Raw genomic sequence first — 72,089 nt, forward strand, 5'->3', positions numbered from 1 at the left:
TGAAGGCCCATAGGATTGTGAGACGTTGAGGGTCCCACATTGTCTAGACAATCGGCTCAAAGATGGCGGTAAGGTTGTCAGCCTTACATGCCACCCGCGCTTTACTCCCCAGGAAAATTATTTATTTAATTCCTGGTACTCATTTCTGTTAGAGGCTGAGTCAACCCCCAGGGCCATAGTGTGGCTGGAAGGATTAGGTCAATTGAAAAAATCCAGTAACCTCATTGGGACTTGAACCCACAACCTTCCGGCTTGTAGCATAGTGTCTCAACCAACTACCCTACCGCTTGCCCCTGAGTGGAGGGAAATATTGTACAATATTCTGAAAGAGTTTTGGATACCGATGAAACTAGTTAAGCTGATTACAATGTGTTTAAACGAAACATACAGAAAAGTTGGTATAGGTAAAGAGTTGTCTGATAAATTTCCTATCCAGAATTGTCTGAGATAAGGAGATGCTTTATCACCACTCCTTTTCAACTTTGCTTTAGAATATGCCATTAGGAAGGTCCAGGAAAACCAGGTGGGACTGAAATTAATGGGACCACATTAGCTGTTGGTCTCTGCCGATGATGTGAATCTACTGGGTGATGATATAGATGCCAACTTTTGTGGATAGAGGGTGTCACGTGGTCAGCGCAACGAATCCCCACGGCCATTAATTTCGGTTTTCTAGACCGGAGCCACTACTTCCTTCAAATAGCTCCTCAGTTGTGATCACAAGGCTGAGTGCACCCCATTCCAGACCCACTACTTCTCCGGAAACTTCGTAGCACTGGGAATCGAACCTGAGACCTCTGGATCTGTAGGCAGGAACTCTAACCACTAGACCACAAAAATAATTAAAGAAAATATGACAGTCTATACAAGGCAATAAATTAATAATAATAATAATACCCAAAAAAATAAAGTTGACATTAACAGGCGAGGAAAATAAAAAAAGTAAATTTCCAATGGTTATGCCACAGTGTGGCGAGAAACCAGTACATGTACATACACACACAACATTAAGAATATTAACAAATATTATTAACAATTTTAGGTTCAACGTGATTGACAGAAACTGTTCGATTAATAGTTACTATAGGATTCTGACGATGGTGTATAACACACTGATATATTGGGTTTCTGGACTTTATCCATTGTCCTGGTTTTTAAGATAACAAATAAAAACATGACGTTTCGGAAACGAGTGATTGAGGGTAGCTCTTTCTAACGGACCCAACAGAATAGGTGTTTCCCTTTTCCTTCACCTGAGGACGGAAATAGATCCAGTTTCCGAAACGTCGCGTTTTTATTTGTTATCTTAAAAACCAGGACGATGGATAAAGTCCAGAAACCCAATATATCAGTGTTCCAATTAATGTCGAGAACTTTAACCACTGCATTGGCAGCATAGGCACACCAAGCAGAAGGGCAGTGTTTATTACAGGGGCAAACACCAAACAATGAGAAGTCCCTAAGATTGCTGGGAGGAACACGAAGGCTAACATTTTCCAAAAGCAAAGCGCAGGATTTAAAACCACGACAGACCACGATATTTGGGAACAACGATAAAAAATCAAAACCTGATTCAGGAGGCCGCGCCATAGCTCAAGCGGTTAGTCGCTGGTTTTCCACTGCAGCAGCCCGGGTTCGATCCTGGGTCTGGTCAAGTGGGATTTGTGGTGGACAAAGTGGCACTGGAGCAGGTTTTCTCCGAGTATTTCAGTTTTCCCTGCCAATCTTCATTCCACCAATTGCTCCACAATCACCCTCACCTTTCATCTGGGGCTGGTACAATAGGCCAGAAGTGGCCGCAGTACAAGGGACTTAGTCCCACCCCACTAGCAATAAAAGAAATTACCCTTGCTAAGTAGAGGGAAGAGATAATACAAGTCCAGAAGTCAAGGAATCTCAACTGAAAGATAGGAAAAAAAAAAGAAAAAAGAAGAGAGTGAAAGTGAGAACTTGAGTGATTGTGATTGTGACCAGACAGTGGGTGTACACAAAAATATTATAGAGGGAAATGACATCAGTAATCAACGAAAGGTAATAGAAACAATCCTTGATCGGGAAAGAGATCATAGTAATAGAAGAAAAGTGAGACCACCTACCAGAAATGAGGATTATTTATGGAAGTAAAATCAAATAAGTCTTTTTTCAATAAGTTTAATTATACAAAATACTCTCTTAATTCTTGTACATCAAAATATCAGAGGTCTTGGTGTAAAATTGATGAATTGAAGTTAGCAGTTAGCAGTAATATGAATCCTCACTTAATATGCTTATCTGAGCATCTTATCTCCGACCACAAATTATACAGCAATTTCCAAAACTATGTATTGGGAACAAAGTATGCCCGTACGACTCATCAGGGAGGAGATGTTTTATAACCGTTTCACCGCACATTGCTGAGCCAATTTCTTCTCTCCATCCACTTTGTCTGTCCACTTACATTAACTGTCATCACCGGCCGCTGCCTGCTGGGCTGCTACTGGTGGCGGTGGCTACAGCTGACTTTACCGTGCTCCACTTATCATATTTACACACCTCTGATCTTTAGGATAATGGGTTTAGTTTGGGCGCTAGTAAACTGATAGTATCAGTTTACAGATGTGTGAAAGGGTTGAAGGACTGATAAGGAGCTGCTGTTGTGGGTAGCTAGTTCTGCCGGTAGAGCTAAGATACTGTTCTCAAGGTCGTGTGTCAGAGTCTTGCCCAGAAAGAGGAGTGGGAACTCCTGTTATAACACCCACACACATTTTCCCAAGACACTTTATTCCTACTAGGTTGATGATGACTGCCTTGGAAATACTTGGTTACTCTTGCTTATTAAGTTGAATATCACACTGACTGTCGTTCGAATCAACTTTCTTCCCCAGAATTATATAAATTTGGGCTGCTATCTGTGTGGAAATATTTTTTCCCATCATCCAGTTAGGTGCAATCAATGATGTATAAAACATTCCCTGTTTGGGTTATTTTCTAAAACAGTATGTGTATATTCAACAATCTTTATATACTTCATTGGTTGCTATTGAAAGTTCTAATTTCATTGTTGACACAAGAGGAATCCATCAAATCATGTCTATGTGGCACACTTAGTACAATGATATTAGTGTTGTTATTGTCCTTTATAAAATTTAGGATATGTTTTAAGGCTATATTGGAAGTATTCTTACTCACATCATTTAAACCACCACAGAACACAACTACTAAATTTTTAAATCTACTGTCACTCATCACAGATTTCACTAGCATCTCAGCACCTGCACGTGGTTTAATCAGACCAATTACTTCAAATTTGTTAGTCAGATGATTCTTCACCATCAATGGTTACCTCCTATAATTACAATTTTGTATTTGTTCATAATTGTAGTCCTATCATTGTAATTTTCACCGTTACATTATAACTGTACTTTCCAAATGGGACGGTGAACACGATAATATCAATAATACTCAGTAAGACAAAATGGATACTATCATATCAACATGCATTGTTGCAGTTCTTATTGCGACATGTTTCGACCTTTCTTTTCAGGTCGTCCTCAGACAATACACAACCACTAGTGTTAAGTCCTTGAACTGTGTCAAAGCATCAAATATGAATCCATATTTTAATATGGTTTCCTTGCGGAGTACAGGCCACATAGTTTGTTTATTTTAATAGAAATTAATTATTAAAATTAAAATTTTTACTAACATATTTAGAAGTTGCAATTAGAAATTAAAAATTATAAAAATATTAAAAGTGTTAAAATATATTAAACAATATTAAAAGAGATTATTTGGCGGCTAATTATTGGTCTGCTATGTTTTATTGTGATCAAGATGGTCGAACTGCTAGTGATGGGCTTGCTGTGCTGGGATCCTCCTCGATATTTTAAATAGTGGTTGATTTACACTCTTCTTCTTGTTATGTAAGATGTATCTCTAGTATTCTTCTTATTGCTATGTGAGGGCTATCCACATTGTTTTTAGTGGGAATCCAATTCCAGTAGATTTAGTGCAGGGCTGGGTATTTCATCGCTACTGTACTGTGTGTCTTTTGTGTCAACGATTCCATTCTACTGTTACTAAATTTTTCCATTGCTTAGCATCGTGGGTCCAAAGGTATCCTTTGTCGATAAACAACTGTTGCCTGTTGTCAGAATGAAGTAAAAATGGGTTTCTTCGTTGCCTCTTTCACTTCTTGTTTTTTTTTTTCTTTCTCGATCTTGAAGGTTATGTTGTAAGGTTGTTAGGTTACGACCTGCCCCAAGTTTACTTTACTTTGTCCACCACAAATCCCACTTGACCAGACCCGGGATCTAACCCGGGCCGCCGCGGTGGGAAGTCAGCGACTAACCGCTTGAGCTGCGGCGCGGCCTGGCATCTTCATTAAGTTGTAGATTTACTGTTACTTATGTATTCCCAACACGTCCTCACATTTTGGCCTTTCCAAAGTATTTCTATAATTGTGCTGAACTTAGCTCAAATAAAGAGCACAATAGACCACTGTAGGTCGCGGTGCAAGGGCCGAGAAGGCCTACCCCTCATACATTCATTCATAGCTCAAATAAAGCTTCTTTCAGCTGTAGTTCTAAGCATTTATCACACACAGAGCTTTTCTCGTTGACCTCTTTTCATTCAGAATGTTCCTATTATCAGCATTACTTGTTTCTTCTGCCGTACTGGACAATTAGCGGTCACAAATACAAATTTCAACACGATTCTTGTTTCAGCCCAAATTTGAATATTAATCTTAAAACTTATATAACTCAGAAGTTAAAAAACTGAAACTTAAAATTAAATTAAAATTTTGACGGTCTATGACGATGCATCGCGGAGCAAATGTACATAATAAACATATATTAATACAGTAATATTGATTTATTTATTGCGAATTTGTTGTGTTGACGGTTGTGAAATAGTACTCTTGCGTAACGCGTAGACGCGTTGCTAGGTAATGTCCCGTGCATAGGCAACGGAGGAACACGTCACGTATATGCTGTCGTTATGCAACAGTAGTAGTTTTCTGAGACGTTTTCTTCGTTTCTGCTGTGAGGCCTCCAAGGATATATAAATCGCGCGACGGAGTCGAGTTTAGTCCAGTACAGTCAGAACAGTTGAGTGGAGCTGTGTGAAGTGAAGAGTTTAGTTAACTTGGCAGACAGTCGCGGGAGTGAATACAGAAGTAAGAAAAATGTTTCGCAGAGCAGAAACACGAGAATTTAGCAATTTCTCTTGGTTTATACCACACTTGAGAACCTGGGGAAGAACTATAAGAAGAGTATATGAGGTAGTTAGTACAGCCTTCCCGGAGACTTCAAATATGGAAAATGAACAGCTGAGAGAAGAGCTAAGAACTTTTTCCTTGATGGCAGAGGAACTGGAAAAGGAGCTAAAAACCTTACGTAAGTTAATGGAAGATAATGTAGCTGAGAGAGGATACATGATGGAGAGAATCGATGATCTGGAAGAAATTGAGACTCCATTTCGTACTATTTCCACTGAACCTTTACGTAATGACAGCAGTAATGAGGGTGATGATAATGACGTGGATGATCCTGCTGAGGAAGGAGATATCACTGAACATGCATCATGGTACTGCACCGCGGGCCGTGAATTGATTGAAAGCAGCTGGAATCCTTACAGAGGGAATCATGAAAGAGCAGAAGAAAGATCAGGAGTTGGAACATCATCTACAACAGTGTCTCCTGCTGCTCGCTTGTCAGATGGCAGCACTGATGGACAGTCAGAAGTGTGTCCCATTTGCTTATGTGGATTTGCCGCCCAGGAGGTTGGGATACCAGAAGCTTGTGAACACAGGTTTTGTGCGGATTGTCTTCAAGAATGGATGAAGAATATTAACACTTGCCCAATAGATCGGCAGGTGTGTGATACAATTATTGTGCGACAATGTCTGGGGGGAGAAGTTATCAGAAGAATCCATGTGGAGGCACCAAGGCAACAGCAAGAACTAGTAGTTATAGATTATGTTACGCGTTGTGAGTTATGTGGTGACAACCGTTTTTATGACCTAATTCATTGTGATACATGTGGGCGAGGTTACCACCTGGAATGTATGTATCCAAGTTTGGACCTTGTGACTTTGGAGACTTTGGCGTCTCTGGATGAATGGTTCTGCAGTGATTGTTTATGGCTTTCACATCTAAGCTGATCTTTAAGAAGAACCGTCTTCGGGCTCTTGTAATCGGGTTTCACATCATCTTGCAGTGCATTTCACAGTATATGTTTGAGCATTTATGACCAATTATGTTGATAATATTCATTCATGGAATGAAAAGAATGATGATATAAAAACCTCTTCACTGTCGATTTAAAACTTATCACATCAGTAGCCAACATTTTTGTTGTTTGAGGAAGATGATTAAAAACTTTAATACCTGCTATGTACGCACATTTATTGTATTTTGTTACGTTAACTGTAGGTAAATATAAATTATCGAGGGCTCTAGTTTTGTATTTGTGAATCTCCTTGCTAAAATTAAATAAATGTGTATTATTAATTGTGTATAAAAGTAATGAACATAAGTACGGAGTGTATGATGTAATTATTTCCAAATTCTTAAAAATGTCCCTACAACACTCTTGGTCTAGAATTCATTATAATTCTAATAACTTTCTTTTGCAATATAAAAACTTTGTTAACACAAGAAGAGCCGCCCCCAAAAATTATACCATAACTTATGATAGAATGTATATGAGCTTAATTAACATTTAATTAATTCACTTAGTGGGGGGTGGAGTCCAACTGGGGCCACTCGGCACGGCGGCCACTGATTATCCTATTGTAGTCTGCCCCGGGTGATTATGATGATGGAGAATTTAGTGGAATGAAGATTGGTAAGGGAAACCGAAGTACTCGGAGAAAACCCTCCCCAGCGCCACTTTGTCCGCCACAAATCCCACTTGACCAGACCCGGTATCAAACCCGGGCCGCCGCGGTGGGAAGCCAACGACTAACCGCTTGAGCTATGACGCAGACCCAAACAAAGAGTAACTATTATCAATTCTAAGCTGAAGTGTATTCTCAAGCACGTTACTGTGTGCCCACGGGTCTAGATGTCGTTAGTGCACTATATTGTATTCCATTCCTCGCCGTACGTTCCGCTCGGGTTAAGTTGCCAGTCTACTGGTGTCCCGTGTCTCGTGGTGCTACCTGGCGAGCGAAAGGAGCAGGAAGGAGTGTTAGTAGAATTGTATGTAAGAGACGGGTTATAAAAACGATAAAAACTGTCCACGCACTGCGACCTGCGACTTTAAATGAGTGTTGTGGGCGTTGTGGTTTATGTTGGTAGAAAAATGGTGGGCGGGAAGGATATGACTGTATATATATGTTTCAAGTGTATGTCTATTTTACGTATTGAGCTTTTGTAAACCAGGATGAAAAAGGCACAGAAGGATAGCAATGAACTACCAACTTGCGAGTGGTATACAGATATGAATTTAAGTTTGGTGCCGTATTGGTTTCTGGCATTTCTGCGTGTAGTTATTACATTACTTCCACAGAATGGTTACATTCACCCAGACGAATATTTTCAGTCAGTGGAAATTGTTGCAGGTATGTTGTTAATGGAAGAGTAGAGTTTGTTTGCGTTTCATAGATGCTTCTTTGGTCGAAACCAAAGGATGCAGAATATGTCATAATACAAGTACAGAACTTTTTTCACGTTTAGAGGTACATAAAGTTTATGAATTATTTGTAAAGTACAGTCATAACAGAATAGGAGAGAGTTAAGAGGTACTTTGTTAATAGCAGGCTTGAATAGATTTATATCTTGATTTTTAAGCTTTTAATTGTGGGTGGAAGATTATTGAATAACTTGATACCTGTATACTCCTCGATTTTAGCAAGCCCAGCATTAGACATGTGAAGGTTGTATTTATATCTTTTGTTTAAATTGTGTACATCCATATTTCTTTCACATCTTTCCGAGTTTTTCACACAAATGATAATAAGCAGATTATATATTCACTTGCAAGTGGAAGTATATTAAATTTCCAAAACGATTTTCAACAAGAGATTATGCTACAATTAATATTTTGCTGGACATTATCCATCATCTTGTCTATTCTAAAAAACAGTCTAATTTCTATTAAAAACACAACGTTTCGGGAACTGGATTCTGTCCCCGTCTTCAGGTAAAACCTACTCAGTTNCTTAAGTATCTGTTGTCATGCGTGTTGCAACTGTACTCATGGATAAGCATGCAGACTGTAGTCTAGTGTGTTTCTTCCAATTTAAAGTTACTGTCAATTTGTAAGTTAAGGAATTTATTTGCATTTATTTTCTCAATTTATTATAAAAACTATGTTTAAACTAAGATATATCTTATTCTTAGTAGAAAATATTATGTAGTCGTTTTATCAAAATATGGTGCCATTTTCGTAGCTTAAACCATTGAAGTAACAAAGACATCGTGCATGATATTTTGAAAATATGTTATTTCTGGATATGCAATAATGATATTTTTATTCAAACTAAAGAGAATGATTTTGATTGAGAGTTCATAGTTCCAAGCAGATTATTGAAATTGTGGGGTTTTTGTCTTACCGTTACTTCAATGACAACCCACTTCTTCGGAACAGTTTGTAGGTCCTGAAAAGAACCGTTGGTTGCTGGGATGCTTGGCCGATGGAGTAGCACGCGCGCACCGGTAGGAAGGGATGTTGGTTGCAGTGTGTGGACTGGCCACACACTGCAATGCGGCAGATGGTGGAGGTTGCTTGATCGCTGTGCGGCAGCTGCTGGTGGAATTCTGGTTGTCGAGCGCGGTCGCTGGAGTGGAGAGGCAGTGGCTACGCCAGTTGCCCAGTGTGTCGGGCATGACTACCGGCAAATCGAGGTGGCCGAGTTGCCCAGTGAGTTGGGTGTGAGACCGCCGGACAGCCGAGGCAGTCGTGCCTGGCGCAGCGAAGTGCCGATGCCTCCGAAGACCGAGCGCTGGCGACGAAGCATGCTGATTGCTTGTAGATTGCTTGAAGACTGCTGATCGTAGACTGACTGATGACTGACTGACTTGGCAAGCTTGTGCTCCACCTTTTATACAATGCTTGGTGGGCGGAGCGAAACTTGAATTTGAGGAGCAACAATTTGCAGAGCGCTGATTGGCTAGTGAAAATGAGGAGCAGAAATTTGCAGGGAATGCTGCTATAAATATGAATGAGACGTCTGGCAATGCGATATTCACTAAGGGGCGAGTGTTGTCTAAAAGAACGGTGGAAACAGCGTGCTATGTGGGATGTCCCCACAATATATATGAGGAAAAGTAATGGGCCGAGTACTGAACCTAGTGTGACTGATTTACTGTGCCCCATTTTTCATTGCCTTGGGGGAATTTAATTTCTATTTTTTGCCTTCTGTTATTTACACAAGGCTTAAACCACTGTTCCCGCTGTATCTTAGATTCCATAAGATTTTGCTTCATTATTAATAATTTGTGAGCCTGGATAATGCAGTCAGTATAGTGACTGCCTGTTGAATCAATGACCGAGGGGTCAGAGATTAAGGCCTGGTGATGTCAAGAATTTTCACTGCTCCATATCATCCAGACCAGCTCTGGGGTGCACCCAACCTCCTATCCAGTGAGTACTGGGGGCTCTTTCCCTGGGGGTAAAGTGGCCATTGCTTGAAGCTGACCACTCACTTCCAGCTAGTGCTGAGGTCAAGAAAATGCAGATCTATACATCCACTCCCCCATACACCTTCATGGTATAGTGCTTAATTAGTTAAGCACAGGGACAACTTTGCCTTTGAGTAATAATGTGTTGTTTATACAATCAAATACTTTGGTGAGATCATTGGATATTCCACCTACATGCATTTTAATATTGAAGACACATATAAAAAGGTAAAGCTGTTCTTCTGCTTAATTATCTAAGCAGCATGCCATTAGGATGTCGTGGGAGGGGGGAGTGGAAGTATAGCTCCACTACCCATGACCTTTGTCCTAGATGGAGGCGAGTGGTCAGCTTGATGCCCCAGCTGCAATACCCCCAGGAAAAGAGCCCCTGGTGTCCATTGGATAGGAGGTTGAATGGGCCCCAGAGACAGTCTGCACATTATGGAGAAGAAAGAAATCTCTTGCCCCTGCCAGTAATTGAACCCCAGCTGTCCAGCTCATAGGTGCCATTCTATTAAAATAGGTAGCAATATGGTTAGGATCAGTGGCGGCTCGTAGCTAAAATTAGTTGGGATGCTGCTCCAGAAAATTTGTAGCCTTTGTTTTAAAATTGTATAAAAAGAAAATTTATTCAGAAACTTGATAAAATCCTAAAAGAACAAAATCAAACATTTTTTTACTTACTTTAACCTAAATTGTTACAGTTCAAGCTTAATCTATTCATTTAAAAATGAAATCCATTCTTCTTGTTTTAATTTGCGTGAAAAGATCAGTAATTTTCTCCTTGATCTCTGGATGACAACTGAGGAAAGTTTTCTCCATTGAAAGCACTGCAAGTGCATTTAGTCTTTCCGAATTCATAGTGCTTCTTAGAAAAGTTTTTATTCTTTTCAGTGTTGAAAAGCAGCGCTCTGCCTCTGATGTAGTCATGGGAACTGTCGAGGATTTTTATCAGTTTCGTAATTTCACTAAAAACATCATCTAGATTATTTTCCAAGATAAATTTCAGCAGCTCAATTAATGTGCAATATTCATGAATATCAGACCTACAATAGAATACTTTTAGTTCAGTTTCAAGCTTTTCTTTGTCAATCATGGGATATGCTTCAGTGGTCAGTACTATCTCTTCTGTGGGGGATTCATTCTTAAAACTAGTGAAGCATTTCTTGTTGAACAATTTAGCAGCTACTAAGTGTTTAGTGGAAGAATATCTGTCCATTATATCAACACATATACAGTCACACACTTCCTTAGCTTCTGCCATGAGTGTCTTTAAAGGATTCTCACAGTACTTTGAGTTTCTCAATTCTAAAATAGCAGTTTTGAAATTTGTTATATATTCATTAACTTTAAGCACACTAATTTCTCGAGATTGCATTTGGTTGTAAATTATTTCAACATGAGGCATAATCTGATGAAAAAACTCTAACCAAAACTTGAAATTATCATCATTCAGGTATTTTAAAATTCCTGTTGCTTCTGCAATGGTTTGATCTGCATTTGATGTTGACTGAATTTCAGTAAGGCAGTTTATTAAAGGTTGCAAATTTTCATGAACTCTGTTTATGGTCCGTATGTTGAAGTTCCACCTTGTAGAAGATGGACGTGGAATGCTGACTTCCATATGCTTCTTGAGAATGGACACACGTTGCGGTGATGTTGAGAAGAATGTTGGAATAGCCAGAATGTTAGAGAAAAATATTCTTGCGTTTCGTGTAATACTTGCTGCATTTCTCATTATTAAATTAAGTTGATGTGCATAACAGTGAATGAAATGTGCATTACTATAAACTGCTTTTATTTTTGCTTGAACTCCTGCTTTTTTGCCTTTCATGACATTTGCATCATCAAATGTCTGAGCTATCAGTTTTTGTCCTTTTCCTTGAAGGATTATGTCCAATTGTTCTAAAATACGTTTTGATATGCCATCTGTAGTTTGATTTTCTGGAATAAAGAATCCCCAGAAATGCTCAAATATATCTCCATTCAATACCTACCGTAGAACAAGGACCATTTGAGTGTATTCCAAAATATCTGTTGTGTCATCAGCCATGACAGCTACAAAGGAAGCCTTCCTAATTTCTGTCCTTATCTCCTCATAGTATATTTGTGTCAGGCAGTCAAGTATCTCATTCTGAATGGTCTTAGAAACACCTTTGAAGACTGCGCTGGTTTCTAAGTGCTTCAAATCTGAATCTAATTTAGATGCAAAATTTACTAATCCTCTAAATACCCCTGGATTTATTGAATCATCTTTTTCATCATGTCCACGTAAGGGAGTTTGAAAGTTTCCACAAAAGAAAATGCAGTCTATTATTTTGGACAAAATTTCATGGTTCTTTTTAACTTTTATATTATGCTCATTGATGGAAAGTCTGTATGCCTCACTAAGTTTCTCCTTAATACTTACGGTTCCTAAAAGTGACAGTGAAACTACATTATCAACGTGCTTCTTTGACTTCTCATGCTTTTCAGTTTTTCTTTCATTTTGTTTATATTTCTAAAACCATCTTTTGTCCACGTTACATCACCCCCAAACAGCAAACAAGGGAAGCAAAACAGAGCATTTTTTACTTCACAGCCACAAAGCCAACTTTTCCGTTTGTACCATTCAGAATTAAAGCTACGAATATATTTCTTGTTCTTGTTTACGCCTGGCTGAGATATTAGAATATCAGGTGTTAAACGACCTCTTTTCTTAACTGCAACTTTCTCATGGAGAGACAGTTGTGAAAACTTAAGCTGTTGAAGTTCACTTACAGTCACAGAACTTATTTCTTGGGGATGCAAGGCCATGGTTAAAGTTTTATGTTAAATAAAAGAACCGAAAAAAAAATGAATCAAATAGAATAGCTGGAAGCAGGTTAATAATCTAATTCTACAATTAACTCACATTCAAGAATATGGTACACGGTTTTTAAGCACAACACACGTGGAGTAAAAAAAAAACTACCTTCCACCAGAATGCCAGGGTCGGCACTGCGGGAATGACAGTGCTCTCTCTCCCTTGCAGCCTCACGTGCAGCTTCCTATGTGCGCATGTGCACAACAGACAACAGTCAAGAAACACTTTGCCGCTGGAACTGTGAAGCGCACAGTTCCATACAAAGATTTGGCTACTGACATTAAGCTTAAGGATTATATATTGTATTGTACAAGTATAAAGAAAGAATTAAAGAAAAAAGGCCCCCATTATATAAATGTTATCAGTAATATCAAGTGGAAATTGGGGGTGCTGCAGTTCCACAGTGCCTATATAAGGCCGCCCCTGGTTCGGATCCTTTACACTATTATCATTTATCTTTATTGGAGGTCTTTCTTGTTTACCAATTTCCCTTTTTACAATTTTTGAAGCAGTTTTTACTCTATTGGACTCTCTTATCAGATTGAGTGTAGCTGGTCACTCAGCCACCTACAATGGCTACTGCCTAGAAGCAGAATCTACTGGCATTTTCTGTTGCTTGGTTTTATGATCCTCTCATTTATTGAACTGAACAACATATCTGCAAACATCTGAATGCACCTAGTCTAGATTGTACATAAATACAAATCATGCACATAACAGATCTAACTTGGCTAGTATATGTGTCCTTGCCAGAAAGCTCTGAAATGTGCTTTGTACAAATCAACCATAACCAAAACTAAGGAGAGAGAGAGTGCGTGTGTGTGTGTGTGTGTATTAGTTAACACAGTGTCTAGAAAATCACACCTGACTTGTAGGAGGATGAATTTCCTTAACCACTGTGAACTTGAAACTATCAAAGCACTGGAATAAAGGCAGATGAAAAAAATTACGCCAGTTGCAAAATGTGTTCCTGTGTTGAAATATAATGTGTGGTCGCCTTAGTTCAAGACAAAGTTACAGGATTTTTTTTTTTTTTTAGCACTGAGGCCACAAGCACTAGTAATGTCTTGATCATCATCATTACTGGCACGACAGCCCTTTGTGAGCCCTGGCCTTCCTCAGGATTCCTCGCCATTCTTCTCCATTCTCCATTAAATAGTTTATATAGCTCATGGTTATACCTCTTCCTCCATATTCCATTTTCTTCCACTGGTCCAAAGATATATCTCAGGATCCTCCTTTCAAATATACTTAACAGTCTTTCATCTGATCTTGACAGTGGCCAGGTCTCAGATGCATAAGATAGCACTGATCATATAAGTACTTTATACATCATAGTTTTGGTTTTCCTGGGTATTAGTTGGGATTTCAGGTGTTTCCTAAGACCATGGAGACATTTATTTGCCGCAAGTACACGCTTTTTNGCCAAAATTTGAACTAACTTATAGAATATGGCTCCCCTTGTGTTGATGCTTGCATCTCTTAACTGCCTTCTCTAATGCTATATTGAACAAAAGGCAGGCTAGGGAATTCCCTTGTCGAATTCCATTTCTAGTTATTATAGGGCTGGACAACATATTCTGAATCTTAATTTGGCATTGGGTCTTCCTCATAGTGGCTCTGACTAAGGCGATTAACTTCCGTGGAATGTGAATCTCTTCCATTGCCAGAAAAAGAATATCTCTATCTATGGAGTCATAGGCTGATTGGAAGTCAATGAAAAGATGATGTGTTTCAATTTGGAATTCGTTACACTTTTCAAGGACCTGGCGAATAGTGAAAATCTGATCATTAGTTGATCTTCCTTGACGAAACCCACATTAGTAATCCCCAATTATGCCTTCCACAAAGGGAGAGAGTCTGTTAAACAGAATGTTGGAAAATATTTTATATGCTATGCACAACAGACTAATTCCTCTATAATTAAAGCATATCATGACATCACCTTTCTTATGGATAGGGCGTACAATACTTAGGTTCCATTCCTCTGGGATTATTTCAGTTATCCATATCTTAACTATTAGCTGATGTAAGTGCTCAGCATATTCTGGGCCTGCAAATTTCACTAATTCTGCCATGATGAGATCCATTCCTGGAACTTTATTATTTTTCCATTGTTTAATAGCTTGTTCTACTTCTTTTATGGTCGGCGCTGGCTCTTCAGCCTCAAAATTTCCTTGATTCCAGTCTATGGTCATACCTTCCGATAATGTCTTGATATTGTGGAGAAATTCCTCCTATCTGCAGTTGGGAGATCACATTTTTCAGTGTACCACCTTTTTAAAACAGCAATGTTTGTGAGGCATACAATGATAAGTTTCCTGGGCAGTGAATAGATACACTTGGCCTCTGGGATCACACTTTATTTTGTGGGGTTGTATCAGAATTGCTGCTCTTTATGTACTGGGCAGGTGTCTGGCCAAGGTAGAAGAACTCATTCTAGCACTGGAGCTGTTGAAGCAGTAACGTCAGATGTGTTGAGGTGTATATGGATTTAAAATCATTTATTGGCTAGATATCTGCTATGCCATGAAAGGAAGGCAAATGGAATTTTACTGGCAAACTTGTTGAGTTAACCATCATTAAAAAAAGAAATAGAAGATGATGTTTATTTTTTTAAGTATGACTGAGGGTTAAGAAAATACAACCTTTTGAAATCCTGGAGTGACTTTCTTGACATCCTGTACACTGCCTCGTAACTCCATATAGTAACCTCTGTGCAGTTTATATTAGCAAACCTGTGTATCTGTCACTCATATGATGTCGTGGGAACTTTATACTTATTTACACGTAATTAACTGGTGCTGTGTCATGTGCTAAAATATTTGAGTGCTGTTAATGAGAGAAGGACCATTATTAAGAGATAATGTAACGATGTAATTGCTGTACATTTGCTTTGGTATCAGTTGTATATAACTCTTATGTAGTAGTAATGATCATGACTGGTAGGTGTAGTAAAAGGCCCTATCCACACTGTGATTTTGATTCGCTGTGACGACTTAAACATGGGCGTCCCCTTTCAGTGATTGAAATGACATTCCAAGACCAGATAATGTGCATTTTAAAGAAAGACAAAAGGATTAGTAGAGATATGGGTTAACATGATCTTTCTTTGAAGCTCCTATAGAACAGGAAGTTGATTTTATCTAAATTCTTAGGAATTTTGTTGGTGAATGGGTTTAAAATCAGTTGAACTGTGAGTGATATTTGTGATTGTCAGCACATTAAACAAAGTGAAACCGAAATGTTAAATGTATCTCTTCATGCTACCTGGTATTATTAGTTGGAAGTATGTTAGATCTCAAATAGAATTTAAGTTATTTCCACTTGCCAAGTTAATCTCATCAGAGTTTTGATAGCTTAGCGTTCGCAGAGTTAAAAGCAGTTCAAAGTTGATTAAGGACAGTGAATACCAGATTGTGAGCCAATTATTTGTAGATAATTTTATTCTTTGTTTTAAAACTTCACAATTTCTCTTACAATACAGTCCCATGTTGCTATTCTAATATTTCTTGTGTATTTACTTGCAGGTGACGTGTTTGATATTGACGTTACTCGTTCTTGGGAATTCAACGCTACTTTTCCAATTCGTAGTGTCACCTTTCCATACTTGATTGTTGGACTACCTTATTCACTTTTAAAATATGTAGCTCCATACTTATCACTGTGGTTTAACATCAGTGTCAAAACACCTTATATGCTGCTCATGTTGCCTCGACTCTTCGCTTGTTTGTTATCTTTTGTGTCAGACTATAGTATGTACAGGATTTGCCGTTTGTATAGTCAGAATTATCGAGCAAGGTTGTTGACTCTCGCCAGTTCATATGTTACTCTGGTGTATGGGACAAGGACCTTCTCCAACACCACTGAAATGGCACTTAATTCTCTACTCTTGTATGTGGTAGCCTACTGTATGCGTCATTCAGATCAGGTAAGAAGCACTACCGATCATATTTTAGCACTGCTAATACAGATGGTTGCTGTTATACTCATCCTCTGTTTTTGGGCGAATTTAATCCAAGTTTCCCTTGTGGTACTCTGTTGTTTTGTCTGCATGTGTCACTGACCACCAGTGCCAAAGGCTGAAGTTCAGTTCAATCTAGCATTTATTTCTCTGCTTGTGAAGCTGAACGCAAACCTCTTGACATTCAAAATGTGTATGAATTTTAATGGTATCATGTCTGCATGGTATCTGTATGTATAGGGGCCACATAAAATTGTGGATTCACTCTACCAGCCAGTATTCTCTCATTGGGAATGTAGCATAACCACTCACTTCACAAAGATTCATCAGTAATGTGTCTCGCTTGCATTTGGAAAGCACGTGGTATGAAACCTGGCTAGGGCTCATGTGTTGTGATTTAGGACTTTTATAGATTTCCATACAGAATTCAGGCAATACCTTCAAATAGTACATGACCTCATCCTCGCATATCCTCTCTGATTTGTGATTCACATTTGTCATACCATATCTCATTGGACACTCATAAGCCCAGTAGATTACACAGCACCGTAAAATAACCAGTATGTCACTGGAATAATGAAATCCATATCGCTGATCGGAGAACAAAAGAGTAAGTATAATTATAAAAGAAAGCCTACATAAGATCCAGTCAGATGTCCTTGCATCTATGTCTTCTCAGGACAGTTATAGGAGCTCACATGGGAATCTGAAACACAGATTATTTCAGAACTCCTTTAATGATATTCCAGTGGCAGAATATTCATGTTAATAATATTACTGTGTCTGACACTTTGAAAAAATATTGTGACATAATGGTTAATGTTTTAGACCATTTTGGATAAGAAACATATCTGGCAAATATTTACATGTATGGATTTAAACACATTTTAATCAGCCGAACTAGTTTCATATGTACCCCAAACTCTGTGAGAATATTGCACAGTACTTCCTTCCATGTGCCACTAATTACTATATTAAAATAATAAACTTTGTACACTGTGAAGTTTGTTTCCTTTCAGGTCATCCTTCAAGATGAGTACCTTAGTGACAAGTACAATGCTGCTGGGACTCCTGTCGAGAGAGTGAAATTTTACAAGTTACGAAGTTCTCTGCCACATCATTCATTAAGCTGTTGTCTTCTTGTTGCTACAGTCGCAGTTGCTGGAATCTTCATTCGACCCACTTTCCTTGCATTTGCCTTTCCACCTGTCTTCTTCTGGCTGCAGCGGGGTCTTGGTTCCAAAATAATTGGTCTTGGTGTTTTCCATCTTCGTATTCTGATATTTACACTCTCTGCCATCCCAGCAACAGTAATATTTATAGTCATTGACTCATTTTATTATGGCTACCTGACAGTTAATGAGATTTGTGAGTTTAAAATTGGTCTGGATAATTTTGTGGTGACTCCACTCAATTTCTTGAAGTATAACATGAACACTGACAATTTGTCCAAGCATGGCCTTCATCCAAGATACCTTCATTTCTTAGTGAATGTCCCATTGCTGTACAATGTCCTTGGACTTATGAGTCTTGGAGCTGTCCTTAGCTTAGTGTACAGGTGAGTGAAATGTAAACTTATCTCTTGCTGATAAATGTTTTTATTGATTTTCAATGTCATTTGACACTGGGTAGTCTCGTGGATTGTTGTGGTAATTGTGGAATGATTATGGTATCCAAAACTGGATGAGTCTGCTAAGAAGTTGTATGTAGGATAAAATGAATGTGTTTAAAATAGTAACTAAATATTGCCTGAAGGGAATTATAAAATATATCTGAATTAGGTAGGATCTGTCCATAGACTGATAAATATCTAGGTTGACCTTTACTGTGTTCAAAACAAACACCATTTTGGTTTTTCTTCAGAATGTTATGAATGTATATCACTTGGTAATATAAAAAAAATTCAGTTCGATACATTATAAGAAGCTTGAAAGTTTAGGATTAAAATTACTTATCTCATTGGAGCACTTTAACCTTTTCTGCTCCTCACTTTTGTATGAGTTAGAATTTGGGTACAGATTCAGTGGATTGAAAGGATATTTCATTATAGAAAAAATAACTATTATCAAACTATCAAATTCTTATATGCCCTTTTTTTTTTTTTAATTTTCAGAGGAGTACGACGCAAATGGAGTGATCTGCCACGAGTTCAGAGCATCATTGGATTAATGACATCATCATTCTTCATCCCCATACTTGTGCTCTCCATATTTCCACATCAAGAAGCCCGTTTCCTTATTCCTGTGACTCTTCCTGTCATTTTTCTTCACTCCCAAAGAATTCGCCATATCTCCAACACTGAACAGAGGTGTCATGAGAAAGGCACTGCATACAATATCACCTTCTCACGAGGCTCCAGAAGAAGCATGCTCCTGACACTATGGTATTTCATCAATTTAGTGCTTACTATTTTCTTCGGCTTTCTCCATCAAGGAGGCGTCTACTCTCTTTCTACTCATTTGGCAGCTGAAATGCGATTGAAACCACGGCTCACAGCGTTGCATTTGGTCACCAGCCATACATATTCTTTACCTCTCTTCTTTTTGCAGCAAACAAACTCCAGAAGATCACTCTTCAATAGACAGACAGGCAAGAGATATCACCTTGCTCGGCAGTTTTATTCATATGAAATGGGTTCAACACCGTTGGAAGTTGTTCATATGAAGTTGCACACATTACTGGAGATATGTGAATTAAAGAAAAATGAGAAACGATTGGACTATCGTTTGTACCTTGCTCTTCCAGCAAGTCTTATGGAAGAATTTTATGTAACTGCCTCCAATTTAACAGCGGACTTGGATTTTTCAGTTGAAAAAGTGTTTTATCCTCATGTATCTACTGAGGCCCTTCCAGATATATTTCATCTCTTATCAGATGAGTGTATGAACTATGATACTCAAACATACTGTGAGAGAGAGACATTGTATTTATCACCACTCAAATTTTTGTCGAGATTTGTGCAACAATTCGGTTTAACATTGATAAGAATACGGAGATAAAATGAAGATGCTTATAAGTTCAGTGAGTAAAAAAGCAAGACCTCATGGCATGAGTGAGAAGTCTGTTAGGAAATCTGGAAAGTTAAAATCTATTTTATTAATTATATAAGTCATAGATAGGCCTGAATGGCTTATTGAGGATATCAATGTATGTGAACACTTATATTTCCTAATTCAAATTTGAACCAGGCCTTTAATAAATCTTTAATTTCTAGCTAAATAACTCATCGAGGCAAGTCCTTGAGAAGCCGCCAGTCACTCAGCTGCTCAAGAATTTAGTAACATTTTGTACAACCTGAAGGTTCTTTACCATGTTCACGAGACCCTGCTGCTGAACCTTGTCCTGAAACAGATTGATCAACTCCACATTTTATTGTATAACTTTCATTTTATAATAATTTTATTGTATGTTTATGCCTTGCATTATTATAGTGTAACATAGTTGTCAAGTAACCAGCTCTAATGTCACATTGAAATGCAGTTCAATAGTGTGTGAGTCAAGCAACCATGTATTTTCCTGATGATGGCTTTAAATGCTGAAACATATAGTTAAGGTGATGTTGATAAAGATTGTTTCGTTGTTGTGTTACAATGGATCCCAATAAAGAATTTTATATAACACAACAGGATGCACCCAGTGAAAATCACCCAATCCTATTTCTCTAAAATCCATTTTAATATTATTTTCCATCTACATCTAGGTCTCCTTTTCTTTCCCTTGCATGCCACATTCCCTGCTGATCGCATCGTCCTTGATTTGCAGTTGTCTCCAATGTCATATCTTTTGTCCATCTTTGGTCCAACATTGTCCTCAGCATCCTGTTCTCAAAGACCCTCAGTCTGTATTCCTCCCTTAATGTCAACAGACCAAGTTTCACACCCGCATAAAACCACAGGCAAAATTTTGTTTTGTACTGATTTTTTACATTTGTAGACGGCAGACAAAATGACAAAATGTGTTTATTAATGTGGCCTAGCAATGACAGCCGCTGCTTGTTCCCCTATACTGGCTTTCAACCATCATGTCACATTACATACACAACGTATCACTAACAAACTCAACCCTTGTTTGTTACTGCTGATATGATTCTTTATGTACAGAAAGTCCTGCCTCTAATTCATGACTTTCATTCCTCTTTCCATAAAAAAAATATGTAATTGTCTGCTGGTTCAGTCTCACCCCTGTCCCATATGACCTGTACTTCCACGACATTAAACTTAGATATGCTTTTCTATTGTATTCCTTTTGCAGCTCTTGTCACTGAATGTGCCCTGTAGAGACATGTGTCAAATCCAATGTAATTTTTTTTGTGTGTGTCATTCCAAAGAATCTATTTAAGTCCTAGGCCCTGTGTAACAGTTCGTAACAGGCTCTATTTTATAGTGTGAAGTTGTTAGTTCCAGGCCCAACCCCTAAGCACAAGGACCTCCCATTTTTGGCTGTTGGCAACTGATTATTCAGTATGTTCACGGTTATCCTGAGGATGTCTCATCCATACACAACCTGGAGATGTGCCATGCCATGGTGACAGGGGACCCACTTACCTTGGAAGCTCTTAACTTAAAAAGAATATTTTTATCCACAAGGTAACTAACTCTGTAAACTCTGTTCATATTATTGTCATTAGAGGGATCCAGAATGGCTTGTCTCGTCATAAAAATTGTCTCCAAAAACAACTTATAATGCGAAAAGATAGAAAGTGTACAGATCTTGTCAGAAAAACTTCCAGTCCAACAATACAGAATGAAACATTCTTCAAAATTGTCATGTTGACCAGTAGTAGCCAAAATATGTAAAGGTTATTGTTTATATTGAACTTCTGGCAGTGATAGACCTACTTCTCTTTCATGTATTCACTCTTTCCCTCATTATAGTCATCTAAATTCAGTTTGAACCTGACCTCCATTTATTCAGATGGTCATGAGCCATTTCTTGTTCTTTGATTGACTGTTTCGAGTTTGGTGTTATTTTTCGGTATATTCTTATGCTATAATTCCCACAAGAATTTTTTAGACAATATGTTACAAGAAATATTAGGGCTGCACCATACCTCAGGCGGTTACTCGCTGGCTTCCAACCTCGGCAGCCCGGGTTCGATCCCGGGTCTGGTCAAGTGGGATTTGTGGTAGACAAAGTGGCGCTGGGGCAGGTTTTCTCCGAGTACTTCGGTTTCCCCTGCCAATCTTCATTCCACCAACTGTGCCACAATCACCCTCACCTATCATCTGGGGCTGGTACAGTAGGCCAAAAGTGGCTGCAGTACAAGGGACTTAATCCCACCCCACTAGTAATAAAAAAATAATAATACACGAAATCTTGCAGGTTTATAGTTGATTATCTTATTTGCATCGTGGTTATAATAATTAATATTAGAGGACATTTTTAACATTTTTCGAATGAAGCCTTTTTTATTGCAGTGTATTATTAATATAAGATTCTTATAGTTTATAATATTGAAAGTTAAAAGAAAGACCTGTGGGACATAAAATAGCTTTCTTTATTTGAATATATCGAAGAACCTAACAGATCAAAAACGTTTGAAGTTAATTGTTAGTAACGTGAAGAATTATAAATGGAGGAGTTCTGTGTTGGCCACTGCTAGCACTTGTGGATATGCATATTGATTTGATCTGCTATATATTTCTGTGTTTTATCTGGAAGGGCAAGGGATTCACCAGTAAGCGGACGAAGCTGCCGCTCAGGGTCGCAGTTTGCGAGGCGCTCCAATGTAATCGATCCCTGCCCGTAATTAATTCAAGTAACTGTGCAGTGATACCCATAGCCTCGGTCTTGGCTTAGTTCCAGATGGCCTTCTGGTGACAAAATACCTGTTCGGTCGTTACCTTCTAAAATATTTGCTTTGAAGTAGGGTTATTATTTGTCTGCCAAAGAAGGCGCCATCACTGACCGTAGTTGATTAAAATACCAGTCGCAAGATAATATTCTGGCATTTGGACGAAAGGGCCGCATACAGACAGAGAGGTGACAGTTGAAAGTTGACACGGGAAGGACCATGATGTAACAAAGGCGCGTGTGTTAACGAAGCATGGGCCTTCATTTCATAATAGAGAAAGATTTGCTATTTAAACATTCGTTTTATACTCATAATACCGTATGGGTGAGTTGTTTAATGAAATATCGACCTTCAGATTCTAACAATAATACCGGTGCAACCTCTCCACGCGTTTTGCAGATCACGACCTTCCCTTTGTTATTAGGCCGCAACACGTGTAACCCTCAGGGACAGGATTTCATTTCTACCCCGAGTTAAGCCCAGTAGTCAATTCATTGAACCCAAATGTCACTGCAACTTTTCAAATCGAGGAAGAAACAAACCACGAAAACGACGGACGAGAAAGATGATTTGGTATATGAGAGCGTTTTGAGAACTTACAACATTTACCATTAATCCGTCGTATTGCTTAATACAGTGGTTCCCGAACTGGGTGGCACGCAACAAGGGAACAAGAACTTCAGCTTATTATTATACCATCTAATTCAGAATTTGTAGAAGTCTGTAACAATAACGCTGGAGAACAGGTTTCTTTCCCAGTCCCTCGTAATATCAAGCTCGCTATGTCATACCCAATATTAATTCAATTCAATTCATGTTTATTTACGTGCAATAACTCAACAGCACAGTGGCCAATTACAAAGTTAGCACGAGTATATACAGAAAATAATTAAAACAAAATACAAGTATGACAAATAAATCTGTGAACATAAATCTAAAGAAGACTGAACTATATACATACATTTATGAAATATTACTAATGTTGCTAATACTGTTAGTAACTAAATACTAAGATAAGACACCTGTGAGTGATAGCATAAAATTAATAACAAGTCAATAAATTAAAACCAATTACATAAGAAAAATTAAAGTTAGCCGAGGTACACACATTTGTAGTGAAGTAAAACACTAATCAAGTAACACCGTAAAAGGTTCGGTACATAATAAAGACATCAGGACAAAAGCAAATTCGGTATTTTCGAAACATAGCGCACAAAACAGCAAATCACGCTTAACTCCGTAGTAGTACGATGGCAGGAGTTTCAATAGAAATAGCACGTGCAACAATCAAATTCAAAGACTGCCTAATCGTAAGACATACTTTAAAATCACATTTAACTGATTTTTTAAATTAATTTTATAAAGTAAATAAATATTAGTTCATAGTTCAGATTCGGAGATTTCCGAAACTCTTACTCCCACCACCATGAATTATACACACATGAGATGCCATAAATAACCCTGGATGCATTAGGCACCATCACAGCGGAACCAGCTGAAAGGGAGCTGGTATCTACGCATAACAAGTCACAACATACATAACACCTTTTATCAAGCGTGGGTATTGCATACATAGCATGTTACTGAAAGTTCTTCCTTTTGCACTGAATTTTCACAGAAAGAAAACAGCTAATAAACTAGATTAGACTGATCGAAATTTAATTTAGATGACTTATATAGCAAACCAAAATGCCTTGTATCAGAGGCTGATTCAGAGTCAAAGTTTTGTTACGCCCGACTATCAGTCGGTCAGTCTAGCTTGGTGTCAAGCGCCCATCTGGGGCTCAAGACAAGACTTTTATTACTGTCAGACATGTTGCTGGTTTGATTATGTGGGGCGGTCTCTCTGACGGGAGGACAGGTCTTTCGTTTACAGTTGCTGCTCAAGTCACATTGCGACTGACGGTCAGTCAGTAAGTCTTGAGGCTCATGACCAGATATTTGTTACTGTTTGACAGTTACGGTCTTGTTTTTGTGGGGCGCCCTCTCTGACGAGAGGACAGGTCTATCTTTTGTATATGATGCTGGCCATTGCCAGTGCAGTCTTTCTTGGGTCCAAGTCCCTTGGGACTCGCGACCATATTTTATTGTCTCAGATTTGAGACTTCCCTTTCCGTCGCTTCCTACAACTCGCAGGGCCACGGTGGAAGTATTCGACCGCGCCTTCACATGGGTTTCTCACAATAACTGCTCTCGAATTAGCTCTCGTTATGTAGCCTCGGGCCCAACCCCACAGAAAACACCGCTTCCAACAATTCTTCTATTATCACGTGTGCACATCCCTTGCTAAGGAAATATGTTTACCGAGCCATTGCCTAGGAATGGCCGTCCCTTCTGGTTTTGCTGTCCCGTTTTTCAGCAAACGTGCCACAATATAAACGAAATTAATCATTTTAAAATATTCTAACGTGTTATATGTCGTCCATCGCTGAGCAACGAAAACAATGGAAAGTATTCATGAATAAAAATATGTCCCCGATATCATAAATCAAACGAGGACCAATACGAAATAGCTGCAATTTTAAGAGAATTAGTAAGGGAAATAACTAAAACATTTCGAATTCTTGATCCAAGACGGGCAGCATGTAGTTTAAGATGGGGAAAGACGGTGTGGCCATCATATCGTGCATTTCTTGAAAATTTTACAAAAAACTAAGAACATGGAATGGGACAAATTAAAGAAAAATGTTTTCTGAAGGACTTGGTTTAATGATAGATATACTACATGATATTTCTATTTTGTCAGATTTTTTTTTGTAATCAAGAGCACGAAGTACCTTTACAACTGGCAAATTAATTAGAAGAGCTTAGAATTAGCTTACCAATAGTTAAAAGAGTATTCAGGCAATCATGAAAATCAGATGGCTTACACGATGTAAGCAGATGTCATTTAAAGCATGTGTTTTATAGCAAACACTGTCTAAGGAAAATTTTCAAGTGGAGGATTGATAAAAAAACATCAAAGTAAATAGAGGAACAGTATTATTAAATTCTATATGTATATTACGAAGAAAGAACACTATAAGAACATATTAGATGGTTCAGGTATTCAGTATGTATTCAATTTATTAGACTCTGAAACCTGAAACACGAAGGAAATGCTCTCCCGATGAAAGGAATGTGCAATTAAACTGAAATAATTTTGTAAAATTATAAAGTTTGATATTAATATCAACGATTCCACGAGTGTCGAAAATGAACTTCATCGTAATGGAGAAACTTCTAAACCAATAAAAATAGCCCAGACAATAAAGAAAACAGCACCCATCAGTTCAGCCAAAGCCAAGGGGGGCATATTCTCTGTTGAACAATCTATGTACAGATAAGCGGGCGCCTCTCTCCGTTAAATATATTAGTGACTTCACGACGATAGATTTAATTTGCCAGCCAATTGACTCCTTGGATTCTCAACCACACGGGACAACATGATTATGGAAAATGCCATTGCGTGCATGAAGCGAGAGTTCGGCTGCGAAGCGAAAAAATGCATTAAAACATGGAAATTCAATGAAAGTTGTCTGAAAATAAGAATTAAAGTTACAAATAAAGGGCGATTTCTCTTTTTCGATTGACAAATCTTTTTCCCTTCCAAATACGCTGTGAACCGTACGGTGAAAAATCAACAGCTCGCCGCTGGTGTTGGGTCCCATTCCGGGCCAAAGGGGAATTTCAGTAGCTAAGAACAATACCACAGATGACATTAAAATCGTCAAGAAGTTTTCCGAGTAACAACAACGGTTTTGAATAGTTCTGTATTCTGGAATATAACTCAGTGTAGTCCAATTTCTTTATTAAAACGTCGCAACACAACTATATTGAGGTCAGTGCCTAGTTTGGCTCTGCTACATGTTTCGGCTACCAAAAGCCATCCTCAGACAAATACATGGCCAACATATATACACCACTGAACTGTCGTGCTAGTAACATTGGATACAATAATATTAATTATATTAAAATACTTTGCGTAAAATTACAATAAATTATATTATATAAAACGAAAGTTATAGTATAAAACAAGATTAAAATTCTTCAAGTGATGCTTTACATCATCGACTCAGTCGTTGGTTTTTGTGATTTCGTTGTATTCCCACGGACAAATTGGAGTATTTTATATTTTGTGTATATATAATAAACTGTTTTGGATGCTCGTGATGTAGATGTAGTAATATTAATGTTAAGCTGAAAATAATATGAGAATAATAGTATTAAATGTTGTTATAATTAACAATTGATTTTGGTATTGAAGATACAGTGTATTATTTACTTACTATTTAATCGGTGCCTCATCTTACAAAGTACTGTCCGTTCTGTAGGTAATGTAGTCCGTTGAAAGTCAACCGACGTTTCGGAGGAATATATCAACTCCGTATTCAGAGTCAAAGAATAAGTGAGGCAAGAAACCAGCGTGAAGCAGTGTTTGCATGATGTACTGCTTGCTTCCTGCTTCACCCTGGTTTTCTGTTTAGCTTATTCAACCCTGGAGATGGAGCTGGCATGTTCCACTGAAGCGTCGGTTAACTTTTGGCGGACTACACGGCGTTATGTCCCAGAAGAGAAGACTCTTCGTAACAACCGCTGCGAGAACCTCAAATTCTACAAAAAAAAAAAAAAAGGCTTGTCAGTGTTTTCGTCTAACACGAGACACATGGGCAGACACGAAAATTTAACACGTAATATGCAGTGCAATTTATCAGGCTTCGTGGTTCGCATGTGGCCCACGGGCTGTAATTTGAATAGCTCTGCCTCTAGTGGGAGACGAAGTTTTACATCCACTCAAAGTAACGTGTAAAATTGTATTTTTGAAAGACATGAGGATGTAAAGGTAAAGTTAATCCTGGACACAATTAAATACCACTTCATGAAGATGCATGGGGAAGTGAAGGTATAGCTCCACTGTTCTTGACCTCAGCACTAGATAGAGGCAAGTCGCCAGCTTCACGCCCTGTCGCTTTTCCCGTGGGAAAGAGCCCCCGGTTCTCATTCTATAGATGGGTGGGTCCCAGAGCCGGTCTGAACGTTACGGAGAAATAAAAATTCGCTTGCTCCTGCCGATAATCGAACCCAAATTCTTCGGACGTCCAACATAGCTAAGTTGCTATACCGACTGAGCGTTCCCGGCTCCTACGTAAAGAAGTACTCATAAATATGAGGTGGTGACAGAGAAGATGTACCTTCCAGGCAAGTGCTGGGATGTTGCCTTAAAATAGGCCTTGTCCACTTCTATATCCTCAATTTTCCATTTGCATTTATCCTTTCACTAAATGCTGCATCATCTGTGCAGCTGAGACAGCGTCATTCAGTTAATTCAGAAACAGATGAAGAGTAAAATATGGAAGTTAGTGTATGAAAAGGTAAATGCTGTCTCCATACTCCCCTCAGAAAATATGTTTGGGTCAGCTATTAAAGAAGTCGGTATCCTCTTGACATTGAACCTTGCCCTGTATACTTCACACGGCACTAAAGTAGCCTGCTCTCCCCTCTGTACACTGCCTCTGTAATCACTATTTAAACAATTAGCATAATCACAGTTCACTTGTATGTTATATTTTTAGGGCAGTGTGCAATGAATTTTTTTTTCTAGTTGTGACACAGCTGATAGTGTTAGTAACAGATGTGTTCTGTACAGTGGTGGAGGCAGTTTTAAATTACTAAAGTGTTTAATTAGAGATAATATCATGTACTGCTTCACTTACACTTGTTAGTATGGGCATTGTGAGGGGCACCCAGTTTAAACTTTATATTGTACACACTTGTATGAGTTCATGTTTGTAAGTGTTCTATATTGGTAGTTTATCAGTGAAATATGGCTTCAGAAGAGAAACAGAGCATATCATTGTAAGTTGGGCAGCTATTTATTCATGATTCATCAGTTTCTCCTGCTTACTTTGATCATAGTTCAATGTCTTCAATGCAGTGTCCTGGGATAGTTAAATCCAGGAGATTAAAATGACCTTAATATATGGCTTGGAAAAAGGAAATAGGAAATATGTACAGAAATTCGGAGAAAACCCTTTGCAGAAAACAGCTACTTTGTGTACTGATATAGATATATGAGGATGACATTAATAATGATTCTGAGAAAATGGAGTTTGGTAATGTAAAGAGCTAAGGGCTTTCAAATTTCTGATATGTTAATGGTGCTGAAACTTTGGTTCTAATAATATACAAATAATTTAGTTATGTTAAATCTAACCGAATGTTGCAAGTATATGAGTAAAAATTTAATTAAACCTCATTATAAGCATTAATACTGAGAGTATGATGGTTCTCTAAGTTGTAACACTGTGTAGTTTAGGACATAGGTAACAATTTCAAAGGAAACTGCTGCCTCCAGCTTCTATTCTGAGGATGAGGCAGAAGATTCGCCTGAAATGGTGGGATCTACCTACCAAACTACAGAATATCACATCCCAGAAGATTATTCACTGTTGTGAGAACCTGAAATCTGACCCATTAATAATTTTCATTTAATACTGTTAGGGTGATTTAATCAAGGTTGTTGTGGGTGGGGAATGTGGAATACACTGAATATATAAGATGTGCATAAATAACTGAACTAACTGCATGGAACTGAGTCCTTCTTGAAACTCTGCCAGTCGATCAGCTATACAAGAAACTCCCAACAAATATATATAGAACCTCAATGCTGATTACTGTAATATTGTATTTCAGCATCCTGTTGCAGTGATATATTGTTTTACAAGTACTTTCTTCTTTAATTCAATTTTGTTTACAATTACCCCTTAACTTAAAATAACATTAAAATAAAAATTAAACTGCTACATTTTTTGGCCATACTTGGCCATTCTCAGGCAAATATTCATTTATTTTAAATTGCTGCACTGCATTTGTTCTAAAATAAAAATATTCCAATGGTATTCGATTTTCATCGATCACTCATTAAAATACATTTCCTTGAGAACATCATTCTTTATTTTTACTTACACTACCTTCTTCTTCTGGTGTCCATGTTGTTTTTGTGTTGTCTTGTGTAGCTCTATGAATATAGGTGTGACGTAACACGGACACCGCAAGAAGAAGGTGGTGCAAGTAAAGATAAAGTGTGATGTTCTCGAGCAAATATACTTCAGAGATGTAGGTGGAAATGAGAGGAAAATAAAATAGATCTTAGAGAAATAGGTTGTGGAGTATGGTGTGTTTCATTTCTGTCCAGATAAGGTCTAATTGCAGGATTTTGTGAATATGATGATGGGTTCTGGGTTCCATAAATATGGATAATTACTGATGAACTGGATAATTCAACTGCTCAAAAGAAGACTGTGTGCCATGAAATTAGTTAATCTGAAGAGCTGTCTCATCTGGATATAATACTGTATAGTCAGGTGAAAATCAGCCGACGTTTCGGAGGAACATATCGCCTCCATTTTCAGGGTTGAAAAGTAAGTCAAGCAAGAAAGCAGCATAAAGCAGGGAACAGGCACATCTGCATAAGCCAGACAGCATAATTCTTCATAGCTATTTCTGTGAGAATCTCAACTCCAATTTTGTTAATTGCAAAATCTGTGCTCTTTTATTCTTGTGAATGAAGAGGGCAACAGCCAGTATAAGAGTAAAATGCCCGGTTTCCTTTCAGTGCATTCATCAGGTGAAAGGCCATCAAACTTATGAGTTCCTAGGAGTTCTTCACGCTCACAATCCTTCCATAATACAATAACATCCAATACAGAGTAGCACAAATTTTGAACAACAAGCCATCTAGTGTAAACAGATTTAATATATATATATATATAAGGCTGACAACCTTACCGCCATCTTTGAGGCGATTGTCTAGATAGTGTGGGACCCTCAACGTCTCACAACCCTATGAGCCTTTACGGCCTGGTACAGGGATAGCTTTACTTACTTTATATATATATATAACACACACACATATATATATTGTCCTGCGTCTGTTTTCTTGAATCTTGAACCCTCAGCCTCATGATGTGGAAAGAATCGTAACATGATATGACATGAACCACCTAAGAAAAAACATTAATTCAAAATGGTCCTTAAGAGAACCAATATTCTTTATAGTGTTTTGTTTATGTATATTGGTTCACTCAAGGCCCTGGTCCCAATTCTCCCTCACCTATACCAGTAACATTTTTACCACTGGCTTACTTCCTTACTTTAAAGATTGAGGCATCAGGCTCTTCCATAAATTGACAACAGTCCACAAACCTACATGGCACCACATCCCAGAAGACAGTAATCCTCATAATAATCACTATGGTTATCACAAAATTTACATCACTCTACATGTTTTCAATTCATACATACTGTACACATAATGCATAATAATACAATGGATAGTTTAAAGTAGCATCAGGGCTTGAGGTGGGGCGGGATGCGGCGGGATGGCATCCCTGTTCTTTTCTAAATGGCTTAAAAGCATCCCGTTACTTTACAGTCTGCTTTTACCATTTCTCACGGTCTCTTCGCTTGCAGATTTCTTATATTTTTTCTTCTACCCTGAAGATGGAGGCGATACGTTCCTCCGAAACGTCGGTTAACACCACATATACACGGTGCCAAATCCCAGAAGACTGCTTTCTTCATCCCATTACTTGTTTGGCAGTAAATGCAATGTACAATACTTTTTTGTTAAAAAGGGAAAACCATCCCGGTTCTATTTTCATTCCACCTCAAGCACTGAGTAGCACCATATGCCATGTATTGGAAAAATCGTGAAATAACTGTTCGGAAATCAAAGACAGAGAGGTGAATAAAATGTGACAATTGTAGCATTTTGTAAAGATAAAAAAAAAAATTGATGAGACTGTTTCAGGATTGAATCCACAATGAATTCACAAACATGAACCTTGTTGCTTTTCCAACAGCACAGAATTTATTGAATACCTGAATACCTGCTAGCTGCCATCATCAGACTCACTACCACTGAATTAATTGATGAGAAATATTTCAATATTATTGCAGGGTTGGAAGGAAATCTGTAGTATATGGAAGCCTTCCCAATGATTCAACAAACAGTAATCCATCCATTCAGCGTATCTTCTACTGCATTCATGGGAAAGCCAATGGTTGTTGTGTATTGTCTGATTCAGAGCTCCTTGATGGGCCCTTACATGGCAGCACAGCTGCTAGACACAAGCGCAGGGATTCATTAACAGCAACAATTGGTAAGAGACATTCTTTGAATTCCTTATACTTGCTCCAGTAACTCTCATATACCTTTATAGCAGTATCTTGTGAACATGACAAATTTTTGAGGTCTATAACAACAAAAAGTTACTTGACCAACTGAGCAGCTGTTAGCATCTGAAGACGGATTCTGCTGCATGGAGTTCATTAATTTTAGAGATACCCAGTTTAGATATTATCCTGGAATGAGTATCAATACTGAAATTACAGCTTTTGCCACTCCTTGGAGATTGATTTCAGAAAGCAATGATAGTGGTTCATCTGTAACATGCCTAATTCATATTCATGAGTTATTAGGCCAAAATATCATTCCTTGTTCTTCGATGATGAGACAGAAACAGTCTCCAACACATGAATGAATGAATAAATCAATGTATAAGGGGTGGGCCTTCTTGGCTCTTGCACCACGACCACAGTGATCTGTTGTGCCTCCCCTTCTGATTAACCCCTCAACAATCCTGCACTTCCAATGAAGCGCAGGATTTTGTACATGGGGACGTCGAAATAGTCATTTGGTTCCATAAAATATTGACCCAAGTGACATAATCTTGAATAAGCTAAGGCCTCACATTTGCACAGGATATGTATGTGGCTGTTTAGTCTCCAACACATCAGATTTGTCCTTTGAAATGGCATTGCTAAATGCCTCAGAAGAATTTATCACCTTTAAATGATGTGAAAGCTTCAAATCTCATGCATCGCAACTGAAGTTATTGTGGTTTTATTTATCTTTTGCATCTTGTTGTGCATAATATAGAGTAATATTATACTGTACAATCATCAACATAATAAATTTCATAATAAGTAAACAGTGTTACTGTATTGTGACATGTGACAATGTGACATTGTGACATTAACGATCTCTACGGCGTATTCTGTAACGAAACACGTTACAGTATTATCATTCGTTATATTATGTACATTTGCTACATGTTTCGATCCAGCTGGATCATCTTCAGGCAATTTTTCATGAACTATACTATTCATTATTGAATTGTAGTTCTGTATATTTCTAATGTAGATCCACATTAGCAATCATGAATATGAATTTCAATACAATACCTGTGTTTCATTATAATTTGGATATCAGTCTTGCAATGTAAAATGCTGGACCTTGGTTGAAAGTTAAGACTAGAAGTTAAAAAAGTAAAAATTTAAAAATGAATTTGTTTCTATTTTTCAGTGTGGAGTACAAGTCAATGATGTATCGTAGAGTAGATGAGTTTTATGGGAATCTGCATTGTTTCTTTTTTTTTTAATGTATTACTTGGTGGTTTTGAACATGTATGTGAAATTATGTTCTGTTTCCCTATTTTGTGATGGTGGTAAAAAGGGAAACTTAAAAACCAATATAATTTTTCTTAAGGCCTTTCATTTTTACCGTAATGTTATAAAGGATGAATAACTGTAATTAAGTTGTGTTTATTCTTCCAAATTGGAATTCTACATCTCCTGCTTATATTGCAAAATATATAATTAATCATGTCAAGTTATGAGCACAGACAGTAACTTAAGTCACATTATAACAAGTGAAACAAACTGATATTCCACCAGGGAATGTGCTTGAGGGTAAAAGGTAACACACTTGGATATGATTCATAGAATGAAGTGTATTCATTCTTATAAACCGGTATATTTATTTTCATTATACATTATATATACAAATCAGCAATCACCTGTCCTGAACACTTGAAGCTTTTCATTTCGTTTCTTTCTAGTTGGGGAACATTGTCATCAGATAGTTCCCATCACAGTAGATAAAAAGGCACGGTGTAAACTGATTATTGCAAGTATTCTTTGCGTTTTCTTCATGATTGGAGAAGTCATTGGTAAGTCCAAGACATATACGTGAATATTACTTGTACTTTATGTGTTCACATAATTTTTAGGCGTTAGAATCATTACAATGTTAAATATATACAAGCCACATTCAAGCCCCATTAGATTAAGTTCCCCTGTTTTGCCTGAAGGTGGAAAAAGAACAAACTTCTGCAACATTTGCAGTTTTAGTGTAAAAAACAAAGAGTGGATAACGTTCAGAGGTGCACCTTTGTCAAAATCATTCAAAAAATAAGAAAACATCACATGTGTAAAGTGTGTACACTTCATTGGAACATATAATTTAATGTAATATAATATATAGTCGGTATAGCGACTGGTTACGGGCTGGATGACCAAGGGATCGGAGTTCAAGTCACAGTGTGGGCAAGAATTTCCACTTCTCCATGTCATCCAGACTGGCTCTGGGGTCGACCCAACCTCCTATCCAATGGGTACCTGGGGCTGTTTCCCCTGGGGGAAAACGGGAGGGGCGTGAAGCTGATCACTCACCTCCGGCTAGTGTCAAGGTCAAGAAAATGGGGATCTATACATCCACTCCCCCACACACCTTCATGGCATAGTGCTTAATTAGTTAAGCACAAGGGCAACTTTATATATATACATCATTTATGCTACCACTAGTTTGCCCATGTAGATTGGAAGAAAAATTTTTGTTTCCTATGGTAGTTACTACGTTTAACAGCTCTAGGTTCTTGGACTCACAAGCATCATTTTTGTGACCTTCAGAACATCTTATCATGGCTACTATGAAAGCATACTTATTGTTTTTGTCGTCTCAGTAGTTTTCTCATCACACACTAATGGACTTGCACCGTTCTTGAGGAGCAGCCAATTGTGCAGCTACTCAAGAACTTTCCAGCATTTTATGGAACCCGAAGGTTGGTTACCATGTTCACAAGAGCCCACCACTGGTCCCTATCCAGAGCCAGATAAATCCAATCCATCTCATCCCATCCTATTTCTCTAACATCCATTATAATATTGTCCACCAACCTACATCTTGGTCATTTCTACTGGTCTCTTTCCTTCTGGCTTTCCCACTAATATCCTACATACATTCCTCTTCTCCCCCATTCGTGCTACATATCCTGTCCATCTCATCCTCCTACACTTGATCATTCTAATTACACTTGGAGAAGAATACAAGTTATGAAGCTCCTCATATGCAGTTTTCTCCAACCTCCTGTCACTTTATCTCTCTTCGCTCCAAACATTCTCCTCAACACCCTGTTCTCAAACATCCTCAGTCTATGTTCCTGCCTTAATGTCAGAGACCAAGTTTCACACCCACACACAACCACAGGCAAAATTATAGTTTTGTGTATTATAATATTCATGTTTTTAGACAGCAGAAAAGACTGAATGGTAGCAAGCATTACCCGAATTCAATCTCCTCTTAATTTCCTCCTAAATTGTGTTCTCATTTGTTATAGTAATTCCCAAATGTCTGACTGTGCCACATTTTTAAAACATCTGTTAACTATTTAATGTCATGATTTTGTCCTATATTCTGGTGGTGAGACAGCAACCTATGCTTAGTTTTTTCTGTGTTTACTTCTAGATCAACATCCTCACTAGCATCCATTAAAGTTTGTGTGCTTTAATTATGGTATCTATATTACCACCCAGTATATTCACATTATCGGCATAGACCAAAAACTGATGTCTCCCATTTAATTTGAGTCCCACTTGGTTTTTCTGTACCTTTCTAATAAAATATTCTAAAGCAACATTGAAAAAGAGTGGTGATAAAGCATCTCCTTGTTTTAGACCATTCTGAATAGGGAAAATATCAGGCAAATATTTACCAAGGACTTTACTGTACATTTCATTTACACATAATTTAATCAGCTAAACTACTTTCATGGGTACCCCAAACACTGTGAGAATATTGTACAGTACTTCCCTCCTAACTGATTCATAGGCTTTCTTGAAGTTTATGAATAGCTGAGGTACTGTCTCATTGTACTCCTATTTCTTCTCCAGTATCTGACGAATGCAGAAGATCTGATCTGTAGTTGACCTGTTACATCAAAATCCCACTGATGATCCCCATTAATTTCAATTATATATGGACTTAATTTTGAGAGAACATTTTTTATGAAGTTGATAGCAGTGATATCCCATGATAATTACTACAGTCAGTTTTATCACCCTTCTTGTTAACTGGTACAATAATAGACTCCTTCCACTGATCGGGCAATTTTTCCTTATTCCAAATAGAACTAATTAGCATAATGGATCTTAGGATGTAATATTTCACCTCCTGCTTGAATAAGTTCTGCTGGTATTTCATTACTACCTGGCGATTTATAAGTTTTCAACTTTGCAATAGTAAGTTCAACCTCAAAAGGGCTATGATCAGGTACTAACAGCTCAGCTGTATGTATTTCTATCTGCCTAACATCACTGACCCTCTGTACATTCAATAACTGAGAGAAGTAGTTCTTCCACCTATTCAAAACGTTGTGGGAATCTGCAAGCAGATCGCCATTCTCATCCTTCACTAAGTTACTTCTAGATTGATAACCACTCTTAAAGTCATTTATTCCTCTATACAGGTCTCTAATATTCTTGTTCTAACTGTTCATTGCAAGCTCATAAATTTTGCCTTTTGGATATGCCCTCTTGTTAATCCTAAAATGCCTGCTGGTTTCACGACTTGTTCAGATTATCACCATTTATTTCGCTTGGATCCTGTAACCACTTGAATTTGGCTTGCTTCCTTTGGTCTAATAATTTTGATCATCCTTCATTGAACCATGGCTTATGCTTTTTCAATTCATAGTAACCTAGGCTGTCTTTGGCAGAAATTTTTATATTCTCTGTAATAGTTTCCCAAACTCTACTAATATCCAGCTCTGTGTCCAAGTTTTCCAAATCTGCAAACCTGTTTGAGATCTCAACACGATACTGCTCTTTTACCCTCTACCTCGTTTAATTTTGTCAGATTGAACCTCTCCATCTGAAATTTATGCGTTTGCTTACTCACTGACAGTTTTTCCCTAACCTTTGCCACCACCAGATAGTGGTCAGTATCACAATCTGCTGCCCTGAATGATTGGATATCAAGTATACTTGAATGGTGTCTCCTGTCTATCAAAATATGGTCAGTTTGGTTGTGTGTCTTCCCATCATGAGATATCAAGTAGATTTTTTAATGTTGCACTGTGGGAACATTGTACTTTTGACAGTATGATTTTTGGATGTGCCAAAGTTTACTACTCTAACTTCATTATCATAACTAATTTCATGTAAATTCTCATTCCCAAATGTTGGTTTGAAAATGTCTTCCCCACCTACTCTAGCACTGAAATCTCCTAACAAATTTTTCATATGGTAGTTTTCTTATAGGAGAAAAAATTAAATTATAATTGAACTTAAGCATATGACAGTAAAATGAATAAGTTTTTCTGAGTTTTCCTTCCTGAAAAAGGAACTTTCCTGTTTTCACTCATCATTATCATTTTGTAAGATACAAAGTCTGATGAGCATTGTAAATTACACATATAATTGTAGTTTAACTAGATAGGCGTGAATTTTCCTTTTTGCCTTCCTCAATTACTGTCAACTCTGTCCCATGCAGGAGGCTACCTATCATCAAGCCTTGCCATCGCAACAGACGCAGCGCACTTACTCACTGATTTTGCAAGCTTTATGATATCACTGTTTGCTCTGTGGGTTGCTTCACGGCCAGCAACACGTATGATGAGTTTTGGTTGGCATCGAGCAGAGGTGCTTGGAGCACTCACTTCTGTCCTCATGATATGGGTAGTCACTGGCATTCTGGTCTACCTTGCAGTACAGAGAGTTATCACCAAAGATTTTGAAATTGAGAGTACTTCAATGCTCATCACCTCTGGTATTGGAGTTGTGGTAAATCTGGTGTAAGTTTTATAATCTTTACTGTCTCATAAATTTTATAGAGCAAGTACACTGATAATGAAAACAATGATCTTCAAGTTATACAGTTGACTGTATAAGTGGCTTATGATTGTTCTCTCTCTCGCTGTCTCTGTCTCTCTCACTTTATTTACACACTTTTCCCATGTCATTATCTCAAATTTTTCTTTTATTTCACTGTTTTTTAAGGAATGTTGTCTTAAATAATACCTTACACTAAATTAAATTTTACGATTCCTTCAAAAATATGGCTGGCTATAGAATATGTGATTTGGTTTCAATATGCCAAAAGGATACCAGAAACCTTTCTCCTGACCATCACATATAGATGGTTTTGCTGTCTTTGGGCTTCCTGCACAATATGTATTTGAGCTAAGGGTGGCTAACCAAATGTTGTAAATTAGAGCTTAGGATGTATTTGTTTCATATAGGGAACGTGTGGGTTCAAATTATGGTCAGGAAATCCATTATTTTGAGGTTTCCCACAATTCTTCTGAGTTGTCTTATGGTAATGTGATGATGGTACATACGTTAAAATAGACCATAGCCATTTCCTACTACATACTTTCCAACTCACAGTTCATAATAGTTTTCTAATTTATCATTCTGAGTTATGTAACAACAGCGGTATAATGCCATTAAATAAATGTGTCCAAGTGTAATGGCAATTACGAGTATTTGTCTTCTTCTACTGTTGAGGTATAAGAAAGCGAATTTTAAATGTAATTTTACTTTTGGATACTCCGAGAATATACACCCTTAAAAATAAGAAGAGTATGAAAAAGTGATATGGAGAACATTAACATAGAAGTTACTCAACCTATGGAAACTATGAAAACTTTGACAGTTAAATTAGTGGATTGTATGTTGGATAGTTAGGGTTAGCCACTGGTTCTGGTACCCACCTAATGGGTACTGGATCTTTTCTTTTTTTTTTTTCCTTCCCCCCCCCACCTTGTGCCTTGTACTGCGGCCACTTCTGGGCTATTGTAACAGCCCCAGATGATAGGTGAGGATGATTGTGGAGCAATTGGTGGAATGAAGATTGACAGTGGAAACCGAAGTACTCTGAAAAAACCTGCCCCAGCGACACTTTGTCCACCACAAATCCCACTTGACCAGACCTGGGATCGAACCTGGGCCGCTGCAGTGGGAATTAGGATCTCTTTACTCTGAAGTAAGAGGTCAATGTGGGAAGCTGATTACTCATCTCCATCTTAAGTATAGATCTAGAATATGTCAGACACTTCCATCGGTACATCTTCGTGATGTGATGTTTAAACACGGGACACCTTTAGTTTATGTAATATATGGAGAGAATTACATAATAACAGTGATAGTATTTTACCATATTTACTTTTATAATTGTCAAGAATTTTGCCCATTAAAAACAAGTGATCACATATGAATAAATGAAGTCTGTTGATAATGGAATTTTATATTTCCTTTATTTAAATAACACATATCATACTTTAACCTATGTTATGTATCAGTAATTATTATGTTCATCATCATCAGAATTACACTTTCCCTACCTTTATGAAACATGAGATATTTATTTTGAAAGATTTTAAATGAACTAATTATAAGGCTATAATTTTGAAATTATGAGAAATTAATAAATTTGGCATGTGAAGATTCCCTCTTAAGACTTTTTCTTCTGGCCTTTACTTTCAGGATGGGCCTAACCCTTCATCAGCATGGACATTCTCATAGTGGGTCCCAGAACCATATAGAGGGTCAGGTAGAAAACCCTAGTCCCCGGCACAATATCAATGTCAGAGCTGCTTTCATCCATGTTTTGGGAGATTTCATCCAGAGCTTTGGAGTCTTTGTAGCTGCTCTGGTAATATTTTTCGAGGTATGAAGTTCATATAGTTTCATTCTATGAATCTTACAGTCTCAACCTGACTAAAAGTAACAAGCAGCTCAAGCTGATATGAATAAAATATTGTTAAATCAATGTCTTTCAGTTCCACAATGCAATTGCATATGGCAAGTTTAACAAGAAGTTTACTTACGACACAACTAGAACTTTATGCTGTTGCAAACCTTATGCAGGGCTCCAAAAATTGTTCACCAAATTGCAAGAGGTGATTTAATCTGAGTTTATTTATGTTCTATAAATTCAAGTACAGATTGACACCATAGAATATGCAACAAGTCAAGTACAAATACATAATATCTGTACAATAATAGTACTGCTTGAAAAGGTAATAATATTATAATACAGTATTACTATTATCATGCTAATTGGATACCTAGAGCACAGTCTGCAAATAAACAAAATGATACAGTAACATGCTTAGGAATACATTTGAGCTTAGAATTGATATCAACTACTTTGAAAAGCTCATCTTGTGAAGCGAATAGCATCTACAGTACAATTATTGTTTGAAAAAAAGACAAACTCTCCCCTTGTACTGGGCTGGCCATCTAACACATCAGTTCTTAATGACCCTCTTGTAACAGACACCTCTATTGAGACTACTGCTGTCCAAAGTAAGAATACTCATATGTTGGTATCATGTAATGATAATTGGTCTAATAGGACTTCAAAGAGAATTAAGAAACATCCTAGGACAACGACAAACGGTTTTTTGTGGCAAATATAAATTTTAAAGTCAGTAACGATCCATTTAGTCCACCCCAATCAAACTTAATGAGAAGTAAAATGAATAATAATATTAGCTTAAATAAGACAAATCAAGATCATATAAAAAGAAATGCCTCCAAAAAAATTTCTGGTCCATTGATTTACCATCAGAATATCAGAGGAATAAACAATGAAACTGAAGAATTACTTAGCCAATGGGAATCTAAATTACCCCATGTGCTCTGCTTCACAGAACACCACCTAACTAAGCCTGAAATTACACATATAGTCATAAAATGTTATAACTTAGGATCTTATTTTTGTCATAAATCCAGAAAGAATGGCGGTGTAAGTATTTTTGTCCATCAGAACTTACAGTTTACACCTATTGATCTGGATGAATTTTGTGTTGTCCAGGAAGTTGATGTTTGTGCATTAAAGCTACATAATTTTTCTTCTAATATCTATATTTTAACTGTATATAGATCTCCAACAGGAAATTTTTTATACTTTTTAAATAATATAGAATCCATTCTTACACGAATATACATAAATTCGTCAAATATTATTATATGTGGAGATATAAGTGTTAATTATTTAGATGTTGGCAATACTAAAAAACAAAAATTGGATTATCTGTTAGCTTCATACAATTTATGTAGTATTGTCAAATTTCCCACTAGAGTTAACAATTTTTCACAGCTATTCACAGTTTTTTTATTGATGAACATAGAAATGAAATTTATTCAATAAATTCATTGTCAAATGGATTATCAGACCACGATGCTCAGATTCTTACATTGAATAATCTTAAATTCCTGAATTCACCTAATTATACTCTTAGCACAAGAGACATAAATGAATATACTAAATTAGAATTCAAGCTAAATTGTGAAATTTGGGCTGATGTATTTACTATAGAGGATGATGTGAATCTAATAAATAATTTTCCTAATACCTATTTAATAATATTTAGTCATAGTTTTCCTTATAAAAACATTTCTCTAAACACAAAAAATAAAACCTGGTTAACAGCTGGAATCAAAACATCATGTGCACATAAAAGAGAATTGTATGTGCTTAGCAGAAACACTGACAATCCTGAATTAGTAAGATACTACAAGAAATGTTGTAAAATTTTATCTGATATCATAAAGTTAGCAAAGAATCATTGTTATAGCAGGCTTATTATAAATTCTAAAAATAAAATTGAAACTACTTGGGGTATCATTAGACCTATAACTGATACCAAGTCAAGCAAAAATATAATATTATATTTAATTTACATATTTATTATATATATATAATTTATTATATTTAATTTAATCATATAATAAACCACAAACTATGGCCAATATTTTTAATAATTATTTTATAATGCCACCAAATCAAATGCAATCTAACAAACCTACTAATGCGGCCAGCGCATAAGGCTGACAACCTTACCGCCATCTTTGACCCGATTGTCTAGATAATGTGGGACCCTCAACGTCTCACAACCCTATGGGCCTTCACGGCCTGTTACGTGGGATAGCTTTACTTTTTTTTTACTTACTTACAGTGAACTAACTGTTTGGTGTTGTGTTGCAGCCCTCTTGGGTTCTAGTGGATCCAATTTGTACCTTCCTCTTCTCAGTTTTGGTGCTGATGACAACCTTTGCAATCATCAAGGACACAATGCTGGTGCTAATGGAAGGTAAACACTAGTTATCATTTTTAAAGTGGCCATTGTGGCCATTATACAGCAAATTATATCTATGATGTAACAAAACATTCTCTTGACCATATCACAGATGTCTGAATATTGTTTTCCATTTCAGAGAGTTTCCATTTATCACAGGTACTTTTAAATTGAATCAAATGTGCATAATAAACTCATAGTACACATGAGTACCTCATTGTTCTTCTTCCTCCTCCTCTCCCCCCTTTCTTCTTCTTCTTCTTTTAGTTTCTAGGATTATGTACATGACTTATTTCCCCAAATTATTTCCAATGTATGAGAGGAATAAACTGCTTCTTTCCTATTTCTGTGGTCAATTCATAAAACAAGTTTCTTTGAGTAGGAGCATGGGAAGGAGTACCTTAAAGTCTCAATGGTTGCCACATTTTCAGCTAGTGCTTAAATTATGTCATCCGCTTCATGAGTTGGTTTCTATGTACCAGAAATGACTGCCAGTTTAGATGAGTGTCCATTTCAGGCAACAGACTTCGTGGGTTTTTGAGCAGCTTCATATTAAGTCCAAGGACCAACATTCACATGAATGCTGGGTGGTAGTGATGGACCAGAGTAGAATGAACAGAAAACAATAAGTATTTGAGTAAAATTTTCTGTTGAATTCTTGCTCTTACCTTCTGTATATACATTGAACAGTTCCTGTTTGTTAGATATACACTTGTGGTTTTCACTGTACGTGCCTGGGTCTGGAGAAATTATCCAACAAGTTCATGTTTTGCGTTTAATCCATATTCCAGTTTTGACAAGACATAATTTAATATCAGTGATTTTCTGTGTACATCATGGCTTGGTATGAACTTACACATTGAATGGTTCTCTTTCAAATGCCATTGCCAACTCCTGAATGAATCTTTAGATTTCAACATATTGAAAGTATATTAAAGAAGACCCTGTAATTTGTGTCGAAGCCTTCCTTGATTCAGGTGCCACCAGTACAACCAGGACTTTCATACAAATAAATTATGAATAATTCTATGACAGAATTAATATAAAGGATCCAGGATACCTGGAAGTTCCAACAGCCCAAATTAGACCATTCATGAAGTAAACATTGATTGTATTTTTATTTTTGACCTCTTATTTATTTTATTGGATTGTGAACAAAATTCATGACCAGTAAAGGCACAAGAAATATACAGGTTTTAGCTGAAAATTTTCGCACATTTAAATTTTCTTTACTTGAGAAGTATGATTGTATTGTTGCATACCAAATAAACAAACAACAAAAAACAAACTCTGTTGCCTGTAGTCCACAAGCGAACTGTACTGACCAAGCGACTGCCGCTTGTCGGCGAAGTTAGGGTCAACTTTAGCGAATAGGGAGTGTCATGTGGTCAGCACAATGGTTCCCCATGGCCATTAATTTCGGTTTCCTAGACCGGAGTCGCTATTTCCTTGAAATAGCTCCTCAGTTATCCTCATGAGGCTGAGTGGACTACATTCCAGACCCACTACTTCTCAGAAAATCTAGTAGCGCCGGGAATCGAATCCGGGACCTCTGGACCTGTAGCCAGGAACTCTGACCACTAGACCACAGAGGCAGTCTTACATGAGATTTAAATTTTAGATGATGGCTCTCCCTGATAAAACACTATATTTTGTATATTTTATGGGTGTCTCGAGCTTCGATTATCTAAATAGCCATTGGCCCCTTCTGGTGTCTGGAATTCTGTATGAACACTTCTGATATGAGTAGAAAAATTCTGTTTTCTCAGGATTATGTCATTTGTATTCCTAGATTGCTTCCCGTATTTATTGGCTCACTAATTGCATATGATTTAAGGTCTGCCTAAAGGGATGGACTTCACCCAAGTAATGAACACTTTCCTGAATATAGAAGGAGTTGTTAGAGTGCACAACTTGAGGATCTGGGCCCTGAGTATGGACAAAACAGCAATTTCAGCCCATCTTGCTATATGTAAGTATGTTTCTTTGAATTTTAGGCAAACTATAATTAACAGATAGTCATATGTTTTGGTTCAGTGTACCCATATGGCCTTATGTCAATTTAAATTGTTTAACATAAATGTTTCAAAATTCTCATAAGCCTTTCCTGTAAGAGTACTAGATTCACTGCCAAGAAATAAACTAATTTGGCTCTCATCCAACATCATTTTACAGACATTAAAGTAAGTAAAGTAACATGAATTGGCAGATATCTTGTCTATAAAAATGTACTAGTGATTAACTGATGTAGAAATATGTATCTATTCATTCTATCTATTCTATAGTTTATTACAAACTTCATATAAAATATACACTGAATTTCTTGCTGCTTATTAACTGCATTAACTGATTTTATTAACTTCAGATACATCAATTAAATGATGAATTTCAAATTTAATGAAATAAATTTATCAGTCAATGTCCCTATTTATTACATTCTCTTTAACACATTTTGTAAATTATGTTTGACTATAAAGTTGTGTTTGTAGAGGCAGAAATCTCTGTTCTGTGTATTAAACTGTCTGTGTTTCTGTATGTCTACGGAGACAAAGGAAGTCATGCCTGAAAGAGATCTACCTACTCCAAACAACAATTAGATTTTGGTAAGAATGATTGCTGCTGGATGGGGAGTACAGTTTAGTATGGACTGAACAACTGTGAAAGCCTGTAAGCCTTAAGTCTCTGTGGTTAGATCTGGTTGAATTTAAAACCTAGGAGTTTGTGAGATAATTCTACTCCAAGACTAGCAAATTCTCTTGAGCAAATTTGATATATGGAAAAAGAACTGGGTTGAAAAATTAATGATATTCTGCTTTCTTGCATGTTGATCCAGCTCCTGGAGCAATTCCCCAGAGAGTCCTCCAACAGGCCTCACATGATATTCGATCTCAGTTTCACTTCTATGAGATGACACTGCAGATAGAACAATTTGACCGTGACATGGAAGACTGCGCCCAGTGCAAGTGTCCGGATTCATAGCACATTTTGTTTCATGGTAACAGGATTACAGAATGTAGGAAGCGGGTGTCTGAAATTCTGGAAGATATTTCTTAAAACTTTCAGACCTCCTAACTGTTTCATTATTCATTGAATGTCAATGAAAACATTTACCACATCTGAAACAGCAGACACTTAAAATAAGCATGTGGGTTATGTCAGTATTTTATTTAATTTTGTGCTTTCAACAGTGATCATTTTATCTGTATTCAGCATCTAGGATAAAGAAGAAGGATACTACTATCATTCCATGTTCGTATGTCTCACAAGACCTATCTTCGAAGAGGTTTCCTCTGATTGTAATGCATAAAATTTTGTATAAAGTATATTTCCTTTGTTTTTAAGTAAATGTTTATGATTTTTGGGATAAGAACTCTTTAGTATTTGCCTCATGCTTCCATTTTAGAGTATTTTTCAGAAAGGTAAAATGTAAAGCTATCCCTGTAACAGGCCATGGAGGTCCATAGGTTCGTGAGATGTCGAGGAGCCCACATTTTCTACACCATTGGCTCACAGATTGCTGTGTGTTTGTCAGCCTTACCTGCTGGCCGCCCTTTACTTCCAGGAAGATTCCTGGTGCTCATTTCTGTTAGAGGCTGAGTCGGTTCCAGGACTATAGTGCAGCTGGAATGATTAGGTCAACAGAAAAATCCACTGGCCTCAATGAGAATCAAACCTGAGACCTTCCAATCTGTAGCATACTGTCTCAGCCAACTATGCTACCTCATGCCCCCAAGTACTTTACATGTCAAATAATTAAAAAAAACGAATTAAACACATCTGTAGCCTTCATTAGGCCACTTGAGGCTGAATAAAATTCTTGAACAAAATATCGTATTTAGTATTTCAGACAAAGCTTATTCATAGTGAATAAAATTAATATTTAACAACAAGTTTTGGGAAGAACTGGTCTCATACTTTCTTTGATATGATACGGACCACATAAATAACGAGGCATCCAACAATTAATCTATGGTTGCATGTGAATTCATTGCTGTAATAACGTTTTTACCAAGCTCTTGTCTAGGCATGATGGAGGGATGCATATTACAGACACACATAAATGGGCTGGATTTATGAAGTACGCCATTGAGACAGACTTAGATGCCATGATATATATACAAAATTTCATACAAATTTGTTCTGGCATTCAAAAATTGAGGAAGGGAATGACAACAGCATGGTGATCTCATGAGCCTACTTCTATTTTGCTTTTAGTAAGGAAAGTAGGCTATAAATGGACTTTGATGTGTAAAATTTGACATAAACAATAAAAAAATATTTTAGTGTGAGGAAGAATATAATATGGAACAAATGCTTTAAACAGAACAGCCACATGTCTCAGGTTTTAATCTTTCTGTACAGCTGGAGTGAAAGCATTCATACAATTTAAAGAGTGTTTCCTTTTTCTTGCAGACTAGAATATGATATTTTTTTCTGTTATCACTGAAATGAATTTAATACTAGTTTTCATATTTGTTATGCTGAAGAAATAGTACTGTGGGATGTCAGTGTTAACTGTGACAACCACATAAAACTATAACAATACATGCTTATTGCGCTTAGAGTGGAGAGTGTGTCTGAACAATGCCAGTGAAAACTCCTTTTGTAGCAGTTAGACCAGTGTAGTGATGACGGTGCTACTGGAGGTCCCTAAAAGGGCCATTTGTCTCAAGCATCCATTGGAGCGACCAAGCCAGCGCAGCGTGCTTCATTGCGGCAGCCCAATATTCTTCCTGCTGCAGCTCGGTGATTGCAAGCTGACAGGATAGCAGTGAGTCTGGCTGGCTGGCAGAGCTACAGTGCATGCGCCAACAAAGTCAGCTGCCTACGATGTGTGCGCTGGTAGAGTCAGCTGCAGTGCTGTTACCAGAGAGTTGCAGTTGCAGTGAACTCATGATGGCAGTGTAGCAGCGACTGATATGACTGATTCCAGCAGAAGGAGAAGCTTACTGGCAGCAACCATCCAGCATTGTCATTATGGCATCGGGCCCTGCTGGGACCCATGGTCATTTGTTTGTTCAATATCAAGACTTTCGTTTTTTCCCCTTCCTTTGTTTTTCCTCCTTTTTGATAAAAAGGAGGGGTTGAACCCTTTTTTTATAAGTAGTGTTCCCTCAGCTTAAACATTCTCTTTAATACCTTGCCTCTTGAAAGCCATCGAGCATCACTAAAAAACAACAGAGCAGTGTGTTCGACACCCATTTCCTCACACAGCATTTTAAAAAGTGTAGACTTCAGAGGATTTCAGAGGATGCGGCTGCTGCCGAACTATCAACGCTGTCTCTGGCATACGCGTTTTATAATTGCCGGTAAAGAGAATAATTATTAGTTATTTTGAAATTCATGATAATTAAAGCCTGTACTCATCAAAAGTGTTTCTGTATGTATTTTTATTTTTTGTTACTTATCTAATTGATTTAGGGCAGGTTTAATTTTTATCTGTAGGAAAGTATGTTGCGACCCCTTTTCAAGCCCTTCGCCCCCCCCCTGGGGGTCGCGCCCCACAGTTTGATAACCACTGGATTAGTCAATCTCCCCATCTGCGAATTGCTGTAGGTCAAGGGTCTTCAAACTACGGCCCGCGGGCCACATGCGACCCGCGATGTGATTTTATCCGGCCCGCGAAAGAATTGTGCAGAAATGCGCCAATTGAACAAACTTTCCAATGGGTACTTGTAAATGTGATTCCGAGCTTATTGACCTGACATATTATACTGCAGTTCGATGGCTTAGCTGTGGAAAGGTTCTTTCTCGCTTCTTTCAGCTCAGGAATGAAATTGATATATTTCTTACCGAGAAAAACCATCACGAACCACTTTTATCAAATACCGAGTGGCTTTGGAAATTAGCATTTTTTGCTGATCTGGTGAACCATATGAACCATTTGAATTTAAAGTTGCAGGGTGAAAATAACTTAGTCTGTGATTTATTTGCACTTATCAAGGCATTCAGAGCAAAGTTGATACTTCTGGAAAGGCAAGTGAAAAACTGTAACTTTGTTCATATGCTATACTGTGCAGAGTTGCATTAAAGGGTGAAGCAGAATTTCCTTCCTCGTTTGCAAGTTTAGTCGTTTTAGATTTGAAAGAACAATTTCAAAAACGATTTGCTGATTTGGATTCCAGTCCTCAGGAAATTAGATTGTTTCAAAATCCGTTTGACTGTGATGCTGCAGATGTAAAATTCAAATGGAAATTATTGAACTTCAGGAAAATTATCTTAATAAAGACATATACAAGGAAGGAAATCTGATCGAATTTTATAAATTTCTGAACTCTGAGCAATTTTCAAATTTAAAGAAATTTGTTTGTAAATTTATCTCAATTTTTGGGACGACGTATTTGTGTGAACAAACTTTTTTCCCAGATGAAGTACATCAAGTCGGAATACAGGGCAAATTTATCCGATGAACATTTAAAGTCGCTACTTGTGGTTAGCGTTTCAAAAATTGAACCTCAATTTAATTAGATTTTAAGAATGCAAAAAGAGTTCCATCATTCACGTTAATTGTTTTATTATAATAATTTGTGACGAAAATATGAGCATTTGCTGCTACTGTCTGTTGTCATTAATATACGATAATTTATTCTCACGTACTTTGTATTTAGTTTATGAAATTCTGTGCTTTCAATAAAACTCATATACCTAGAGTTATTAATTTTTCATTTTATTCGGCCCGTTGAGAGTGCTGAATTACCTAATGTGCCCCGCGGTTCGAAAAGTTTGGAGACCCCTGATATAAGTAATGGATATGGCGTCGAATGAACAGCAGCCAGAGAGAAATCTATCGCAAATATTTGATGAAGGTATGAAGATTTTTGATGATCTGTCGAAAAGTACTGAAGCTACAAATAGCAGCACCGTTCAAGTAAGTATTATAAGCAAGATATCTGCGTATTACTTCGTTGATAATATTTCAGATGTGAATAAACTGTGGTCAGTAATGTTTGTAAACAATGAGGTTATAATGCTATTGAATGCTATGTCTTGCTTTCAGATCCAGGTTAAGAAAGCAATGCGTTTATTCGAGGATAGTACGAGATTAGTGTCTATAGCAGAAATATTCAGTTCTAATGAAAGCATAGATGAAGTTGCTACCAAGAATATTAGGTACTTTCTCCTGCCTGCTCTTTTAGGAACTCTTAGCCTCAAACTGTGTGTTGAAGATCGTTTCAATGTTATACAAACTGCAGAAGTTTATTTCCGAGATTTCTTAAAGCGCTGTAAGAGTTATGACATTGTTGATATTGACATACAAGAACATAACGAAAACAGTTCAACGGAATCTTTTGAATCTGTACGACAGCAGTCTCATGGAACTAATCTAGCAGCTATGGCAAGGGAACGCAATGCAAAGCTTCAGCGATATAAAGAACAAAAGGAACTAGAGAGCCAGCTAGAAATTTTAAGAAGATCAGTATGCAATATGAGCATAGTGGATGAAGAACTTGAAAGAAAATATTACTTGACATTAATTAAGAACTTTTGCAGTCAGGCTGTGGATGAACTTAATAGTATTGAAATGGAAAAGCCATTGTTGGAACATATGGCTAAAGTTAGGAAAGATACAGATGATAAAATTAAAAAAGGAAAATTTCCGCCACCAAAACCACTGAAACCAATAATTATAACAAGAGATGAGATTCAGAAGAAGGTGTTTGGTGCTGGGTATCCAAGCCTACCTACAATGACCGTGCAGGAGTTTTATGAAAAACGGATCAGGGATGGAGAGTGAGTATATGTTTATTACCAGTAATCATGTACTTTTAATTTTGAATTGAAAAAAATGGTGGTTGACAGTAGCATCTTTATTCTCCACAGTGACATATTTATAAGTATAACAAATATAGAGAATGAAATAGGAGCAAATCAACCCCCCATCTGGAGCTCTACACATTTACATTATAACTACATATAATATTCTGTAAGAAATGAAGAGAACAGACTACAGTTTCTTTCGTGGGGAAAATAATTGTAGCTATTTATTTGCCACAGTATCATATTACCTGCTTCATAATCTGACCACTACAGTCAAGGCCCCATCCACGTGTCAGTTCCTTGAGGTGCATTTTTGATAGAACCAGATGAGGCTTAGCTAAGAAAGGAGCTGTACAATGAACAGTGCTTATCACATACACAGTTTCCTCACAAAATATTAAAAAGCAGAAATGAGTTCATGTGCATTACCTTTGAAAATAATGAGGTTTTTATTATGCAAGCTTTCATATCACACACATGTGTAATATTTATCATGTGCATGAAACTTACAAGTTTATCTAATATCTGGTCTAAATTGTAGTAACCAGAACAGATCTGATATTGAGAAGTAAGTAAAGTAAACCTAACTTAAAGTAAAGTTGCCCCTGATAAGAACATTAGAGGCCTGTGCAGAGGAATAAATGCATGTAGTATCTTGTATTCTGCATGTACCAGGTTCACATTTTTTTGGTGCAATACTTTCATGCTTTGTGTGAATTTTAAATTGTGGAATGTAAAAAATTAATAAAGTAAAGTAATAAATCCCAGAAATCCCCAAGGCTTTACATATATTCATATGAGAAACTTGTCTTGAATTATGCGGGTCTACAGGGACATATCCATGCACAAAATGCAACTGCACTATAGTTGTTCTCCCAGTAGGATTGTTAATGGGTTTCCCCATTCTCTGAGTTGTCCTAGGGCAATACTTTCTTTAGAAAGGGCCATAACTTGGTCCTTCTCTTCGCTTCCCTTCAAACGTCACTGAGGTTAGCATACCAACATGCTTGACGAAAGAAGATATTTGGTACGAGTACTGTTTCTTTCAGAGATCAAATGAATTTTTTTTATCCTTGTTTCTTTGTTACTATAATTACAAGATGAATGTGTTTCATAGTTTGGAAAGATGTTGGAGGTAGCATTCATGGCCTCTTTTTTTTTTTCTGTCTAAACACATGCATGAAGCAACTGATGAAACTCATGATAAATCTTATACAGAGTAGTCAGTCTGTTGGTAGAGACTGGAATCAGATACTTTGTAAGTCCAAAGAAAATAATGCATGGTTCTGCAGCAAATTATCTCAGAGACTGAGTAAATCTGGTAACATATTTGTATTTGCAGTGAATATGGAGATTAAGGAAAGTTAGCTGAAAACTGTTGACCAATATTTGACTGGTAACTGGATTTTTCTAGCTGGCCAGATCCAAGTAAACAGAAGCCACAATCACTGCAAGAAATGGCAGCAATGGGGGACCCAAATCGTGTCTCTGAAGAGGAAGAAGCAGAGAAGGAGGTGAAAGTAGAGAGAGATGATCCAAAGCTATTAAAAGAAGCCAGAGACTGGGATGAATTTAAAGATGATCATCGTCGGGGTTTCGGTAATAGAATGAATCGCAGTTAAAGAAGCTGGATGGATGGAAATGCTGTATGAATCATGAAAATGATATCTAAGGTTATAAATCAGTTTGTAAAATATTTAAATTTGACAACATGGATGAATTTTTATGATGTCATTTGGTAATTGTCAGTAGCGGAAGCCGAATCAGAATCATAACAAGCAGGAAATGAAGTTCATATTTCCACATACTCGTATGTAGAGCAGGATTCCATTTTTGTGTCCATAGTAACTAGTGTTAAGGTGTTCAAAGTAGTTTGTTTCGTTTTTGATCCTTTGATTACTGACAGACTACACACTTAATATCAAAACTGGATCTGAAATTAATGCAGAAGAGATGTTTAGTGTTTACAAATTGTAACGCACAGTCAGAAATATCAAATATTGTATTGTAGCATGGTGTTGCACTCTTCCATTTTATTATAAATCTTATTTTACAGTGTTATGTGCAACTATTTATTAACTTAAAAGTTTAAAATTAAATTTAAAACTTAAAAATTTTAAACTTCTAAGACTATAAAATAAGATTTATCATAAAATAGAAATATTAGTATATTATTTCTGAGCATCCTGTTGCACTATACACTTCTATATGTAATAATACAAATGCTCTTGTGAATGCAATGTGGACACAGAGCGGGTATCCCTGTGATTTAAAACTTTAAATTTTGAATTTTAAAAGTTATAAACAATTTTAAATTTTAAATTAGAATTCTAAAATCAAATTGACGAGCGTATGTTGGCGAGATTTTAAACAAAACTGACAGGCTGGTGTTTTAGATTTTAGATTGTGTGCAGTGTGACAGCTACGTAGTGAAAAATACACCTGATGATGGCCGGTTGCGGCCGAAACATGTAGCGTAGAGGAAGAAAAGACAAAGAACTACAACCAAATAAATTGTTGCGTTCACGACGGCATTTGTATTATTACATATAGAACAAATATTAGAGTTATGGTACATGGTATTTTAAATAATAAGAAAGTGCGTCACATAGTGGATTATCAATTATTGATGTGTGGCGACAAAGAAAGGATGGCAGTTGTATTTAGGAGTTACACATTAGGTACAGTGATTAAGTAGTTTGTTATTTGTACAGACTGGTACAAAAAAACAGTACTTTTCTGTGTGGCCAACATATGAGGGTTAAATTACGTGCAGAAAGTTCATGATGGTCACATTAAAAATGTTGGTCATCTGTAAATTAATACATTTCTGCTGATTCCATAAAATTGCAGCCACTTTCTCACAGGTTTCACTGTACATTTTTAGTCAAACATGCTGCCTTCTTGGGTTTTCAGTCCTCCTCTGTATCCTCACCAGAAATAGATGGCTTTGAACCCATATTCTGAGAAGATGGCCATATGTAATTGTCCAGTTTGAACTCGGGAGAAGCAGTGGTACTCACTCATTCATTATTCTTCAGATGCTCCTTCTTGGTGGTACTGAAACTTGATTTACAAACATCATATTGGCCTATTTTTCTGCAGTGCATTTTGAACATCAAGCAACTTACTGACTGGTTCCATCTTGTGACAGAAGTCAGTGCATTCATTGAAGGAAGTATTACCATTAATTAATTGATATATAGTGCCCATCATCATCGTAATCGTCACTAGCATCTTGTTTTTATATTTCTTGTATTTGTTCCCACATTTGTTTCATAATTGTTTTCTGCAGCATCTTTTATTTTGCCTGCTTATGCTACCATTTCAAGATGCACTTGTATCTGCATATCAGTTTCATTATTTTATTAATTTCCCAAGGCAATCCATGTGGGATTTGTGGTGGATGAAGTGGCACAGGGGCATGTACTACAATTTTTTCTTAACAGTCATTTTACCAGTGCTTCATTCCCTCACCTGTCATTCAGAGCTGGTACAATAGGCCATTTTGTGACCACAGTACTAGGAGACTCAGTTTCACCCCATCCCAAGAAAGACGAATAAATCTCATTAACTGCATTGGAATCTTTTTTATTTCATGCTTACATTTTCTTAAAACGTCTATGGATAAGACAGTCCATCAATAATGCAATAAATTGTTCCCTTTTCTTCCACATACACGTATAACACAACATGTTTCAGCCCTAGGTGGCCATCTTCAGGTGTCTTAATATATTAAAACTGCTACACTACATTAACATGCGCTAAAATCACACACTGTCATCCACTTAATATAATAAAATAAAATCTATTAATATAGTCATTACTTCTGTGAAAACAGAATTACATTTTCTTCTTTTGCTTTAATTTCTTGATTATCACTTATAATATTAATGATATATTTCTATCAGACGTAAAACAGCTATAATGGACGTAATAGATTTTCTCTGTGTATCAGTAGGTAGCAACACCACAGTCCAGCTTCATGACAGGTTAGCTAACAGATGTGCATGCACATGTCTAGAGGCTGGTTTCAGTAGTCAAAATGGTGACCATGGTAGATGAGTGTACGATCAAAGAGGAGCTTTCTGCTGTGCATTTCTTTCTTTTTGTGGGCAAAAGGACTAAATACAAAGGATATTCATAAAGAAATGTTTGGTGTTTATGATGGGAAGTGTTTGTCCTGTAAAGGGGTTCACAACTGGGTAGAGAAATTCTCTCAAGCACATTCAAAGTTACAGATGATGCCCGACCAGGTGCAGAAGTGGCTGAGACAACAGTCAAAAAGATTTATATGCTGCAGGTTTCAACACACTGGTAAAGTAATGGGACAAGTGTATGAGTCTTCACAGTGTGCATCCTGTTGTGTGTTCCATATATATATATATATATACATATACATATTATTAATATCAGGCTATGGTCTGAATGGCTGGGGTTTGACACTTTGTAGGACAAGTGATTTTTCTCTACTCCTGCATCCATACCGGCACCGGGACCCAGGAAATGGGTACTTGGGCCTCTTTTCTCAAAGANTGACAGGCAAACAATGGATTGGATGTGCTGCGGGTGAAGATGCCCCCCTTCTCCGGTGTCAACCCCTGTACCCAGATTTCTTCTTGTGGGGGTACATGAAGGATATGGTTTATGTACCCCAATTGCCCCAATCAATCGTGCTGTGGAGACCATCACACCTGAAATGCTGCAGCGGGTGTGACAGGAATTGGACTATCACATTGATGTGTGCTGGGTAATGAAAGTTGTGCACGTAGAGGCACTTTGATGGATGCACATAAAATTTGGACAGTTAAGCTTCTGATTGACGCATGTTATGATTGTACACGGCAAGAAATACGAAATATATATGTATCTGAAACCCCACCATTCTTTTAGGAACACCCAGTATATATAGTAAAAAAAACTGTGGTTTTATTCCGCTTGCAAACTATACTGACCAAGCGACCACCACTTGTCAGCGAAGTTAGTGCCAACTTTAGTGGATAGAGGGTGCTGCGTGGTCAGTGCAGTGAATCCCATGGCCTTTAATTTCTGTTTTCTAGACCAGAGCCGCTATTTCCTTCAAATAGCTCCTGAGTTATCCTCAGTAAGCTGAGTGGACCCCATTCCAGACCCACTACTCAGAAAATCTGGTAGCACCATGAATCGAACCCGGACCTCTGGATCTGTAGCCAGGAACTCTGACCACTAAACCACAGAGGTGGCACATAGATATATACAGAGTGTCCATAAAGTTTCTTTACAATTTCAAAAATTTATTACAAAGGCAGTTGATCTGATATCTTCATCAGATTTGTTGTAGGTACTTAGTGGTTATCAAAGTTTTTATCACATGGCATTTGTGTATTTCAGGTACCCTGTTGATGAATGAGGTACTGGTAAATGAACCCCATACAAAATGGCAACTGAGTTTGTTTTAGTGATGAGGCAACCTTTCATGTTTCAGGGAAACTGAACACACACAATGTGAGAATCTGGGGATCAGAAAACCCCCATGTGACTAGGGAACTTCAGCGAGATCGTCCAAAGGTGAATGTGTAGTGTGGGATCATGTGCAATCGAATCATTGGTCCATTTTTCTTCGGCGAGCCATCAATTACTGCAAATGTTTACCTTGATCTTTTAACTGAATACGTGGCACCACAACTACATGACCTTCAACCAATCATCATTTTCCAGCAAGATGGTGCACCACCACATTGGGGACTGCTTGTTCGTGGGTTCCTAAATGAAACATTTCCAGGCTGGTGGATTGGAAGGGGTGGCCCAATTACCTGGCCACCTTATTCACCAGATATCACTCCCCTTCACTTCTTTCTATGGGGTTATGTTACAGATATCGTGTATCGAACAAAGGCACGGGACATCACTAATCTAAAGCTGAGGATCACTGATGCCATTGCCACCACTGATGAGGGTATGCTACAGCGAACATGGCAAGAAATCAAGTACCGTCATCATGTGCTTTGTGCAACTAATGGTGCCCATATAGAGGTGTATTAAATGACGCAAAACCAGCTTAAATATATATGTCTCATGTTGTAATAATTTCTACTTATCTGTCTTTTCATTTGCCTTTGTAATAAATTTTTGAAATTGTAAAGAGACTTTATGGACATCGTGTATGTGTATATATATATATGTATGTATGTATGTGACAGTATATATAGTAGTTATGTTAAACTGTCACCACAACAAATGTATACTCACTTTTAATGTTTACAATTAAAGTTTATTTTGCTACATGTTTCAGTCACATGAGACCATCATCAGGCAGTTAATATAGAATACATCTTGTCATTGAATTACTAATAGATACATATTAGTGCAATGTGTCATATTATGTGATAACATAAATTTTTTCTCAATTTGGTAAAGAGTATTACACATCACACGTTTATAACAACCTATATATCATTGTGAATTACCCCTGGGCTTCACGACCTGGTCCTACTACGTGGATGCTTCTAACAACAACGTTCCACAAATTAGATAATATGCATAATGCGTACTACACTAACACCTGAACCTTGGAATTACCTTGGCATACATATTCCTAATCTCCTAATAACTCAGTAATTTTAATAATATTTTAAATACTTTAATATTTTGAAATATAATCAACATACAGTAAAACTTGGTTATAACGTCATCAAAGGGACCTAAAAATAGTGTCGTTATAAACGAATGTCTTTGTAACCGAAATGGGCACTTCCACAGTAGCCTTATGTTAGGCACGTAAAAATCTACCGAAAACCGAGTTAAAATGTTCCATTTTTTAGTGAAATACATAGTTAAGTACAGACTAACGTAACATTAACGTGGAATTGCCCAAATGTGTAATATCAAAGACATATTACAGCGCTTTTCACTGACAATACACACCGCACTAATACTGTATATTAAAGGTAGGCCTACTCACCAAATTACAGTAGATTACATCAATTGTTGTGCCTTACTGTACCTAGATACGAGTACAGTAATCAGTTATCTTCATCTGTTTCCTGTTACTTGCCCAATACACTCTTTCTAAATTACGTTCAATGTCCATATCAGAGAAATTCATGAATGAAAATGACGTTACATACGAGGTTGATGCATTTGTGCATGTCGTGCTAAGCAAGGTATAAAAACAATTGCTTTATGAGGAATTAGTTCGTACCATTGAATATTTGACGCAATGGACAAGGTGTCGCAGAAACCGATGTTGCTATAACCAAGTTTTACTGTACTTGTATGCACTTTTTTATATATACTTAATTGCAATACTTACTACCAACTTGAGGCAAAATTTCTGTCATCATATAATATGACACATTGCACTAGTATGGATCCACATTAGTAGTTCAGTGACTAAACATATTCCATATTAACTGCCTGATGATGGTCCCGTGTGAACAAAACATATAGCAAAATAACGGTTTAACTGTAAACATCAAAAGCGAGTATACATTTGTTGTGGTGATGGTTTAACATAAATACTATATACAAGTGTATCAATGTTGGTGAAGGATATGTTGAGAAATAAAGTTTTTCCCAGGTTTGAATATCACATTTTACTTTTTATATCCATTTGTCACCCATTTAATGACTCTCTTTCATATAATATGTACTCCACTTTTGATCCTAACATTTGCTCTAATAAATAAGTTGGGAATTACTTTAAGACTAAGTGAATTAAAAATACCATAAACCCTCAATATAATGGATTTAGGATATAGCGGAGAAAATCTGTGTGAGTCTGTGAATCTTTAGAGATGGGGCACTAAGAAGGTTTTATATATAGAAAACTATTTAAAATAAAAAGGAACCCCAATGTAAAAACATTTATATAGTTGCATTGTCTGTTTCTCTGTTTATTGTATGTATTGGCTGTGTATCATATGGTGTACTTCCGTGAATACCCCCTCTACTCATTTATGGCGGACTTGGGCAATAACGTACACCCTGTTCCCCCAGTTAGTCCATTGTAATTAGGGTTTACACTTATATTCAAATGACTCAGGATTGCTTCCGTTGTCCAACTTTGATATTGGTGGGTTGCGAGAGAGATGAGCTGTGTTAGCTCAGTGAGTAAAGAGATTTACTATAGGCTGGTCAGCTGTTGTGTGATTCCTGACTGAGAATTTCTTTGTCATCATGTATGGACCTACTCTGGGATTGACCAGCTTCTTAAGTACGGGGTACTGGGGGACATTTCCTTAGGCATGAAGGCACTGAAGCTTGAAGCTGATCTCCAATTTACATCTGTTTTCAAGGTTACGAATGTCTGGAACTTTACCTCCATTCCCCGATAAAACTTGCACTTAATCATTAGCACCAGAAGGTTAGGTTCACCATTCATTCTTCTACCTCTCATGTATTGTGTGTTGAATTCAGAGCACGATTTTACATGTGTCATAGCGCGTCAGAGCTGATTACTAACAGGATATTATTGACGCTGCTTTGAGCAGGGGTGTATTGAAACAAGTAGACATGCCAATCGCTGTGAAATGGTGTATATAGTCCTAGGCACTGCCACTTCCATCGTACTCTTGCTGGAGCCACAGCAAACCGGAAATCAGTCTATCTCGTGACCAGAATATCCATGGATCCTCGTTCTAGATATGTTGACCTCTAGTGAAAAGTCACTCTTACAGGGCTCGTTGGCAATTATGACATACCAAATGAATGTTGTTACATTTCTCAGTGAAGTTTCCAAAATGCACATTTGTGATTCTTTGTGGCGCAATGGTGTATGTCGTACGGTATGGGGCTTCTTTGGTAGTCGGCGTTATTATTTTAATTTCTTAGTGTATGTGAAAGTAAATTATTGGTGTATTATTTTAAGTTATATACTGATTGGAATTTTGTTTTTAAACGAAATGTACATTTTTATAATATTATATTTCAGCATCCTGTTACACTCACACAATATATATGGACAAATACCGTCTTAAGTGCAACAATTAAAAGTAAAAGTACAATAAAATTGTTGCACTTAAGACGGTATTTGTCCATATATAGTACATTTTTATAATTCGAAATTTAACAAGTTATAATGCAAACCAAATGGAATTATGAATCACTAATCGGGATCTGTCCAATAACATGTGATGTTCATGTAATGCTTGCCTGATGATGACCGGACAAGGCCGAAACATGTGACAATACTTCCACACAGCATACTGATTTGTTTGTTATAGAATTGTTGTGTTGACTGATACATTAAGACTACCATATTATAATAACAGGATGGATATAGAAAAGAATAGAAAATCCGTTTTCTTTACGCCAGACACATTTGTATTGTACTGAAATGAGTGATCTGTGTACAGATATTCTTAAGACAAAATGTGTGTACAAACATTTTTTAATACACAAAACTTGTATGCAGGAGCACATCAAATAGAATATTCTGAGGGATTTGTGCAAAGTGAGTCTTAAAATAACCAAATGATATCAAAATATTTCGATAAAATTAGCACAGGTTTACCATACAAAGTTTCATTGAAATCTCTTTCTTGGCACAGGCAGACACTGGTTTTCAAACTGCTTTTAGGTGGGTCCTGTGTCACCATCGCATGGTGTGTCCTCAGGTTGTGGATGGATGAGACAACCTCCAGATGTGGAGGGTAGCTGCAAATACTGTAGCTGTATATTGAATAAACAGTCGTAGACAGCCAACAAGGGGTGTTCCTCCACCTTGGGGGGTTGAGCGTGGGGATAACTCCTTGCCATAAAAAATAAGCTTTATATGAAACATCACAAGGAGCCCTGGACCTGGCCAGATTCATTGGATAAAGACCTAAGCGAAAGAAAATGGATATGACATTTGGTACTTGCAGTGTTAAAAGTATCGACGTATAGGGCAGGTTCGCTCAGGGCATTGGTGGAAGGAATCTCAAAATATAAGTTAGATTTAGTGGGAGTACAGGAGGTCAGATGGGATGCAGGTGGCACCAAATCAGCAGGCAAATACACATTTTTCTATGGAAAGGGGAATGAGAATCATAAATTATGTACAGGTTTTTTCATAAATAATAGAATCATATGAGCACTTAAGAGGGTAGAGTGTGATAGGATGTCATACATATTACTAAGAGGTCACTGGTGAGATATCACCATTCTGAATGTTCGTACTCCAACAGAAGATGAGACTGATGAAATGAAGGACAGATTCTATAAAGAACTCAAAAATGTATTCAATAAATTCCCTAAAAACCACATGAAAATTTTTCTAGGAGATGTCATTGTCAAAGTAGGTATGGAAGACATTTTCAAACCAACATTTGGGAATGAGAGTTGGCATGAAATTAGTAATGATAATGGAGTTAGAGTAGTAAACTTTGCACACATCCAAAAATCTTAATGTTCCTACATCACAACATTCATATTTTTACTTGGACATCTCCTGATGGGAAGACCCACAACCAAATTGACCATATTTTGATAGATAGGAAACAACATTCAAGTATACTTGATGTCCAATCGTTCAGAGCAGCATTTTATGATACTGACCACTATCTGGTGGTCGCAAAAGTTAGAGAAAGACTGGCAGTGAGTAAGCAAACACATAAATTTCAGATGGAGAGGTTCAATCTGACAAAATTAAACGAGGTAGAGGGTAAAAGAGCAGTATCGTGTTGAGATCTCAAACAGGTTTGCAGATTTGGAAAACTTGGACACAGAGCTGGATATTAGTAGAGTTTGGGAAACTATTACAGAGAATATCAAAATTTCTGCCAAAGACAGCCTAGATTACTATGAATTGAAAAAGCATAAGCCATGGTTCGATGAAGGATGATCAAAATTATTAGACCAAAGGAAGCAAACCAAATTCAAGTGGTTACAGGATCCAAGTGAAATAAATTGTGATAATCTGAACAAGTCGTGAAACCAGCAGGCATTTTAGGATTAACAAGAGGGCATATCCAAAAGGCAAAATTTATGAGCTTGCAATGAACAGTAAGAACAAGAATATTAGAGACCTGTATAGAGGAATAAATGACTTTAAGAGTGGTTGTCAATCTAGGAAGGGCTATTTGCTTTCAAAGAATTTAGTCATTATGATGGGACACGTTTCTGTTGATAAGAAATGCCAAGCAAGAGTTGGGTACACAATCACGATCCTGTCCACAATAGACATCACAAACGGCCATCATGTTTTAGTGGAGCCTTATTAATATATTCCGCCACACAGTATAAATGCGGAATTGCCGATATATCTCGCCTATAATACTTTCTTTGTCCACCTGTAAGCAGTCTAGTGCTCTCTGCACGGCATTGTATATATACATGCCTCGCAGTTCACGGCAGTAAAGCCTCTTATTTTATTTCTGAACATTTCAAAGATATTATTTCCTCTTCGTTTAGCCCCAACAAAGGCTGCGTTAGTGTTATTGGCTGAAAGTGACACTGCTTTATTGGTTTAACTTCTTCAAGAACACCTGCTGTATGCTCAGTTAAGTATGCAGATGATCCCAAGACAAGTTTTTGAACTGAGGAATTTTCATTTTTACCGCATGCTGTGGAACAAATTAGTGTACTGAATGGGAACAGGTTGAGTGTGTTTGTGATTAGATGAATAAATCATTACGAAAATGAATCTGACGTCTTGAAACTCTTCTCTTATTTGATTGATACGAAAGTGGACAAGGACTTTCACCACAGTAGCTCAAACGCCGGTTTATGAACATGTGAACTTTGGTTCAAACATCTTCCTAACTGTTGTCGAGGTACAGCCCATCGATTGGAAACTTTGATTGTGAGCGACAGTATGGAAAGCGAATGTTCCTCCTTTTGCTCCAAGGTTCAATTCTTTACATCAGTGGCTTTTCCTCCCAAAAAATATTTTTTTTACTCGATGCCTTAGCAGCCAGCGGTTCTTTGCGCTTGTTTGCACTGTGTTCCCCTATATAATTTGTACCTCGGTGACTTATTGAGAAAATACTCTTCCGCATGTAAACATGTTTATGCTATGCTACATATTTCAGCCACACAGGGCCATCTTCAGGCAACATATTTTTAAAGGAGTCCACTGCACTGCGCACTTTGTCAGTAATACTCTTAAGGCACGTCATTATTATCAATTTGGTATTTTAGGATGTTTGTACAAGGAACACAAATCAACACAAGATACACACAACCAAGGGAGCGGCACAGCCAGTGGGGTTCAGAGCTGCCACCATAGAAAAGATAGCAAGAATAAGCATCCTAAAACACCAAAATTAATAATAGTAACGACGTACCATAAGAGTACTATTGACAAAGTGCGCAGTGCAGTGGATTTCTTAATAATGTGTTACCTGAAGAAATCCATTAAAGTTTTTTCGTAAAATCTTATTCTACCTCATAAGGGGCTCTAAACAAGTGGACGACGCCCCTTATGAGGTGAAATAGGATTTTACGAAACATTTTAATAGACAGTTTTTAATGGATTTTAATTAATTATTTATGCTATTTTTAAGTGGAGTGCAACTCGTGGTTTTAGCGCACATCAGAGCAGTGTAACAGTTTGGATGCATTAAGACACCTGAAGATGGCCATCTATGGACGAAACATGTGTTAAGTGTTAAATGGTGAATAAACAATTGTTGCATTATAGACGGGCTGTGGATACACAGACGTTTAACTGGAAATATATTTTGACGTGTAGCCTAAAAGCCGGAGTCAGAGCCGGCGTCCATTGCTAGACAACGACTCGGTAGTCACGTTCCTGCTATAGTGAGAACGGTGAATGCATCGTTGCCTGTGTGACAATTGTAAACATGCTCACGCGACAGCGCGTACATAGACCGTTGAAAACCAGAAATGTTCAATGTCTGCTACCTCAGCCGCCTAGCAGGGATAAATGGAGGCCAATTCAGAAGCCAGCAGTGAGCAGTCAGAGGAAGAAAGCAGAAGCGAGCAAGCTTGCTTTCGAGAGGTAGACATCGAAGACCTTATGTATCTTACATTTAAAGTAATTCGAGTGTGTTATGATTATTGGTAAGCTTATAGACAATTTCTGTAATATTCAAGCCACGCGAAATTTCAATCGGTGTCAGACTTCATGCTAGTTCCCCAAGACTATAAATGATTTCTGTAAGCCTCTGAATATATACGGAATTAACGGAAACTTAAACGTTATGAATTACGGATTTTTTTTTTCTGCGGATGTATTAGTCTGAAAATTTTCTTGGGCAGGCAAATGTATACTTCATGCTCATACGGAACTTGATGAGAGAGAACTGAAATGAGATGACTTGCAGACTGTCTGCCTTTGCACCACGCCCTGTCAGTGCTGACCCAGATCCTGTAGTCGGCCGGTTGACTGACCTTAAAAAAACAACGCACAACTTATCGGCTGGTTGTTTGGTAATGCTCATGAAACATTTCTGATTTGATGAGCGATCCTAGAGTCCTACTTCTGAAGCAATGGAACTCCTACCAGCAGGACTTCTGATTTAATGAACAAGGTTTTCCTTCCCCGGTCGAAAAATGAACTTCCGTTAGTACACAAAACTTTCCTTTCATTGGGCGTAATGTACACTAAACGTTACGAAACACATTTCAGATACCTCATGCTTATTAAAAGTGGAAATGAAAAGAATAGTCTTCTTACTGCCATAGAGCCTACATACTACCTAGTTTTAAGAATTTTGCATTCTTACTGTATTTAAATAAATTTAAATTATAAATTACAATAACATGTAGTTTAGCTATTGGTTTGGTTTGGTCTCCATATTATACGAACACGGAGATGACAATGCAGATAGCAACTTTGTCGACTTTGTAAGTTTTGAGTTTTTCACGGCGATGACTATGAAGAAAGTCGTCTTCNAATGAGGAACATAGTCGTTCGTGATGACCTCACGAGTCCTAATTTTTGTAATGAAGTGGGGTAATTGGTGGTTCAACGCAATTCTTGCCTTCCAAATTTGAGAGTGACGTGTTTTATCGCAGTTATGAACTTGACGCAATGGGGCTGAGTCTTCGTTTTGTGGCGTTGACGCGAGAAACTTCCCTCTAGTTGAGGCTGCACGCTGCATTGCGCTTACGATGTCTGTAGCACGGTTCTAATATGTGTTTCATTGCCCAGGCTCTAAGACGTCTGCAAAACATAAATTCCGACTCCTTTCCGCTTGTTGCGTGAGTTACGCATTATACCCTTCTACCTACGGGGTGTAAGGTAGCGTAGTTGATTGAGGGACTATGCTACAAGCTGGAAGGTTGCGTGTTCGATTCTCGATCAGGTCACTAGGTTCGAGTCAGCCTCTTACAGAAATGGGTACCAGGAATCTTCCTGGGGACAAAGGGTGGCCGGGGCGTAAGGCTAACAAGCCCGCCACCATCGTGAGCCGATTGTCTAGAGAGTGTGTGAAGCTAGACGTCTCACAAATCTATGAGGCTCCACGGCCCCTTACAAGGATAGTTTTACCTTCAGCATTCCACTGATATATTTTAAATATTATATTCCTCAGAGAGGAAAGAGGCAGGTGGGTTGTTGCTGCTTTGAGCCAGCCGTAGCACTTCCTTCAGTTAAGCTGCGTCGCAAAAGTACTGCAGTCTATTGTATGCCTTGCAGATTCTGAATGAAATGTCTCAGTTTGAAGCAGTCACTGTGGGCCTGGTACAAGACATTCATATTAAAATTGCACATATAGTAAATTATATTATTCAACATGGCTGTGGTAAAGTAAATTAAAGCTAAATTTAAAATTGTAAGATTTGAGGTTTTGACGGCGGTGACTTATAAGAATGCCGTCTTCTTGGATGTGGCGCCGTGTAGATATTGTGTAAGTCGACATTTCGGAGGAACATATCGCCACCATCTTCAGGAAAAAAGAGAAAATCTGAGAGCGAGGAGCTAGAGTGAGCAAGTGGCTGCGTACTGCGGATCATCCGTAATGTGATTGCACATTTGAGCACAAACATTTCCAACCAAGTTACAGTTTTATATATTAAATTTTGAACCCCCTGCAAAGAAAGAAAACTTTCTTTTATTATAGTTTTTCTTGATGTTCTTAAAATTGTTGTCAACCTCAATATGAGGGAGATGTTTTATTCCTGAATAAATATTTATTCTCATTTAAGTAAACTCATAATTTTAAATTTAAAATATGCGGTACTTACGTTCATATGTCATATATACAGAAAATATAGGATTACCAAGAAGCTATGCCCCGTAAATTTCTATCTTCTTTCGTGATCCGGGCGCCGGATTTAGCCAAAATTGGCTATTTCGTCCATGGTGCCAAATAAAATGAAAATTTGTAATGCTGTGTTCTCAGTCTCTTTCTTTCAACCTTGAGTTCGTCAGCTGTCACTAACAAAGCCGCAATAATTTCTGTGGGAACCGTTCAGAAGTTCGTCTGTAATTCCATATGAAACAAAGTGCTAGGGCAAATAATCGCAAGGGAATAGAGAAAATGTAACCAGCAGGAACTTCGTGATTTGTTCTCTTTTACTAGCCTTTTAACAGCATGGTACTGGGCCTTTTTGAAAGATATATAGTGGCTCAGCTGGTCAAGAATTTCCCTACTTCAGTGGAATCGAAAGCCAACCACCGTGTCCATAATTGTCCCACATTGAAACTACCTGAGCCGGTAGAATCCAGTCTGACAGCCTCTTTCTAGCGGAAATGTATTTACATTTACTCCAAGATCTCGCAATTGAGCTCTTTCTTTTAAGTTCTTCAGACCAGACTGCTGTTACCACCTTTCATTTCCCCATTTCTACTTCATCACGTTTTGTGATCATTAATAAAGGAAACTGCGCTGGGCAAGACACGTGTCTAGGATATAATAAGACGCGCGTACGGAATTTGGAGGGACAACCTCTTGGAGTTTTATTACTTGTAAGTCCGGAAGAAATGTTGGAGGGACGGGACTCGGTGTTCAGTTAGTTTTAGTTCAATTAGTTACCACAAAGCAGCCGTAGCGCGAAGCTAAACATTTATCTCCATCAAATGTGAGTTTAAAAGAAGCATCCTGATTGGTATCTTTCAAAATATTTTTGGGGCGATGCTTAATTATAGTGAACCTGCTTTGGGGTCCAGTCCAGAATCAGTTTCATGCACCTCTTAAAATTTGGAGAATATTAATCAAAGTTCAAGATAGCGTCAGAATAATAATAATACTTCTTATGTTTGTTATTATATGTTCAAAAGTATTTCCAGACAGATTTAATAACTGGCAGCTCTTTAACATATTATCAGTTACAGAACTGCGGAGTTTTTCTCGCGCGCCTCTACGGTCCCTTGTAAGTCGCCCATTTAGTGAGGCTGATCACGTCTTAGCTGCTGCACTCTAGTTCAATAGCGTCGTCTTCTGGGTTGGTCCTCTGAACTAGTATTCGCTCTCTGCCGAACCTTAAACTTGGCAATGAATTCAGGGCGAAAGTCATGGGTTGTTGTGGCCTGAATGTTGTTACTTTGGTTTTCACTTCCGCAGAGGTTTGGCCCAGGGTGAACTGGTGTTTCAAGGACATATCCAGTATTATGTCTTCATGCTTCCACAGATATCCATATGCCGGACACTGTCATGTTCGTCCTCTTTCCTCTATTCACATTTACTTCGTAGCACCATGACCTATTGTGGCAGATGAGAAGGATACTTCGTCATAAGTTTTATGGCAATGACAATGAGTGATTGATTGATTGAATAATTGATGAACTTCAATTCGTCTCAGCTGCACTGATTGTTTGCAGCTATCATCATTTTGAACAAAACAAAATTTAAAGCCGACTTAACTTCACTTAAACCACGTTAGTGGTGCTTATTGTGCTGTCAACTGAACAATAAGCGACTTACTTTACATCGTACGTATAAAGAGTGAATAAGAATGCCAGAACGTCGGGGGACAGCAACAGATCCGTCACTAATTCAATAGTGGATACCGTCTTTAGGAAGACTGTAGGCAAATCGAGGGGCCTCCGATAAAGTGGAGTTGGATTCCTATTTCTTTGAAAATACTTTAAGGTCTTTTAATCTAACAATCAAGTTCCTTCCGTCAAATGTGACACTTTTTTAAGTTTTCCATCTCGTCACCACCTGCCTTACATGTTTCGGCTCACCACGGAGCCATCATCAGAGGCATTTATAGTAGAAAAAGAAATCACCAACACACAAAACTTCACTTGGACAAAGTGAAGTTTTGTGTGTTGGTGATTTCTTTTTCTACTATAAATGCCTCTGATGATGGCTCCGTGGTGAGCCGAAACATGTAAGGCAGGTGGTGACGAGATGGAAAACTTAAAAAAGTGTCACATTTGACGGAAGGAACTTGATTGTTAATTGGTTAGTGTGACGGACCAGAATGAAAGACCTTAAAAAAAAAGTCTTTTAATCTCTTTCTTAGTGGTCATCTCACCAGAGTACTTCTAAATCCCTCTCATCAGTAATACCAACACTGACACCTCTGAAATTATTTAGGTGCTAACCTCAATATCACTTAAATTCGTCGATCATCAGGAGATTTGGTATGCAAACGATCTAACCTGAAACCAACTGAACGGTATGCTTCATGATTCTCTCTCGTCAGTAATACCAACACTGCGACCTCTCTAATTGTATTGTTTTATCGAACTCTGGCTGCCGCGGTGGAAGCCAGCGACTAACCGCTTGGCGCTATGGCGCGGCCTGTTCGATCCCGGGTCTGGTCAAATGGGATTTGTGGTGGACAAAGTGGAGCTGGGCGCGGGTTTTCTCTGAGTACTTCGGTTTCCCCTTCCAATCTTCATTCCACCGAATTCTCCATCATCATAATCACCCGGGGCAGGCTACAATAGGCCAATCAGTAACCGACATGCCAAGTGGACCCAGCTGGACTCTACCCCCCACTAGCGAATTAAAAAAAAATTATGGCGCGGCCTTTTTCGTAACTTAGTGGGCAATTCGTTTTCAGATTTTCAGTTTGTTTTTCGTAGGGTTAGAGACGAAGATTTGCAACCATTATAACAATAAGTAAACTTATAGCACTCTATATAGCATTTGAAGAATCATATGGTTACGTAGGAGGCAGGAAGGCATAATATTCTGAAATAAATTGTAGCAAACATTCCCCCAAATTAATAGGTATATTCTTAATTTCTTCGTGAATACAGTTTTGATAATTATGGTATATATATTTACCTTTAAATTAAATTAATGAGAAATAAATTTTTATTTAACCATTTTTCCCTATCATGATTTAACTGAACCTATCTCTGAATCCAAATCGGCTAAATTGCTGCCGGTCCTCGCCAGTACAGTCATTCTTGTTTCCGAATCTCGCAGGACTCGTGACCATATATTATGGACTCATGAGTCTGAATTCTTTGAAGCCTAAGCAATATTTAAGAATTCAGATTGTACCTAACAGAATAAAATAAAAAACGTTAATGAAGAAGATTTCTGTCTTCGGGGGTATAACGCCTTGTACTCCTTTGAAAATCAAACGTTTCAGAGGGAAATGTCTTTTCCGTCTTCAGGATCGAAAGTCAGCCAGGTTAAAGCAGCTAACAAGCACAACCAGGCGATATAACTCTTCATAACCACTGCTGTGTGAACCTCAAATCCCACAGGATGATGCTGTATAGGGAAATAACCTCTGTTTATTCTTGGAATCATAAGAAACATAAAAACACGCGAAAACCTACAACTAGGAATCTATCGAAAACCTACAACTACTGATCTAATCATCCACAATGATTCATGTCATCCATTTTAACATAAAAAGCTACTATAAACTTTCTCATTAATCGATTGAATCAATATCCCCTTTCGCATAACAGCAAAAACATAGAAGAAAACAGTGTTAGAACTATACTAAATAATAATAACTACCCACTAAATACCATACAACAAATACAAAAACCCTTCACAAAAAATACTACGCTGAAAAATAAATGGACCACCTTTACCTATTTCGGCCATGAAATCAGATCTATTACTAAACTTTTCAAGAATACTGAAGTTTATATCTCATATAAGACAAGAAACAATATATGACATCCGTTGAAAATAAATGATGACAAAAATGATATGTATGATGTTAGTGGGGTTTGCCAACTACAATGTGCTGACTGTCCATTAAAATATATAGGTCAGACCGGACGTACCTTTAAGGTCAGATTCAGAGAACGCGTACGAGACATAAAAAATAACGGACAAAGCTCCAGACTTGCTCACCATATATTGGACACCACACATGAATATAGTACGATAGACAAAACATTAAAAGTTCTATCGGCAAGAAAGGCCGAACCTTGGATACTTATGAAAGATTTCACATTTACGAAATCAGCAAACTAAATTTGCAACTGAATGATAATTTTACCGAAATTTTTAACCCTATATATGATGTAATCATTGATACATACAAAACATAATATACAGTCATACCCCCTTCCCCCTCCACCACTTCCGCATACACCTTATCTCTACCTCCTCCCTCCCTTGCATTGACTTTTAACTTACATCACCAAATCAGTCGTTGTTTACATTCCCTACAGAACGGACAGTACTTGGTAAGATGAGGCACCAACTACATAGTAAGTAAATAATACACTAAATTTTCAATACCAAGATCAATTGTTCATTATAACAAAATTTAATACTATTACTTTCATATCATTTTCAGATTAACATTAATTTACTACTTCTACATCACGAGCCTCCTATACAATTTTATATACAAAAAATATAGACTATTCCAATTTGTCCGTGGGAACGCAACGAAATTACAAAACCAACGACTGATTCGATGATATAAAACATCAATCTAAGAATTTTAATCTTATTTTATACTATAACTTCTGTTTTATATAATCTGATTTAATGTATCATTGCGTCAAGCGTTTTATATAATTAATAGTATTGTATCCAACTTTACTAGTACTGCAGTTCAATGGTGTATATATGTTAACCGTGTATTTGCCTGATGATGGCTATTAATAGCCGAAACATGTAGCAGAGCCAGAACTGGGCACTGATCTTGATATTTATTGTGTTGTGACGGTTGTAATAAAGAGGTTGTGTATTGTAACACAACAGGATGCATGAAATGAAAATTATAAATAGGCCACACTCTGTGGGCAAAATGCCTGATTATCTATACTGGTATAGCAGGTGCTTTGTATAATAAAGGGTACATCAGTAGACCCCACAGTCGTCTAATATTGCTTAGTGTCTTGGTATTTCCTGCAGAAAGGAAAGCTGTTCTGGAACATCTAGCCGCGGAAGGGATTTCAGCACCAGAAAGCTCGCTTGTAATTCGTAGCTGCCCTAGCGTAGCTAACTCAGAAGCATGCGTACTCACATGCTGACTCACTAACCCACATCTAGGACCCGGCACGATTCAGCACACGGTGTAAAAAAAAAGCAGTTCACCTTTCATGAAAATCAAATTTATGTGTAAAGGTAAAGTTGCCCCTGTACTTGACTAATTAAGCATTACGCTATGAAGGCGTATGGGGAAATGCATGCATAGACCCATATATTCTTGACTTCGGCACTAGTTGGAGGGATGTGGTCAGCTTCACGCCCCGACCGCTTTACCCTCGGGGGAAGAGCCCCCGGTACCCACTGGATAGGAGGTTGGGAGCACTCCAGGGCCGGTCTGAACGTTATAGAGAAGTGAAAATTCTCGATCCCTCAGTTGTCCAGCCAATAGCAGTCTCTATACCGACTGAGCTGTCGCGGCTCTTACATGTATGTGTACTTCGTGAGAACTCCACAGCGTCTATTTCCTTTTACATGCTTGTCTGTACGGACCATTAATTGTCATCCTGTAATATGAGTACGTTGTCATTACTATAATTTTCTGTAGAATCATTACATCATCAGATTACCGTATATAAAGTTGATTAGCGGTGTGCTGCATTTGAGAATCGCTATGAAGGCTGGTACCTGCTGGGATATGACGCGAATTCCTCCTCGACTTTATCATTCTAATTACACTTGGATAAGAGTGTTAGTTATAAAGCTCCTCATTATGTAGTTTTCTCCAACCTTCTGTCACTTCATCTCTCTTCGGTCCAAATATTCTCCTCAACAGCCTGTTCTCAAATACCCTCAGTCTATGTTCCTCCCTTAATGTCAGAGACCAAGTTTCACATTCATACAGAATCACAGGCAAAATTATAGTTTTGTATATTCTGTTTCTATGTTTTTAGACAGCAGACGAGAAGACAAAAGGTTCTGGACTGAANAACTCAGAAGCATGCGTACTCACATGCTGACTCACTAACCCACATCTAGGACCCGGCACGATTCAGCACACGGTGTAAAAAAAAAGCAGTTCACCTTTCATGAAAATCAAATTTATGTGTAAAGGTAAAGTTGCCCCTGTACTTGACTAATTAAGCATTACGCTATGAAGGCGTATGGGGAAATGCATGCATAGACCCATATATTCTTGACTTCGGCACTAGTTGGAGGGATGTGGTCAGCTTCACGCCCCGACCGCTTTACCCTCGGGGGAAGAGCCCCCGGTACCCACTGGATAGGAGGTTGGGAGCACTCCAGGGCCGGTCTGAACGTTATAGAGAAGTGAAAATTCTCGATCACTCAGTTGTCCAGCCAATAGCAGTCTCTATACCGACTGAGCTGTCGCGGCTCTTACATGTATGTGTACTTCGTGAGAACTCCACAGCGTCTATTTCCTTTTACATGCTTGTCTGTACGGACCATTAATTGTCATCCTGTAATATGAGTACGTTGTCATTACTATAATTTTCTGTAGAATCATTACATCATCAGATTACCGTATATAAAGTTGATTAGCGGTGTGCTGCATTTGAGAATCGCTATGAAGGCTGGTACCTGCTGGGATATGACGCGAATTCCTCCTCGACTTTATCATTCTAATTACACTTGGATAAGAGTGTTAGTTATAAAGCTCCTCATTATGTAGTTTTCTCCAACCTTCTGTCACTTCATCTCTCTTCGGTCCAAATATTCTCCTCAACAGCCTGTTCTCAAATACCCTCAGTCTATGTTCCTCCCTTAATGTCAGAGACCAAGTTTCACACTCATACAGAATCACAGGCAAAATTATAGTTTTGTATATTCTGTTTCTATGTTTTTAGACAGCAGACGAGAAGACAAAAGGTTCTGGACTGAAGGTAGCAAGCATTACCCGAGTTCAATCTCCTCTTAATTTCCTCCTGAATCAGGTTTTGATTTGTTATCGTCGTTTCCAAATATCTGAACTGTACCACTTTTTCAAAATATTTGTTAGCTATCTTTATGTCATGATTTTTCCCTCTCACTCACTCTCCTCTCCTAATATTAAAATTGAAGGACTATAGAATACCTCTCCTTTCTCATATTAAGGACATATGCTAATCAGAAATGTCTGTGCACCTCTTTGCGTATGCAGACCCAGTTCTAAGTTAAATGTTTTATCTTTCATTCTTGAAGTTTACTTAATGCAATTTAACCGTGAGTGTATGTTAACGAGCATCTATAAGTGGCAATAATAAAGATTACGACTCGTGACTTGCAACAGGTTGGGAAGGAAACGGTCGTGACCTGCCTGAAGGCACTGTCTAGATGTTGGCTGTGTGATTTCTCTACAAGGCAAGGACTGTCCCGGCCATGTGTAGAATCGTGACTCCTCTGGCCTTTCCCTGTAATACCGTCCCAAAGGAATTCTGTGGCAGGTTAGTTTAGGTTAGGTTTTGGACTACATTTACTAAACCAAGGCAAAAGAAAACTGATTTTTTATGGTTTTAATGAGCGCAAAACAAGATCATACGACAGAATTTGATTAGGATTAGATATATTATGAATTCGAGTGAGAGGTTGCAAAGAAATCCCGAAAGGTACCATCTCCCATGTTATTTCGGCCCAAATTCTTTACTATGCATAAATACCTGAAATTTGGGTATATAGGTGATGAATATACAGAATGACCCTGAAGTAAATTAACTGATTAGAAACACGTGCGCTAAAATACGTCAGGA

The 72,089-nt window shown here is 37.6% G+C and overlaps 3 protein-coding genes across 6 annotated transcripts; all 3 read left to right on the forward strand.

The window, feature by feature from the left end:
• Positions 1 to 7,133: 7,133 nt before the first annotated feature.
• LOC117282012 (GPI mannosyltransferase 4) lies at positions 7,134 to 20,043 on the forward strand. Of its 3 annotated transcripts, XM_033751520.1 has the most exons (5): positions 7,134 to 7,549; positions 15,987 to 16,387; positions 17,440 to 17,978; positions 18,534 to 18,803; positions 18,970 to 19,185. In XM_033751520.1, exons 1-5 carry the CDS (start codon positions 7,372 to 7,374, stop codon positions 19,082 to 19,084), a joined length of 1,503 nt encoding a protein of 500 aa, XP_033607411.1. In that variant the 5' UTR covers positions 7,134 to 7,371; the 3' UTR covers positions 19,085 to 19,185. The 3 variants fall into 3 exon arrangements, with proteins under 3 accessions (XP_033607411.1, XP_033607410.1, XP_033607412.1); XM_033751519.1 differs by having other exon boundaries at positions 18,534 to 20,043; XM_033751521.1 differs by lacking the exon at positions 15,987 to 16,387 and having other exon boundaries at positions 7,407 to 7,549; positions 18,534 to 20,043.
• A 7,680-nt stretch (positions 20,044 to 27,723) lies between these two features.
• On the forward strand, positions 27,724 to 44,891 carry LOC111864650 (zinc transporter 2). Its single transcript, XM_033751516.1, has 8 exons — positions 27,724 to 28,049; positions 31,155 to 31,357; positions 33,098 to 33,208; positions 36,808 to 37,108; positions 38,802 to 38,985; positions 41,311 to 41,416; positions 43,239 to 43,373; positions 44,235 to 44,891. Exons 1-8 carry the CDS (start codon positions 28,018 to 28,020, stop codon positions 44,378 to 44,380), a joined length of 1,218 nt encoding a protein of 405 aa, XP_033607407.1. The 5' UTR covers positions 27,724 to 28,017; the 3' UTR covers positions 44,381 to 44,891.
• Positions 44,892 to 48,107: 3,216 nt separating this feature from the next.
• On the forward strand, positions 48,108 to 54,710 carry LOC111864659 (immunoglobulin-binding protein 1). 2 transcript variants are annotated; one of them, XR_002842832.2, is made up of 4 exons: positions 48,108 to 48,269; positions 48,399 to 49,132; positions 50,574 to 50,832; positions 54,624 to 54,710. XR_002842832.2 is itself a non-coding variant. In XM_023852057.2 (3 exons), exons 1-3 carry the CDS (start codon positions 48,147 to 48,149, stop codon positions 50,779 to 50,781), a joined length of 1,065 nt encoding a protein of 354 aa, XP_023707825.2. In that variant the 5' UTR covers positions 48,108 to 48,146; the 3' UTR covers positions 50,782 to 51,220. The 2 variants fall into 2 exon arrangements, 1 of the variants encoding a protein (XP_023707825.2); XM_023852057.2 differs by lacking the exon at positions 54,624 to 54,710 and having other exon boundaries at positions 50,574 to 51,220.
• The last annotated feature ends 17,379 nt before the right edge of the window (positions 54,711 to 72,089 follow it).

The sequence above is a fragment of the Cryptotermes secundus genome, unplaced genomic scaffold (genome assembly GCF_002891405.2).
Source record: "Cryptotermes secundus unplaced genomic scaffold, Csec_1.0 scaffold186, whole genome shotgun sequence".
Lineage (NCBI taxonomy): Eukaryota > Metazoa > Arthropoda > Insecta > Blattodea > Kalotermitidae > Cryptotermes > Cryptotermes secundus.

Bases quoted from the DNA above. Each gene is read 5' to 3' on its own strand.
- LOC111864650 (XM_033751516.1), top strand. From the start codon at position 28,018: ATGGCTTCAGAAGAGAAACAGAGCATATCATT. The intron at 38,986-41,310 runs GTATGAAGTTCA...GTTGTGTTGCAG, and splicing joins CTCTGGTAATATTTTTCGAG to CCCTCTTGGGTTCTAGTGGA. The intron at 41,417-43,238 runs GTAAACACTAGT...ATATGATTTAAG, and splicing joins AATGCTGGTGCTAATGGAAG to GTCTGCCTAAAGGGATGGAC.
- LOC117282012 (XM_033751519.1), top strand. From the start codon at position 7,372: ATGAAAAAGGCACAGAAGGATAGCAATGAACTACCAACTTGCGAGTGG. The intron at 7,550-15,986 runs GTATGTTGTTAA...ATTTACTTGCAG, and splicing joins GTCAGTGGAAATTGTTGCAG to GTGACGTGTTTGATATTGAC. The intron at 17,979-18,533 runs GTGAGTGAAATG...TTTAATTTTCAG, and splicing joins GTCCTTAGCTTAGTGTACAG to AGGAGTACGACGCAAATGGA.
- LOC111864659 (XM_023852057.2), top strand. From the start codon at position 48,147: ATGGATATGGCGTCGAATGAACAGCAGCCAGAGAGAAATCTATCGCAA. The intron at 48,270-48,398 runs GTAAGTATTATA...TCTTGCTTTCAG, and splicing joins CAAATAGCAGCACCGTTCAA to ATCCAGGTTAAGAAAGCAAT. The intron at 49,133-50,573 runs GTGAGTATATGT...GGATTTTTCTAG, and splicing joins AAACGGATCAGGGATGGAGA to CTGGCCAGATCCAAGTAAAC.